The 60,948-nt window shown below is 37.5% G+C and overlaps 1 protein-coding gene across 4 annotated transcripts; it reads right to left on the reverse strand.

Annotated features, from left to right (window-relative positions):
- Positions 1-31,716: 31,716 nt before the first annotated feature.
- LOC106063509 (alpha-glucosidase-like) lies at positions 31,717-60,485 on the reverse strand. 4 transcript variants are annotated; one of them, XM_056003862.1, is made up of 14 exons: positions 60,380-60,485; positions 54,578-54,962; positions 53,952-54,040; positions 53,093-53,251; positions 46,367-46,549; positions 44,380-44,543; positions 43,443-43,582; positions 43,040-43,145; positions 41,568-41,701; positions 40,315-40,510; positions 38,834-38,954; positions 36,916-37,088; positions 35,214-35,368; positions 31,717-33,407 (listed from the first exon to the last, which is right to left on the reverse strand). In XM_056003862.1, exons 2-14 carry the CDS (start codon positions 54,874-54,876, stop codon positions 33,197-33,199), a joined length of 2,130 nt encoding a protein of 709 aa, XP_055859837.1. In that variant the 5' UTR covers positions 54,877-54,962; positions 60,380-60,485; the 3' UTR covers positions 31,717-33,196. The 4 variants fall into 4 exon arrangements, with proteins under 4 accessions (XP_055859837.1, XP_055859835.1, XP_055859834.1 ...); XM_056003860.1 differs by having other exon boundaries at positions 54,578-55,060; positions 60,380-60,484; XM_056003859.1 differs by lacking the exon at positions 60,380-60,485 and adding an exon at positions 57,732-58,088 and having other exon boundaries at positions 54,578-55,060.
- Between the last annotated feature and the right edge of the window lie 463 nt (positions 60,486-60,948).

Consider the following 60,948-nt stretch of genomic DNA (forward strand, 5'->3'; position numbering starts at 1 on the left):
AGATCCACGGGTACCCAACTCGACCAGCCGGTCCCCCGATTGACAGATCCACGGGTACCCAACTCGACCAGCCGGTCCCCCGATTGACAGATCCACGGGTACCCAACTCGACCAACCGGTCCCCCGATTGACAGATCCACGGGTACCCAACTCGACCAGCCGGTCCCCCGATTGACAGATCCACGGGTACCCAACTCGACCAGCCAGTCCCCCGATTGACAGATCCACGGGTACCCAACTCGACCAGCCAGTTCCCGATTGACAGATCCACGGGTACCCAACTCGACCAGCCGGTCCCCCGATTGACAGATCCACGGGTACCCAACTCGACCAGCCAGTTCCCGATTGACAGATCCACGGGTACCCAACTCGACCAGCCAGTTCCCGATTGACAGATCCACGGGTACGCAACTCGACCAGCCGGTCCCCCGATTGACAGATCCACGGGTACGCAACTCGACCAGCCTGTCCACGAAGGAGGGAAGGCGGGAGAATTTTAGTTCACAAAACACACAATTTGTATACAAATTCTTTACTTATGTTATTAATATATACTTATAACTTTTAATTTAATTAATTGTTTAGATTATCTCCCCCCCCCCCGGTCTAGTATGGTTGGGGGTGAGGAGAGCGATTGAGTCGAAACCGGACTAGGAAGTAAACTATCGTCAACTCTGAAGGAACATCCGAAACATATAAAACATTTTACAAAGAAAACATTTTACAAACACTAAATAGCAGCGCCGGACTTAAGCATTGTGACCAAGAAGTCACAAGTAATCTACTATGTATATTTACATGTCACTAAATAGCAGGACCGGACTTAACCATTGTGGGACCCTATGCGAAACGGATTTTGCGGGGCCATGTTTGGGTAGGGAAACGGACAATAAGTGAAATTTAAGAGTTTGTATCACAAAATAAATTCGTCTATACATTTTAGTCATACAGTATATCATAATAATTCTGTTTCCTTCATAGATCCCGCTCAATAGCAAGAATTACCAAACGTTTCAATCTATCTTTGAGAATTGTTGACCTCAAGTAATTCTTCGTTAGAGTCGCGAGAAGCTTCTTTCACCAGATACATAATTACGGCTAATGCATAATGCCGTTTTTATTTATCGCGCGTAGGTTTGGCGTTTTCCATATTGAATGACACCCAAAATGACAATTTTTGTCAATATATTTTGTTTATTTTAAGGACTTTTTCGTATATTTTGTAATTTAGGGAGATTTCCAGGTAAATTGACAGTGCGGGTAATCTGTTTGGTTTAATTTGATAATTAATACACCTTGAATTAGTGCGAATCCTATGAAAGTGTGGATCCTTTGAAAGTGGGGCCCCACAGTGGTCGCATAGGTTGCATTGGCCTAAGGTCGACCCTGCAAAATAGCGGCGTATGCTACGCCGCCGGTCGACTAGTATACTAATATTTCTAATGAAGAGTGGAAGATAGATTAATGTATTTCATTATGCTATTTGTAATGGGTCGTATGCAAATGAAATGTAAGTGTATGTTATTTTTTTTTCAAACCAGACTTTCCCATTTCTCCAGGCCATTTTCCTTTGCTGAAAGTTGAAACTATTTCTATTGAAATGGTTGAATGTACAAGACTTGTTTGGATTCCTTGATTGTGGAATGTGTAAAAGCAAATTTTGAGACGTCAAGAACCAGTTTTCAATACCATCAGCTCACCATTTAGCACGGAAGCTGATTCGGCTCCAGAAGACAAAACTTCAAGCAAATTATGACTTGAAAGAGAAGATCCAGTCACTACTTCCAAAGGAGTTTTATGGCTGTCAGAAGCCATAGTATATTATATATATATATATAATAAAAAGGTTACCTACCACTGATTTAGATATATATTACACGTTTTAAACATAAGTGCAAAACTAAATATCTAGATGTATATTTATAACTTGAACTAAGACACAATATCAAAACCCTATAGGTAAATGTGTAAAATTTAAATCACAATTCTTAGATCTATTGGATAAAAATGGTCAATTAGTAACAAATTGCCAACAAAAGGTATGCCTATTTGCTTTATACATAAATCATGAAAAGCATCTGATTCTGTAGACACTCCAGCTAGATGACTGTCTAGACTCATTTCCTCTCTAATATACGTATGTGTACTCCAATGCTGATTACTAAAGGTACCCAAGTCCTGGGCAATACCACAACGACACATAAAACGACAGAATACAGATTCAGAATGCCAATTCACAGACATATAACATGTTTATAACATGGTCTGTACTATTGTACAGAATCAGTTCAGACATTTGAAATATCCAGTATCAATTAAAAATGTAACAGCTTAATATTCCGTAGACTGAATAGTGACAACACAGAAAAATAATTAGAGTCTACACTTCGACTTTATATATATCCAAAAGTCCAACTGTCCTGGACTAGTAACAAAACCACACTGTTTTATTATGAGTTACATTATATTCAACAAAAACATCTCACTAAGTAAAACAATCCAAAACAAAAACAGTTTTGAAGTCAACAAACTGAATTGCCCCCCTTCTCCTCTACAGTTAACAGGATACCCAGGCTGACCAGAACTCAGTCCTGACAATGACTCATAGAACTAAGAAAAGAGCTAGCTTAATTGTTCAAAATGCTTTTTTTTTTTCAATCTTCACTTACTAGGGGTAGAGTACCAAAGGACTGGAAAGAAGTGTCACTTCCCCTATTCAACAAAATGTGATCAAATCTGATCCAAGACACTACAGCCCACCAAGTGCTCCTTCTTCCCTAATGCCATTAAAGCATGGACAGTATTTCCTGATCAGCCAAAGATACCAATAATTTAGCAGGGTTTAAGTCTGTATTTAATAGGCACAGCTAGAGTAACATTTTAACGTAGTTATCTCTTTTGTTTTCAAGGTACTTCTGTAATTTATAAGATAAGATAAGATAAGATAAGATAAGATAAGATAAGATAAGATGTGCTAAATCACGATTGAATGACATAAGATTTGGACTAAAGTAAATCCATAAGAAATAAGTTTTAGTACTATAGTTAGACGTATGTCTTAATACTAAACTATAACCACAAGACGTAGGGCTATGTGAACATATCGTATGTTCATCACATTGAGTCTCGGGAACGATCGAGTTTCTTACAGCGCATGAGCGAGAAAACAAGGGCGTTAATCAGTTTACTCATTCTCACCCAGAAATAGAAAAGTTGTCTTCCCTTACTTTTTTGTTCCTTCAGTATTCACGTCTCTGTGGCGAGTGACTAGACAAAGCAAGTCCGTCAGAAAGGGGAGGGGGGAGGGGGGAATTTCTTCTAAACGAATATTTGCTTATTGTCTCAACTTCACAATGGACCAAGCGAGTCATTAGAACAGAATGCCAGGACGCTGACTCACTGACGTCTGTGCAAAGTTTCTTGGAGACTTGAGAGAATGCGACGTCTGAAGATTGAGTCGGAAAATTTGTGACGTGTTTTTTTTTTCCCAAATATTTTAAAGCGTTTTGTTGATCTTTTTTTTTTATTCCATTTCAACAGATTTAGCAACATTGACCGGGACTTTAATTTTTTTGTTCAAGTGTCAAATATTTCGCAATACATATTCCTTTCATTTGTCTTGAATGGCGCTGCCATTACTCAGAAACGTTTCCTGTCAATTCATTTTATAATTCAGTTTGATCCATTTGACGTCTGGTGTGTTTCTGTAGTCCAAGATTTTTCGAAAGTCACTTCCAGTTAATCATTTTTTACTTGCTAAAACTTTTGATCATTAGTTCACCATCTTTTTTTCAACTGGGGGAAGGGAACTATTATGAACTGAACAGTTTCCTGGGCTTGTATAGGAGCTGGTATTTGTACTTGTGTTGGTATTCCTATTGTAGCCTTATTAAAAATGTTCTGAGTTGATTTGGTGTATTTTAGGAAGGCATCACCAGAAGAAAAAAAAGTTCTACGATTTCATCACGGTCTGTTGGCTGGAGTTTCGAGATGTTGGATAGCACAGTGGATATGGCCCACAGGCCGTAGTTTCGACTCCAGATGACATATACATGTCTTTAAAGCAAGTCGCGGATCGGATAACAGGAAAAAAATGTATGGTAAGAATCTTAAGATTTCGTTCTTTACCGTTGTTCCCAAGGTTAGGATGTAGCCCGCAAGCCGTAGTTTTACCGTCATGATATAGATTCTATTTATAGTTTGTCCATCGTGGTTTGATGGTGACCACTTTCGTCATCCAAGGGGCTGATTGCTTTGCACTGGGGGTTTTGTGCCTATTCATGTGGCCGGTGAGATCTATGTGATCCCGCAACTCTTTGCTGCACACTGGGCAGGTTTTTCCAGCTCCTTGCTTTTTTTTTTCTCTGACGCCTATCTTTTGCCAGCGACGACAGCGCAGTTCTTGTTTCCTCAGCAATTTGTGCGCCAGTTTTCACAGCGCGACGCCATGATGCTCTGTCGTGTGCTTCTGTCTCCCAGGTGGCTGGGTCAATGCTGAAGGCTTTTTCAGAGAAGCTTTGAAGGTGTCCCTGCAGCGTTTTTTTTTTGTCCACCATTTGAGCGCTTTCCTTTGTTTACTTGCCGTAGATTCTAGAAGTCTGATATTTTTTTTTCACATTGTTAAAAGAGACACCTAACACACACGACGCTAAGAACGAATTTTGTTGATATTACGTTTCGGGATAATGAGAATTTGAGATGCCAACACATTATATCTTGAAAATACAAAAACAAAATATTGGTTAAAATTGTTTGGCAAGTCAATCATTCATCCACATTTAATAAGACCACACTTACTTACAATAGTGGTGCTTACATTTGTAGATTTATAGAATGATTTCTGATCAGAGCATTATCTAATTATGCGAAGTGATAAATTCTCGATTGGAAAAAGGGGTAGGGCGAATTTAAAATTGATTTTACGAATGAGAAAGGTTAATATTGCTGGTAGAGATACAGGGACCTATCAACTATGAAGTATTTGTAACTTTCAGACTACCGTGGTAGTGTCATGTGGACATTTAGCCTTTAAGTTTTGTAGCTAAGTGTGTTAAAGGCTTTATTATTGTGGCATTTCTATCTCAATATTAATTTGTAATGTTTTAGTGTCTCGAGGCTAATTGCATTTATAAATATAAATTTCTAATTTACTTTTGTCCTTCTTAATATGTTGCCAAACCAATGTATGTTAGTTCTATAGAATGTTGTGCTTTTTGTTACTAGAACGAAGTAAATATTTATTCTGTTCATTGTTAAGTGGGATATAACATTGGAATGATTGGAATTGTGTTTTTAATTCAAAATGGTGTTGTGAAACAAATGCCATTGTATTGCCGGAAATCCTCTTTACGAAATAAAACTGTTTTAATCCATAAGTTTATTTCATAAAAATGTAAATCGACCACCGACAGACAATGGTTATGCCTGCTCTAGTGATGGCAAAGTATGTAGGTCGCAGCTGAGGCTGCGTAGCCACGGAAAATATTGCATTCCTCATTAATCTTCGAACTCTAAGACAAGATTATTTGCATCGACCACGTTTATTAACATCCCCTTATATTTATACATAACTTGTTTAGTGACATCTCAATGGAGGACATCAAATTGAACTCTACCCACTGCAAAGAATCTGCAGCTTGTACTGTTGATGTATTAATGCGATATGTGGCAATGTGTTTTATTTGTTTTCTGAAGATCACACACATTTTCTCAAGACGGAGGAGCTACTTTACAGAATCTTTAACGACTAATGTGTTGTTGTTTTCAATATCGCCTTAGAATAATTCAGCGGTTCTTAACCTTTTAAGCTTGGCGACTCCTTTTTACAACCTCCCACTCTGCCGCGACCCCCCCCCATACACACACACACATACAGCAAATGAAGAGTAGACAATAACAATCCATATTTTCGATGGTCTTAAGCGACCCCTGGCAAATGGTCAATCGACCACCAAGGGGGTCGCGACCCACAGGCTGAGAACCCTTGCCTTAGATTATAGAGTGAGCGAATAAAAAGTGTATTTTTGGCCAGCCTATATTTTTCTTTGACTATAAATGCTCTTTTTTTTTCTGGGTTCTTGAATTGCTTTGTGTAATTACGAATAACGAGCGAGCCATGGTTTATCGATCAAGATGGAAGTGTTTTATAATATATCTGTGTAATTAGACCTAAAGGTTAGTTCAATTGTTTGTTGTATTATTTTTTTTTAACTTAGACTGAGGTCAATCGATGAGACGAACATAAAAATGTCTGTAATTGAATATCTAAAGACTTTCCATAAAAGTCGATTTGTTTCCCTCGAGTTAGACTTTCAAGAAACTACAGTAAACAGAATCTCATTTTAGCAAGTATAGAATGTTTCACGAGTTAAAAGAAAAAAAAATATTTTATTGTAATCATCATTTTTTAAATTTTTTACTTAGCGTTTTTTTTTTTTTCACCTTTTTTTTTACTTTTAAATATTTCTTTCTTAATCGATTTCTCGCATTTCTATTCTCTGTCTATCTATTTCACTCTTTCTCTTTGTTTTGCTTTCTATCTTTGATTCCATCTCTGTCTGTTTCTCTCTATCTGTCTTGCTGTCTCTTTCTCTGTCTCTCTACTTTCATCTCTCTCTCTCTCTCTTTCTCTGTTTTTCATTCTGACCATCTCTTAACGTTCTGACTCTACGTTTGTACATATCTGGTCGTGAGGAAGTGGTCACAACTGTCTGGACACTAAGACAGGAGCTTGGTCTGTTTAAAAATGCAGTGTATTAAAGGATTGCATATTTTTATTTTGTTTGTTTGAAATGTCTTTAATGACTTGGTAAATTGGTGTGAGACATCTAAGTTAGAATCTAGTGTAGTTTAAATGTCGATCTGTGGAAGCTATTACAAAATGATCTTTTTTTTTTGTTAATCTCTCTCTCACTCTTTCTCTCTCTCTCTCTTTCCCTCAACCTTTCTCTCTCACTCCCTCTCTCCCTCTCTCTCTCTCCCTCTCTCTCTCTCCCTCTCTCTCCCTTTCTCTCAATCTCTCTCTCTCCCTCTCTCTCAATCTCTCTCGCTTTCTTTCTCCCTCTATCCTCCTCTCTCTCTCTCTCCAATCGTCCTCTACTTATCTTACTATCACTTATATTCCCACAATGCCTCTCAATCTCTCTCTCCCTCTCTCTCCCTCTGTCTCTCTCTCATTCTCTGGCTGTCTCTCTCTCTCTCTCTCTCTCTCTCCAATCTTCATCTGATAAGCCTACTAACTATTACTGCCACATTGCCTCTCTCTCTCTCTCCTTCTTCTTTACCCTCCCTTTTGTCATCTCTCTATCTTCCTCACCCTTCACCTTGTCTCTCTTTGTCCCTTTCCATTTGCCTCTGTATAAGTGTGACGTCACGTATTTCATTAAAGTGAGGTAACTCTAAGACACTGGGCGGGAAGCAGACGTCAGACAAGAGCGCGGTCTCAAGAGAACTGGAATGAGGTCATTGTAAAAAAAATTCCCGTTTGACATTAACAAGGTAATGAAAACTAGATTAATAATATTAATAGTCAATCAATCCATCAATCAGTTCGTCATAAAATTAAAGACTTGTGGAAAAAGGGCGATAAAAATGAAAATGAAAGATCCAGTGGTCTGTTAATGAAAGTTAAGGTCCTTCATTGGTATGTCGCTCAAAGTTCAAGGTTCAATTTGTCTGTCAATCAAAGCTCACTCATTGGTATGTCACTCAAACTTCAAGTTTCTCTTATCGGTCTGAGACTCAAATTTAAAGGCCCTCTGTCGGCCTGTCATTCAAAATTTCAAGTCCTATATTGGTCTGTCACTGAAAGTTCAAGGTCCTCTATTTTTCTGTTAATAAAAGTTCAAGGTCCTCTGTTGCTGAGTCGCTCAAAGTTCAACGTCCTCTAATGCGCTAGGCATTTTCTTTTACTTTTAATGTATTAGTACTTGTGAGTTTGACACTAGCATCGCTTTCTGTGACCTTCAAATGAGCAAATAGCCGAATAGCTCTCTCCAACAAAAAAACAATCTTCATAAAGAAGTTCTTCACACTCTTGTGTATGGTTCTGAACCCCTCCATTGCTCTATAGAAGACATCTAAGGCCATCGAACACACTCATTAAAAGGTGCAATCGTTGTAAATTCCTTATTTGCATACTTACCTTATTATTTGCATACCTAGGCTAGTCTACCTTATTATTTGCATACCTAGGCTAGTGTACCTTATTATTTGCATACCTAGGCTAGTCTACCTTATTATTTGCATACCTAGGCTAGTGTACCTTATTATTTGCATACCTAGGCTAGTGTACCTTATTATTTGCATACCTAGGCTAGTGTACCTTATTATTTGCATACCTAGGCTAGTGTACCTTATTATTTGCATACCTAGGCTAGTCTACCTTACTATTTGCATACCTAGGCTAATCTACCTTATTATTTGCATACCTAGGCTAGTCTACCTTATTATTTGCATACCTAGGCTAGTCTACCTTATTCCGTATATCCTTCTGGAAGCCTGTGTAGACAGTGTAAAAGCATGTCTTACAGATGTGCTTGGCCAGAAAACTATACGTAAGCTAAAAGCGATGTTTTAGCACAACTGAAATAAGTGTGACAGAGGCGACTTTTGAAAACGCGATAAAGATCACCTCAGGCGTCAGTTGGCCCTCACTGGTCTAGAAGAAAGCAGCTGGAAGGAAAGAAGTAGAGATCCACTTTTAGACTTTGCGATCTACAGGGCAGATGGTCAGTTACTGTGATCCACGGTTAACGAGGGTGTCATGAGGGTCTTCTGTCTGTGGCATTTTACGTCTCAAGAGACGATCTTTTCCCTTTGCAACTTCTTGTGTGAATAAAGAGGCCAATCCTTGATACACAGCTGCGATCGCAGGTTGGGCATATATAATCACCAGGCGCCGTTGCATTTTCACCCTTCTTTCTGCTTCTGTTGTGTATGACATCTGCAATCTGTAAACCTTCCTTTATGCTCTCTCTTCATGTGGATCTGTCCAGTGCCACCTCTTCCCAGTTGCCAGTGTCGATTTTGAAGAGCTTCATGTCGCGTTTGCATACATCCGTATAACGTAAAAGTGGGCGACCAGCGGCTCTCCTGCCTTCTATTAGATCGCCATACAGAATGTCTTGTGGAAGTCGACCTACTGACATTCTACGAACGTGGCCAAGCCAGCCAAGGCGTCTGCTGCTAATAACAGAGCGGATGTCCTGGCATCCTGCTCTATGTAGCACTTCCTCATTGGTTATCTTATCTTGCCACCTTATTTTAAATATCCGCCTTAGGCATCGGAGGTGGAAGACATTCAGCTTTTTTTCCTGCCATGAGTAGGTTGACCATGTTTCACTTCCGTACAGCAAGGTGCTCAACACACAGGTCCGTTAGACTAGGGCTTTAGTACTGCTAGTCAGCAATATGTTGTCCCAGACTCTTTTCTGCAACCGTGACATGGTGGCCATTGCCTTGGCTATCCTGTTGTTTATGTCTTTATCCAGTAGAGTGTTGTTGGATATGATGGAGCCAAGGTAACAAAAGTGATCAACAATTTCTAGTGGTTGGCCATTAATGCGTACTTGCGGTGCAGTGTTTGTGTTTTGGACAAGTATCTTAGTCTTGCTTTGACTGATGTTTAAGCCGAACTTCTGGCAAGCAGCAGATAGTTTGTCAACCATGGACTGTAGCTGAATATCAGAATCAGCCACAATAGCTGCATCATCAGCATACAGGAGTTCCCTGGCGAGTAGCTTCCTAACCTTGGTTTTTGCCCGCAGCCTTGATACATTAAATAGTTTTCCAGAGGATCTTGTATGGAGAAACACACCTTCGTTTATGTCGCTGTACGCATAATGCAGTAGACAGGAGAAGAATATGCTAAACAGAGTAGGTGCGAACACACATCCCTGCTTGACACCACTGCAAACCTCAAAAGGTGCTGATTGGGCTCCATTGAATTTGACAGTACATTTAGTTTCCTCGTGAAAACACTCAATTAACTTCAGTAGTTTGGGAGGGCAACCTATTTTCCTCAGGAGTTTGAAAAGGCCACTTCTGCTGACCATGTCAAAAGCTTTAGTCAAATCAACAAAAACAATGTAAAGGGGTCTGTCTCTCTCTCTGAATTTCTCCTGAGAAGATATCATGTCTATAGTGGATCTACCGCTCCTGAATCCACACTGAGACTGGGTAGACTCTAGAAGCTATCACCTGCAGCCTGGATAGTGCCACTCTAGCAAAGATTTTGCCCACTATACTGAGGAGAGAGATACCCCTATAGTTGTTGCAGTCACTCCGATCCCCTTTGTTCTTGTATATTGTGACTATAGTTGCGTCACGCATGTCCTGTGGGACATGACCTGTTTCCCAACAGCGGCAGAGGAGAATATAGAGTTCAGGGAGCAGGAGTGATTCGTTGACTTTCACTACTTCCACTGGGATACCATCACTCCCAGGAGATTTTCTGTTTGTTAAGCAGTTAATTGCTTTTTTGAGGTCACTAAGGCTTGGAAGCTCATCTAGGCATTCCAGTACTGGAAGATCTGGTAGAGAAGCCAGGGCGACATCGTCTACTGTATTCTGTGTGGCATAGACTTCGAGGTAGTGTTCTGTCCATCGTTCTAGCTGCTTGGTTTGATCTGTAATTTTTTTTCCTGATTTGGATAGAAGGGGGGCAGGCTTAGACACTGTTGGACCCATGGCCGCTTTAATGACATCAAATAGAGCTTTGCTATTTCCTGAGTGGAGACTGTCTTGGATTCTGTTGCAGGTATCCCTCCAAAAGTTGTTAGCACATTGTCTAGCGATTTGTTTCGCCTCTTTATTAGCACTTTTGAAGGCCTCCAAAGATTTTGGATTAGGCTTTGTCTTGTGAGCGAGGTGTGCAGATCATTTTTTCTCGATGCAAGGTTCCATATGTGCTAGATTCGCCTCAAACCAGTCTACATTTTTGTGTTTATGAGGCCCAAAGGCGGTGATTGCCGAACTGTAGATTACGTCTCTTAATTTCTCCCATCTGATAGAGATGTCTTCTTCATCACTTAACGAGGGGATTGAAATGTTCAGGAGCTCGCCAAAGAGTGCACACTTCTCTGATAGTCTGTCCAATTGCTGTGTGAAGCGTCAAGTGTGGTAGCTTAACTTGTTGTCACCGCTGGCTAGCATCTGTGAAAGGGAAGCAATTTTGTAAGTCTCTCTTGCCAGTACATAGCCTTTCCACAGCAAGTCCTATGCAGTACCTCCTCGTGGTGGCAGATGGAAACTGAGGCTGCGAAGCCTCAGGCTAAACTGCAAGGGTCTCGGAGGAGGTTTGGCCCCAAGATGTGAGGCAGGCATGACCCGTCGGCGTGCTGACACGCCCTGTTGCCCACAAACCAAACCCCTAGCTATAGGTCAATAGCCGCACTGCCTTGTGTGTGTGTTCCTGTAAGGTCTAAGGCTAAGAGAGTAAACCCTAACAGAAAATCCGGTCCTGGAGCCCCGTAGGCGTGGGGACAGTAGTAAGACTACTGCTCTCTGGCAAACTCCTGCAGCCACCTGTCCCCAAATTGTGATGGCTCGCCATCCCTTTGGACCCGGTCAGTATGGAAGAGAGGCGTGTGCTGACGCGTGGGCAGCCCAGCACTCGCAAATTTACCGCCCAGGCTTTCCCCCAGCAATGGAGAGGTCACTCCATCTCTGACAGTAATGTCTTTGAAAAAAACACGGAGAGTGGTAGTTACCGGAGATAAGTTCCTAGCTGATTGGCGTAAGCTGGAACGCCAGGGACCACTCTTGACGGTAGGAGGGGCTTTTTAGCCTCACTGGATAGCTACTGCCTGCTTTAAGCCGAACAGCCATCGGACAATAAAGTGCTATCCCGCCACAGCTTGCCGCACCACTGGGTGCTTGGTGCTCAGACAAAATCAAAAAGCAAGCTGCTCACCCGCACCTGCAAATAAAATCAAAAGAAAACCCTCAACATTAATGCGTTTAGCAAGCTGGAACATACGGACAATGTGTCCTGGCTTCAATACTGACCCTGAACTCGTCACCGACATGCGACAAACAGCTATCATCGACAGAGAACTCAGCAGACTAAACATTGATGTGGCCTGCCTGCAAGAAACCAGACTGACAGACAGCGGATCTCTTAAAGAAAGCAACTATACATTCTACTGGCAAGTAAAACCAGAACAAAACCCTAGAATACATGGCGTCGGCTTCGCAATAAGAAACAGTCTCGTCCCCTGCATTGCAATGTTTCCCATTGGCAATGAAAGAGTAGCACACATGAAATTTGCATCACCGCAAGGCAAAGTTAATATAATCTGTGCTTACTCACCAACCCTTGCTGCACCAGAAGAGGACAAAGACAGATTCTTTCAAGCTCTAGAGGACGTAATTAAAAGTATTCCAAAGTCCGAGCACCTCTATATAAATGGAGACTTTAATGCCCGTGTTGATGATGGAAATGATGCATGGCCAAAATGCTTGGGACCTCATGGTGTTGGCAAAATAAATGACAATGGCCAAAGGCTACTCGAGTTCTGTAGCTCTCATGAACTGTGTATAACAAATACATTCTTCTTTGGCAAGGAACGCTCTAAAGTCTCGTGGCAGCACCCACGCTCAAAAAGGTGGCACCAGCTTGACCTCTGCATCACTCGAAGGATGGATCTGAAAAGCGTCATTCACACCCGTTCATACCATAGTGCGGACTGCAACTCAGACCATTCACTAGTGCTAAGCGAAATTAAGCTACTTCTCAAGAAGGCTTACACTTCCACTCAACCCAGAACTAGGCGAATTAATGTGTCATGAGGGTACACAACGACCAACCAACTTTACTTTTCCTTAACTAATGTCAGGTACTCATTAGAGCTAGATAGACTCAAAGGCACCCTAAAAGAAAACCCGAAATTAAAATCCCAATCTGCACTGGGATTCGAACCCGGGATTCCTCCTGCTCGTAAGCCATGCAATTTACCACTCAGCCACCTCACCACTAGCTGAAAGCTTCTGAAAAAGACAGCTTGAAAACTCAAACGAAAATCCCGGGAAACACTTTGATGAGACCCAAAGAAAAGCAATTGCCAAAGACAGGTGCAGAATACTGGTGCTCAAGACAGGTGCAGAAGACAAGTGCTGAAGGCAGGTGCAGAAGACAGGTGCAGAGGTAAAAAAAAACAGAACTTAAATAGATCCCCTGCGGAGAACGGTTTTGCATCAGTTGATGCAAAATATGTAGGTCGCCAGAGAGTTTGAGCCATCACGTAAATACGTGACTCTTCCAAAATCTTTGGACTTGAAGACAAAGCCTTATTTTGTGTTACAAATGTTCGCCTTGAACAGACAATGAAAACGAAATTTCCATCTACTGCTGAGGCTTCATTATTTATTTTCTAAAATAATAATTACAATAATATTCTCCTCTGCTTCAAAGAATATGGTTCCACAAAGATATCTAGCCACAAATCTTTGAAACATTCTGGTACATTCTTTAGTCACAAATACAATTATAACGATGTTTATCTTTGAGTGCTAGAAGTGATGTTGTCTTGATAGTACAATCAGACTGTGCTTATCAGACAATGCGTTTCTGGTGTTATAGTTTAGTATAGATTTCTTCTTTTAAATAAATAATGAACACTCAAACAATATCGTAATGCCAGAGATTCAAATTCTAACTATAAATTCAAAACAATAAATACGAATTTTTAATTCTGGAGCTAGGAATCAATTTGGTATTATACACACTGTGCAATACAAGTTAATTGAAACACATGTACTGTCAAGCTCCCAACTGACTATCAAACACATGTACTGTCAAGCTCCCAACTGACTATCAAACACATGTACTGTCAAGCTCCCAACTGACTATCAAACACATGTACTGTCAAGCTCCCAACTGACTATCAAACACATGTACTGTCAAGCTCCCAACTGACTATCAAACACATGTACTGTCAAGCTCCCAACTGACTATCAAACACATGTACTGTCAAGCTCCCAACTGACTATCAAACACATGTACTGTCAAGCTCCCAACTGACTATCAAACACATGTACTGTCAAGCTCCCAACTGACTATCAAACACATGTACTGTCAAGCTCCCAACTGACTATCAAACACATGTACTGTCAAGCTCCCAACTGACTATCAAACACATGTACTGTCAAGCTCCCAACTGACTATCAAACACATGTACTGTCAAGCTCCCAACTGACTATCAAACACATGTACTGTCAAGCTCCCAACTGACTATCAAACACATGTACTGTCAAGCTCCCAACTGACTATCAAACACATGTACTGTCAAGCTCCCAACTGACTATCAAACACATGTACTGCCAAGCTCCCAACTGACTATCAAACACATGTACTGTCAAGCTCCCAACTGACTATCAAACACATGTACTGTCAAGCTCCCAACTGACTATCAAACACATGTACTGTCAAGCTCCCAACTGACTATCAAACACATGTACTGTCAAGCTCCCAACTGACTATCAAACACATGTACTGCCAAGCTCCCAACTGACTATCAAACACATGTACTGTCAAGCTCCCAACTGACTATCAAACACATGTACTGCCAAGCTCCCAACTGACTATCAAACACATGTACTGTCAAGCTCCCAACTGACTATCAAACACATGTACTGCCAAGCTCCCAACTGACTATCAAACACATGTACTGTCAAGCTCCCAACTGACTATCAAACACATGTACTGCCAAGCTCCCAACTGACTATCAAACACATGTACTGTCAAGCTCCCAACTGACTATCAAACACATGTACTGTCAAGCTCCCAACTGACTATCAAACACATGTACTGCCAAGCTCCCAACTGACTATCAAACACATGTACTGCCAAGCTCCCAACTGACTATCAAACACATGTACTGTCAAGCTCCCAACTGACTATCAAACACATGTACTGCCAAGCTCCCAACTGACTATCAAACACATGTACTGTCAAGCTCCCAACTGACTATCAAACACATGTACTGTCAAGCTCCCAACTGACTATCAAACACATGTACTGTCAAGCTCCCAACTGACTATCTCCGACTCCGTAAACACTTTTTACCATCTACCTCTCTGTATATTTGGAAATAATCAACCTCGCTCCTATTAATGTCTAAAAATAACTTGCCGCCGTGATGCAAATGGACTTGCAGGCTTCTGTTCCGTGAGACTTCGTCAACAACATAACCTTGACCTTGCGCTGCAGGCGCTGCATAAATCTAAAAATAAACTTAATGCAACAGCTGCTGTAATTGTCAGCCTACATTTGCATGCATGTCTGAAATCCGTTGTAAATGCACGAGTAATAATTAGATCGTCCCAGTAACAGAGTAAGACAGCACATTGTTTTACAAGACAAGTACACGCTATTGAAACCTATACAAAGGGGCGTGGCAGCTGACTGCTAATGCACTTTGCTTCCTAACCCAGGTATCGAGCGAGAAGCCAGGTAAAGACAAGGAATCTGAACTTCAGAATTGTAATGAACTTCTTTGAGTTCAACTAACTCTAAAAAAAAAAAAAAAAAAGTCAAAGTAAAACTTCTAGGACGATGTGCTGTTTCTACCATCGGCCATTGGAGAACTCGAACAGATGAAATGGATACCTGCCTTTATTCAGTATTCTTGGCAGTGGGTTTCATTGCTGATTCACGCATTACTGAGAGACCAATAGTTACAGAAGGCCTGAACACTGACCTGCAACGTCACAGGACTGTACGACTTGGCAACGAGCTATTCATCTAAACTGCCCACAGGTCAGAGTTCAGGCCTTCTGTAACTATTGGTCTCGAATAATGTCCAAGACAGGGACGTCATAACCCACGTGACTTTTCTATTTCTAATCTATTCGATGTTCTTCTTAACAAAATTTCTGCAGCAAATAAAAAAAAATAATGAACGAGAACAAAATATCAGAGCAGAAAAAACAAGTGTTGTATTTTATCCGACAGTGCATCTCTCGACCCTTGCCTCAGTTTTTGGCAAATTTACTTGTATTCTAGGAACAATCACTCCGCATCATCAGATCTAGCGGTTTTCTCCCTTGCCACCCTAGTTTCTTCCCTTCAACTAAACGCGCTAAATGCAATGTTTAGCCAAGTCCCTTCCCTTCCCCCGGCTGAATCAGATGAAAGATTCTAATCACATAAGACTGTGTGTGAATAGAGGCGTCTAAAAGTTGATCCATCGTTCATTATAGAATATTGATTTAACATTAGTCCCCTCACAAATACACTATAATTTCCTGGCAGAACGGGCCGCTATAGACGCTAACAAAATAAACAACAGACTTGGAGTGTGAGAGGAGAGAGGGGGAGGGGAGGAGAAACACAGCAAAGGAGATAAAATAAAAGCTAAGAAAAGAAATGAAAGACAAGAGAAAAGACAGAGACAGTGGATGTGTTACAAAATACCGTGATAGAAAAAGAGTCAACTGAAAGCTTGTCATGGCGAGGGTATCTCTGTAACAAGGGTATGAAGAAATTGCGTTGGTGAAATTTAAAGCAATGAACTGAATTTTTTTAATCGATGAGTTCACATTCTATGATAAGAAAATTGCATTGATTCTTTGCGTTGAGCGACGCTTGTATATTACTCCTATATTTCAATACACGATGCCCCCAGTAATGGGGGGGGGGCAATAAGAATGTAGAACTAAGTCTGGCAGAATATAGTGCAGTGCGCTACATAGGGACACGCCTGTGAGACAGAGCTCGTTCATGGGCGGCTAAAGGTCATTCCCTTTATAGGGACCGGCAGTGGCGTAGCAGGTTACTCGTTTGTCCGGGTTCATGAATTTTGCGTTAAAGCCCCTCTTGTAAGTTGAGTTTGACGTTGGGCCACCTTCGGTAACTGGAGTGTGACGTTAGGTTACCTCCGGTAACTTGAGTGTGACGTTAGGTTACCTCCGGTAACTTGAGTGTGACGTTAGGTTACCTCCGGTAACTTGAGTGTGACGTTAGGTTACCTCCGGTAGCTTGAGTGTGACGTTAGGCCACGTCCAGTAACTTGAGTGTGACGTTAGATCAGCTCCGGTAACTTGAGTGTGACGTTAGATCACCTCCGGTAACTTGAGTGTGACGTTAGATCACCTCCGGTAACTTGAGTGTGACGTTAGATCACCTCCGGTAACTTGAGTGTAACGTTAGATCACCTCCGGTAACTTGAGTGTGACGTTAGGTCACCTCCGGTAACTTGAGTGTGACGTTAGATCACCTCCGGTAGCTTGAGTGTGACGTTAGATCACCTCCGATAACTTGAGTGTGACCTTAGATCACCTCCGGTAACTTGAGTGTGACGTTAGATCACCTCCGGTAAGTTGAGTGTGACGTTAGGCTACATGCGGTAAGTTGATAGTAAAGTTAGGCTACATGCGTTGAGAGTAAAGTTAGGCTACATGCGGTAATTTGATAGTAAAGTTAGGCTACATGCGTTGAGAGTAAAGTTAGGCTACATGCGTTGAGAGTAAAGTTAGGCTACATGCGGTAATTTGATAGTAAAGTTAGGCTACATGCGGTAATTTGATAGTAAAGTTAGGCTACATGCGTTGAGAGTAAAGTTAAGCCACATGCGGTAAGATGAGTTTAAAGTTAGGCCATAACCGGTAAGTTTAGTGTACCTGAACCCAAAATGAGCCCACTGTATCTCATGTGAGAGTAGATGTCCATGAAAACAAATCAAAAGACAGACATTTTATAGAGAGATTATGGTATACTAGTCGACCGGCGGCGTAGCGTACGCCGCTATTTTGCAGGGACGGCCTTAGGCGCCTGCAACCTATGCGACCGCAGTGGGCCCCGCACTTTCATAGGACCCGCACTTTCATAGGGCCCGCTCTAATTAAAGGTGTGGAAAATATTAAATTAAATCATTTTTTAACTTAAAAGAGATTTTCCGCGCCCTCCTGTCGATTTACCAGGTGCACTTTCATAGGACCCGCACTTTCAAAGGACCCGCGCTTTCATAAGACACTCGGTAATTCAAGGTGCATAAATTATTAAATTAAATCATTTCATAACTTAAAACAGATTTCCCACACCCTCCTGCCGATTTACCAGGAGCTCCTGGAAATCTCCCGAAATCGCAAAATATACGAAAAAGTTCTTAAAATATACGGAAATATATAGACAAAAATTGTCATTTTGGATGTCATTCATTATGGAAAACGCCAATCTTATGAAAGACATTATGCATCAGCCGTAATTGTGTAAACTGAAACTAATGAAGAATTACCTGAGGTCAACAATTCTCAAAGATAGATTGAAACATTTGGTAATTCTTGCTATTGAGCGTAATCTATGTAGGAAACAGAATGATTTTGATATACTGTATGACTTTGCTACACGCAAGGTTCGTAAAGTATTTCTGTACGTAGTAAAGAATGAATAAAATGCATAGACAAATTTATTTTCTAATACAAACTCTTAAATTTCATTTATTATCCGCTTACCTACTCAAACTTGGCCCCACGAAATCCGTTTCGCATAGGGCCCCAAAATGGGTAAACCCGACCCTGCTTTTTACATATATATATATATATATATATATATATATATATATATATATATATATATATATATATACATAGTAGATTACTTAGATTAGTTCCTAGTCCAAACCTCCCGCTGGACAAAGGGGGATTTGAGTGGGCAGAGTTTGATACATTTAAACGATAGTCCATCGCGAAGCCAGTCATCCGTAGAGTGAACTCTTGTTTTCTCGTGGACTATACGCAGAAATAAGAGAGTGATCTTTCCTTTACTCTTTACTACTCGTTTAAACTGTTGAGGGAAGAAGAGAATTATGTATATAGATTAAATCCAATAGATATGTTGTTTTTTAAGAACGCGTTATCAAATTGTATAAGTAAAATAATGTAATAACTTTTTTTTTAATTAAAAAAAAATTTATTATTATTTTTTAAAATTTTTAATGTGGTTTATTCAGATTATACTTTCACTTACACTAACAGACAAGACAAACAGGTTAACGCATCCACATCCAGACCATATAATACAGTCAAGGTTATGGAGAAATTGTATATAGTTCATGATCATTTACACTGTTCATTGTAATATGTTCAGAAATTGTGCCAACTTGACGATCATTAGGTTGACTATTGTCTTTTATTGTAGACACAATCGAAGTCCTTGATATTGGGATTCTTTCGAAAGGAACTGTCTTTAGTTTCTATGGAAGCTCGAAGTTTCCAAGAAACAATGTTTTCGACAAATGTAAAAGCTTTGTTCAGAAATTGTTCACAGTTCTTGCCTTCATTTGCTTGTCCTTTTTCCTGCCCTAGTCACATAAAAGTCCGCTAACATTTTAAGCCATACAATCCACAAGGGCTTACATCTCACACGAAATACCTGATCTCCGAAGTTTTGAAGGTCAGTGTCTTTATTTACTAGTAAAGTCCAACAGTTCTAGGACACATACACACAGACGTTTTTATGGATGTGTTGTCATTCAGAAACTGTGGGGAAGCCATTCTTTCCAAGAAGTGTAATTTGACAACCCAAAGTAAATATGCAGCAACCTTAAGACAAGAGAATATGAAATTATTGTCGACTCATACCATTAGAGTATATATCTTAACGAGTGAATACATTAGGTAATATTAAAGAAAGAACAATTAAATAAAAACAAATTATACTTTTATTTTATTTTTTCTTTACATATTATTTATTTATTAATTTTATTATTATGTTAGAAATGAACGAGTAGTCATTCTCTGGCGCTGCCAGGGTCGAGTTTCGCTAAAGAGAAACAAAATTCATCGTAGTCCCTTTAACAGTTTCCACTGAGGAATTTTCTGGTGATGTGGCAGGTCTGCAGCAGTACCGCCTTCTGACAGGCAACGAAGATGTTCCTAGGAATGTTAAGGGCCTTGAAGGTGTCTGTGAGGTCAGTTGTTATTATCCCCTCGGTTGATATAACAATGGGGTATATTGTTATTTTGGACAATTTCCATAGACGCTTAATCTCCAAGCCTAGGTTCCCATATTTTCTTTGTTTTTCTATCTCAGTTTTTCTTAAATTATGAGACAGTGGTACGGCGATATCGATAATGGTAGCGGTTTTTTCTTTTTTATCGATGAACAGCAGATCCGGGCGATTGAAATCTACCGTTTTGTCGGTCAGAATAGGCCTATCCCAGTACAGCAGATGTTCAGTAGACTCGAGAACCTCTTGCGGAGAGTATTTATAATAAGGGGGAGTGTCCTTACCGATCAATTTGTACGTCAAAGCCAGGTGTTGGTGTATTAACTTTGCAACTTGGTTATGGCGACCTAGGTAGGCTGATTCTGATAGGGCTGGACATCCTGCCATAATGTGTTCAATCGACTCGCCCACATTTCCACATTTTCGGCATTTGTCGACAACATTGAGTTTCAGGATATGCTTCTCGTAATTTTTTGTCCTGATTACTCTGTCCTGTATTGCTGTAACAAAGCCTTCTGTTTCAGGGTAGAGATGACCTGCTTTGAGCCATGTTAAGGAAGCAGCCTTGTCGATGTTGTCCCCATGTAATGAAGCCGGAAATTTTCCGTGGAGTGTTTTTTCTTCCCATTGGCGAATCTCATGCCCTACGTCGTCCAAACCGATATTGACATCAGCATTGTGTAGGTTCAGAGGGGTTGCATCGGAGTCGTATTTCCGTAGGAAGGAAACTAATTTATTGCTGGAGGCGAGCAGTTTTGATCGTATTTTTAAAACTTGCATCTTACACAATTTGAAGATGTTCTGCAATCCACGACCCCCATCCTTCCTGGGCAGGTATAACCTTATGGTGGAGGACTTGGGGTGTAGACATCGAAACTTGGTTAGTAATTTTCTAGTGAGTCTGTCAATGTCATGTAGGTCGGTGTCAGTCCATTTGATCACACCGAACGTGTAAAGGAGCACAGGGACGGCCCAGCTGTTAATTGCAGTGATGAGATTACTGCCAGACAGTTTGGTGTTGAGGATTTTATTAACTCTTTGCCTATATTTGCCAAGAAAGTCCTCTTTTAATTTCTTATGGTTTATCTTGGCATTCTGGTTTATTCCAAGATATTTATAAATAGAGGCGGAGTTCAATTCCTCGATGCCTTCAAATTCAATGTTGGTGTTCGTTGCCTTGCCCTTTTTAATGCTTATTGTCGCAGTTATCTATGTAACTGTATAGTAGAATTAGTTCTCTAATTGATAGTGCGGCGTTGATCACTATATTGATGACGTCATTACATTATTAATATTTTCTGTGTAGACTAGAGGACTGAGCTTTTGTTGATTGTCACAACTTCTAGTGACGTAAATTTAGTGTGTGTGTGATTTGCGTCATTTATCGTCTAGTACAGTCTCTCCATTGTTTTGTACGCTGGTACAGATAGAAGTGTGTTGAGAGCTCTGGAATTTCTCCTTGGTTTTTGTTATTGGATAGCCTTAGCATTTGCCTTGGACATTTTCTTGTTGGATTATCTTGACCCCTGTTTAGGGTGAGTTTTATTTTTCATTGTATAGTTTTTCTATTTGAATTCGTTCGTATTTGTAAGTCTATAATTAGACTAGATATAGATGATTAGAAGAATCCTTTCTTTTATCTTCTATAGGGTTTTAGCGTCAAGACTAAGTTTTAGTCGTAGTCTCAGTTGAAGACTCTATTTCAAGTTTTAGTGTCAAGACTTGTTTATTCAGTCTCAGTTCTATATTGAGAGTACAACTTTAGGTCTACAGTCTACAGGACTGAGGTCTTTCTCTCAGTTGGTCGTCTGGTGTGCACGTGGATTTGTACATGAGTCTGAGGTTCAAGATTCCAGACTGCGGGTTGCAGTGGTCAGACCTGATGGTGTAGTGTCAACTATGAACTTCTACTTTTTGGAATTGTCGTCAGTGGACAGTACCTGATCTAGAGGCTAGATCTACATATATTACCAGTTGTTGTTTTTGAGATTGAAGGATTAGGTGATCCATTGAACTACTTATTATAGTTAAGGTAATATACTATGTGTTTCATAATTATATGAATGTTCTGTATCTAATGAGACTAACTGAATCATTGTAGATTACATAATTTTACATATTGATATTTCATACTATTATTATCAGTCATCATGAATCAGTCATTTGTAAATATATCACAAGAATAAATTTTATTGTTATTTACATCATACACTTAGTTTATTAGTTTATCTACAACTATATGTGTATGATGTGCTTGTCAGGCTGAACTTGAGCCAAAATATTATAAGTTCAGAAAATAATAACAATAATACAAATTGAAATAATATTTAATATTAATAAATATTTGCATTGGAAATATATAATAATAATTTGATAAATACAAGAATACAAGAACCTGACACTTATGATGCCACACTTATCCAGGCCAAAAGACATACAGATATCGTCACTAAAGCATTTTACCGTTTTGATTAAGGTGTGTAATTTTTGCTCGGTTTCTGCATATAGCTTTAGATCATCCATGTATAATAAGTGGGACACACATTTTGTACATTTAGTGTCAACCCTAAAACCGTTTGTAGAGTCTTGGAGTAATGTAGATAGAGGATTAATCGCTAGGCAGAACCAGAGTGGAGATAGTGAGTCACCCTGGTATATACCTCTTCTTATGTGCACAGAACCTAGTTTATCACGATTTAGGTGCAGGTTTATCTTCCAATTATCCATACAGACTTTCAATAGTTGTTTTTTTCTTGGGTTGATTCTATGGATGTCCAGGGTTTTTAATAGCCAATCATGCGGAACTGAATCGAAAGCTTTTTTGTAGTCGATGTAACACATGTGTAAATTTCTCTTTCTTCTATTAGCTTGATGCAATATAATACCATCTATAGTTAGCTGTACTTTACAGCCCATCGACTCTTCAATGCAACCTTGTTGTTCATCTGCTAGTAGCTTATGGGCAGAACAAAATTTATACATTTTACTTTTTAAAAGTGAAGTTAATAGTTTATACACCACTGACAGACAAGTGATAGGGCGATAGTTTGATGGTTGGTTATTATTATTATTATTGTTATTATTATTAGAATAACAAATGTAACACAATAGAGTTTAATGTAATGAAACACTAAAAATCAAAGAGTAATGCCCCGATTGTTGCTTATTTATTCTTTCAGTCTTGAAGCGACTATACATCCTCTCAAAAGATGTCGCCCACAGAGCTGTTCCCCTGTCTACACGCCGCTGATGTATTCAAAGGAATGGCAAGTGCCGATACAGTTTAGGAACAGCGGTCTCGCAAGCTCTGCCAGGGTGTAACACTATGCTGCAAGCTGTCTAAGGGTCACCGGCTCCTGATTGTTCCTCGGGAACTCCCGCAGCGTTTCCCATGTTTGGATAGAGCTGAAAGCAGCAGAGGTTTGAAGTCAGAATTCTAGCTCGGTGGGTAGCCAGCCAAGGCTAATGAGCACCTCCTGCCTGAAGCTTAATGGTTTAGGTGCGACTCTTCTCCTGTCGGTGATAACAGTTCCGTTTACAGCAATAAGATTCACATCGATTTGTTGTTTTATTCTTTTGATAAATATACCAGAGATTTAACTTAAGGAAGATTTATCAAATGGTATAAATAAAATAATGTAATAACTTAATAAACATTACAAAATAAATTCGGGTTCCTTTATGTCGCGGGCCAGAACGTAGTTAAACCGGTCGCGCTTTGGTTTTTACCTCGCTGGAGACATGAAAAACTGATTTATATTTTTACAAGTGGTCACAAACATGGTTTTTGGATATGGAGTCAGTGTGCATGGCGCGCACCGTGCAAAACTTAGCGTGAAAGAAGGAAATTAAAAGAAAAAAGAGGTGAGTCTCCTAGTGGTTAAGTTTAGAGAATAGGAAACTGAACCGGTGAGAAGTTAATTAGGGAGTTGTATTTAAGACTACAAAACTGTCATTTTGTTAGTAGTCCATAGACAATATTTTACTAACATGTTTCATCCAATACAGTAAAAGGTTGACACACACACCTATTTTTAAAGTTACTTGTGACCTTCTTTAATATCTTCATTTGTACTTTTTTCTGTCTGTCTTTTGGCTTGCTTGTAACCGTGATCTCTTTACGACCTATGATGCATACCATGAGGTTGTATTCAATGTCTTTTGTCAAGGAAGACATGCTTAAGAATTATGACGATAACTTGAGACGATTTCAAGGTAAAATTGAAAGAAGATTTTAAGGCATCGGTAATATTGAAAGAGATTTAGTTATTTTTTAGCGCGACTTTTAATGTTGACTCTAATATAGTGAAACTAGCCTAAAACTTTATTTAATGGAAACTCAATGAAATAATCATCTTAAATAACTATTTTTATATAATCCGAAAAAAAGAAAGGGTTCAGCAAGGGCTTGTCAAAATCCATTTTTTTAAATTTAATTTCACATGTTTTTCACATTATTCGGGGAGGGGGTTAGAGCTTTTTACAATAATGAAACATAAAATTACCTGTCAGAAGAAAAAGGTTAAAGGATGAACACCTCAATAAAAACTGCGTAACAAACTATGACGAACTATTTTCAAAACAGCTGTATTCATTAGTCAATGTTAGTCATTAAATCTAATACTAAATTTCTACTGAAAAATTTTATGTTTATATTTTTGCTCCTTAAAAATTGCTCCTTTCATTTAACTTGGTCCTAAAAAGTTTGCCAAGAAATTGCTCCTTTCATTTGGCCTGGTTCTAAAAAGTTTGTCCAAGAAATACACCGTCTTAATTTAACTATATGTAGCTTACGCTCTTCCGGTTGGAGAAATGCACGTTGTAAACGCAAGAGGAATGAATTTCTGAATGTCAAAATAAAGGAAAATGTTTGGTATTTGGGGCTACGTCTTGTACCCTTATATGGGAGTTTGCGGAGCTCCCACAACTTCCTAAATAACTTTATTTTTTTGGGTCCAAGGGAGCGTCACAGGTTTGAGAAACACTGCATTAAAATGTACTTTTCAATTTCTTTTGAAAAATGAATTTCAAAACTGTTTGACTACAAAGAGGTGTTGTACTGCATGCAGTATTTAATCCTCTCTTTCCATTGTCTCTACGTGTATGTTGTACTACATGCAGTATTTAATCCTCTCTTTCCATTGTCTCTACGTGTATGTTGTACTGCATGCAGTATTTAATCCTCTCTTTCCATTGTCTCTACGTGTATGTTGTACTACATGCAGTATTTAATCCTCTCTTTCCATTGTCTCTACGTGTATGTTGTACTACATGCAGTATTTAATCCTCTCTTTCCATTGTCTCTACGTGTATGTTGTACTACATGCAGTATTTAATCCTCTCTTTCCATTGTCTCTACGTGTATGTTGTACTACATGCAGTATTTAATCCTCTCTTTCCATTGTCTCTACGTGTATGTTGTACTACATGCAGTATTTAATCCTCTCTTTCCATTGTCTCTACGTGTATGTTGTACTACATGCAGTATTTAATCCTCTCTTTCCATTGTCTCTACGTGTATGTTGTACTACATGCAGTATTTAATCCTCTCTTTCCATTGTCTCTACGTGTATGTTCTTCTTATAGATACATTCTTTTTTATAAAGGGGAAGGTTGTAATGGGGGTTACATCATAAGCTTACCTCACCTACCACCTGAATTTTAATGATATGAAGAGTTTGAATGGATATGTGATTGTGTGCTCAACATTTACTTTAATGTCCGTCTCACATTGTGCATCAATAAAAGAGTATATTGTATTTATATCAGCACGTTTTCTTGAACAACTATGACCTCCCCCCTCCACCCAACTTCTTTCCATGATCAATTGTTGAACCCACTACTTCTCTTTAACAACTGATAAATATATTAAGTTTAGAAACTCGACTTTTTAGCGGCACCCGAAAGGGGAAAAGACGCTATTAGTTTTATGTGACCTGTCTGTCCGTCTGTCCGTCTGTCCGTCCGTCCGTCTAGTTTAGATCTCAGAAACAAGAAAGAAAATGAAAATCGGACATTATATTTTAGATTATTGAAAGTTCTGATGCAACTTCTACTTTTTTCTTTTCCGAAAGTGAACCATCTATTTTTTTAATTTATATATGCAAGCAGATTTGTCAAAATATTAAAACCCTTTTCAATGAAAAACTTCAAGGGAGGTAACTTTTTTTTAAAAGGTCATGGACTTCTTCATTAATAAATCAAGCTTCATTCAAACTCTTTGAATCTAAAGTAACAATGGTAAGTGTGTCAATGGATCATTATAAAATATATTTTCCATTTATTAACTAACTCATTGAATAGAATACTGTTTTAAAAGTTATTTTTAAAAAACATTTTAATACGAACTTCGTTTTAGTTTTAAGTTTAAAAAATATCGAACTACTTTTATAGCGCGCAGTTTTGACATATCCTCATTATAGGGGTCTACACTTGACAGTGACAGTCTACATAAGACTAAATAGAGCCCAGATCTACATAATTATAATACGAGTTCTAGTTTAGATATAGTAGATTCTATATCAAGATTCTATATCTAGTTCTAGATCTAGACTTAGAATATAGACTTAGATCTAGATCTAGACTTAGATCTTTTCTTCATCTAGGCTTAGATCTAGTTTTAGACCTAGAAGTATATCTTAAATCTAGATTTAGATCTTAAACTAGGTCTAGATCTAGCTAGATCTATGTCTAGTTTGTATAAGAAATGACAATGGAGATAGGGCCTACTAATTTTCATTTGCGAGATGAGAGTCTTGTTGTCATTTGTAATTTGTACATAATTGTAGCTTAAAGTAGGTCAAGAATTATATTTTTTTCGTGTTGCCAATTTATCTAATTTTGTTAAAAGAATAAATCTTTTTTAGTTTCTCTTTATTACATGTAACATGTTATTAATTTTGAATGTATGGATAAGGTTAATAATATTATTTAAAAAAAAAACAAGTGTACGCTAAATGAATAAATGGAGATGCTATGGCTGAGGGGTAAAGCACTTGGAACTGGAAGTCCCGTGTTCGAATCCTGATGAAGGCTGTAGGCGGACCACTTCGTGGGCCGATTTTGAGTTTGTGTTTCACACAAACTGTCTTTGTAACCTTGTTTAAATTTATTAATAAAATTTATATCTTAGCGTTATGTACTTTCAACAGACAACACCCATGTATTCAAGAGACGCCTCTGACTTTACTGTTCGTCATACTGTCTTCAGGTTACTCATTATTGCTTGCCTCCTCAAAAACAAACTCTGTTGATGCACATTTCCATTGGCAACAGAATGCTTTTTGTCTTAAAGAGATCACTCTTACAAGGAGACGGGCCCTTTGAAAAGCGTCGCGGACTTCTTTTGTGCTAGCGACACTCGGCATCGTGACGTGGCGACAGGAGGAGACAATTGAACATTTTCCCAAGGAAACCAATTAACGAAGCAGAAGTATGAGGGAGATCTCAGGTGTCTGGAACCTGAAGCGGCCAATTAGAGCTGGGATGATGAATAGGTCAAGAGGATATCACACTGGGGTACCTCTGGTTATGGAAACACGCCTCTTGGTGGACGTTTCGAACATTTACTTTAATTTGAATTTATTTAATTTACTTTTTTTTTAGTCTATTTATGAATATTGGTTTACCAAATAATAGTAGACTGATTTAACACATATATTTTTAGCTTCAAGGACATACTTACATCACACAGTCTCTATATAATTTCCATTGTATTATTTATTTTAAAGAAACCACTGCCAACGATATTATTTATATATCCCTATTTCAAATTCAGCCAATAAACCATTTATAACGATGTATGTAATGGTATTACACATAAAGGTATCTTTTGATTTTGCTTACTCAAAATGACTGACAAAAAATAAGTGTACAAATAGCACATGTATACGACTTTATTTGATGTCGCGATGCCAATGGCGTGTAAGACTTAATTTGATGTCATTTTACAGATGGTACGTAGGACTTTATTTGATATTACTAAGAGTGTCGTATCATCGTATGTCAAGTTTATCTATCCAATTCAGAATAATTGACAAGCTCAGTGTTTCCTAAACTTTGTTCTTAACGGCACACTTCGCACATTCTGAGTATTTAACGGAACACTTCGTACATTCTGAGTATTTAACGGAACACTTTGTACATTCTGAGTATTTAACGGAACACTTCGTACATTCTGAGTATTTAACGGAACACTTCGTACATTCTTAGTATTTAACGGAACACTTTGCTTATTTTTAAGAGATATTAAGTCACGTCGTTACCTACTAGTTAATTATTACAGTAGTTCGTGGAAAGCCTATTTCAAACCATGCGGAAAACTAGGGTTCCGCGGAACATAGTTTGGGAAACACTGGACTAACCAATGCTGCTAAGTTAAGCTGTATTACTTCCATTACACCTGAATTGCTGAAATGTCCATGTGCTGTGAGTCTCCTGTTTGCTATCATCTCCATTCTGACCAAAAAGAGACTTGAACCAGATCGTGCCACTCTTAGTTCTTAAAGCACGTAAAAAAAAAAAGACAAGTTCTCCTTTCAGACCTTCCGATCTATACAGCAGATGATGTAAAAGTCATCTTTTTCTGTGGCCCATGATTCACGAGGGTGTCATTTAGCCAGCACAACGACCAACCGCTTTAACGTTTTCCCCAACTAATGTTAGGTACCCCTTAGAGCTGGGTGGACTCAGAAGCGCCCACTGATCGTGAAATTAAAAGTGTTTACCAGGACTCGATCCTGGGACCCAAGTTCAGAAGCAACGCGCTTTACCGCTTAGCCACTGCGCCTCAAGGCTCGTTTGAAGTTTTTAAACGCTGAAATGTTATTTTTCAGTCTCTAAATAATTATTTTTTTTGGTGCTCTCAGAATGAGTTAAAAATATATGTTCTGTTTTTTTTTATGACACTGGCACATAAATAATAATTGGAAATAAGATATTTCAAACTGCGTACTAATTATATCAGTTCTGGTTCTTGAACTGAATTCAAATGTTTGTACAGATAGACATTTTGCAGATTCGTTTTAGGTGTCAGTCTATGTTCAATGAAATGTGGCAGTTCGGTTGACCGACAGGGTAACAGGAATCGACTTCGAGTTTGTACGTATCATGTCCATTTTTCATCTTGTTTATATAGTAACTAGTCGACCCCCGGCGTAGCCGCTATTTTGCCTCAGGCCACTGAACCCTATGCGACCGCAGTGGGCCCGCACTTTCAAATGTCCCGCGCTAATTCTAGATGTATAAATGATTAAATTAAACCTGAAATACATAGACTAAAATTATCATTTTCAATATGGAAAACGCCAATCCTACGCGCAATAAAAAAACGGCATTATGCAATACCCGTAATTGTGGAATGTAGAGAAAGAAGCTTCTCGCGCCTCAAACTAATCAAGAATTACTTGAGGTCAACAATTCTCAAAGATAGATTGAAACATTTGGTAATTCTTGCTACCGAGCGTGATTTATATAGGAAATGGAATTTTTATGATACACTGTATGACTTCGCTACACTCAAGGCTGGTTAAGTAATTCTGTGAGTAGTAAAGAATGAATAAAATGCAAAGGTAAATTTATTTTCTAATACAAAATCTTAATTTTCACTATTATCCGTATCCCTACCCAAACTTGGCCCCACAATGGTTAAGTCCGGTCCTGATATTTAGTGATGAGTGAATACAGAGTAGATTACTTGTTCTCCCCCCCCCCCGTTCTTTTGTTTTTCGCCGCGAAAATTACGTGGGATAACTCTAGTCCGATTTGCAGAAATAAAAGAGTGATCTTTCCATTTCTTCTTGGTGTCCAAACTGTTGAGCCATGTAGAGAATTATATATATATATATATATATATATATATATATATATATATTAAAAAGGATTCCGAGTGCATGCCATTCGAACAGACTCTTTGCCATCATATTTGTGGGACTTTTATAACTATTCTCTAATTATCACCAAGGATTATTTCATGTATATAATGGCGTGGTGGCAGAGCGATAAAGCACTTGGCTTCTGAACCGGGAGTTCCGGGTTCAAACCCTGGTGAAGACTGGGATTTTCAATTTCGGGATCTTTGGGCGCCTCTGAGTCCACCCAGCTCTAATGGGTACCTGACATTACTTGGGAAAAGTAAAGGCGGTTGGTCATTGTGCTGGCCACATGAAACCATGGTTAACCGTAGGCCACAGAAACAGATGACCTTTACATCATTTTCCCTATAGAACACAAGGTCGGAATGGAGAAGTTTAGTCTTTTTTTTTAAACGTCACTCCAGTCGTAATTTCTAGTTGCAATCCTGGCCAAGCAATGAATGCATCATTTCTAAAAGAGTTTGTAGAAGGAAAACTTTGAATTCAAACTTCTACTGCCTTGCAGCTATACCCAAACAGGTAAAGGCTTCAGGAGTATCCTGAGGATAAATCAGAAGTCAGAACCCTAACCCTGGCAGCAACACCCTGGCAGCAACACCCTGGCAGCAACACCCTGGCAGCAACACCCTGGCAGCAACACCCTGGCAACAACACCCTGGCAACAACACCCTGGCACCTGGCAGCAACACCCTGGCAGAACCTGCGATACTGTTGATCCCGTGCCATTAGACACATTAGTTTGTGGAGAAGGTGGGGGGGGGGGGGGCTGCGATATCATTTCGATCATATCTAATGCTGAAGAATTGATCTCATAAATCGATCTCATATCTATGGAATGATCCACAGTCGTTTCGCGACTGAAAGAGTCCATAGATAAATATGAAGGAGTGAATTATTTAATTGTCAGATAATACGCCTTTGAAGTAAATTAAAGAGTAAAAGCCTAACTTAATTGTACCTTTAGACAACTGTCTCCGGACTCAAGAGTTAACCCTGATATATCTTCCTGTGCTGGACTTAAGTAACATGTATTTAGTTGCCATTTTCTCCAGAGTTACCAGCTTGACCACTGGCCGTACTATGTTCTTCGGGAACCGTAGATATCTTAGAAAGTTTTTCCTGAATGAGACCTTTGGTTACCTTGTGGCATATGATTATTATTTTGGTAATTTATGACTTGTGCGGCGTGTCATGCTATTTTGGGCGTTTTGTTATTTTAAGATTACTTCTGGTTAAGAAGGCCTGTCAGTTTACGGCCAGTTGTTTATACATTTACTTGACTCTTATTGTTAATAAACTATTTGAATATATATTTACCTGGGACTTTTTTAAGTCTTACTTAACATACATTAATATAATTACATACCTACAGGTTATACTTAATTTAAAAACATAGGAAATATAAGTAGGGACAAGTATACCACTGGACGAACGAGCTAGCGTACCTTAAAACACTGCCAGTTGATCTTAAGAACATTATTCTATCATTCAAGAGTCACATGGGAACTCGCTATTAAAATAAGTCACACGGGGATTATTATTGACGATACATCTCAATGACTATTTTTAACTATATCCGCTAATAGGACAATTTACATTTCTTAACCCATGATTCGTTACGTAACAGAAAAATCTAGATCAAACTGCATTTGTAGTCTTGCCCACAACGTGTGAGGATATAACACCTATAGCGGTGAAAGGGAAATAACCGTATATATTTGTTAGTGGTACTGAAACCATGGATTATCTACCCTGCTAAAAATGATTGTAGACTAAAATGGAAAACCTTTTGATGATTAAGTCAATACCGGTACAAATACAAAATTTTAACTAAAACAGCTGAAACAAAAAATATATACATCTTTCCAAATATTAATAAAACTCTTATCAGTGGATATGTGTCGGCGAAAGGGTATTTTTATATAGCAAATTTAGATTTTTTGCACAATTTTGAATACATAATCAAAATATATCCCTAAACGCAGACAGCTAATTTCCATCATGAGTTCACATAGACATAAACAGAAAATTTCATAGATTTGGTAACATGCACACTATTATGTAATCTTCATTTCTAAGTACAAAATAATGTAAGACAATAAAGTAAAAGAAATTGAGTGTAAAATAAAGTAACTTTTTAAGTTTACAGACATATTTTGTCTTAGATTAGCAATCTTTTCTCTTCCAGAATTTAGTCTTTTACGGAGGAAAAGAAGAAATTCCAGAATAAGCGCAATCAATTAATTGATTATCGATTCTTAAAATAGCTCTAGAAACTGGATGACATCGGTAAGGAAGAAAAGACATTGAGGTGAGGACTTGTTGACTTTTGAGAGCAAGACTTTGTTAAGGATTTAGATTTAGTAAGAATACTGTCGTGACCTAGTTTAGCTTAGAGAGTATGTTAGTTTGTAATTAAATATAGTGTGCATTTAGTGACTGTAGAAAGTAGTGACGTAGCCAGACAGACGACGACTGACGTTGCAGAGCAGACGTACAGAAGAGGAGAGGCTTGGGCTTGAAGCAAGAAACATGGTGAAGGAACTGCTAGTTAAATAGCGACGTGTTTACAGACAAGATGATCATCCCCATTTGTAAAGAAACATCGTTTTAATTCGTTCTAATTATTAAGTCAGTGATTCTATGAGATCAAGACAAGAGCAGTGAATGAACACATTCAAGTACCCAGGACAATACTTTATGTCAGAGCCGGATCTACTAAAGTGGAGGCCCTGGGCAGGATTTCATGAGGTAACTTCCAACCCTATTCGGCAAGCAGGTCCCATATGTGAAGATAGAAAGAGAGTACTTGTCAATTTAATTACGTTTTAATTTCTTTTCCCTTCTTTAACTAGAATTTTTGTTTTGTAAACATTTCATTTTTTGGAGGTTCCCCTTCTGGGTAAAGTCCTGGTGAGAGCACAGTTTGCACTGCTGCATGTCTGGTCCTGCTTAGAGCAACTATAACATACTGTTTAATAAGAAAGAATTGACTTTACGTCCTTAATAGAAAGCCAAATATATGAATTTAGTAAACATCAAAATTTGATTGTTGAGCTCAAATGTTATTGTGAATGGATTCATCAAAGCCGGATATTAGTAAATGGAGGCTCTAGACATGATTTTTTAGGCGGCCCTTAAACCCTTCAAAGTTTAACATCAATGCAATTTAGATATTAATACATTTTAATGCATGATATAATTATGAAATGTTGATTTTCTTTTACATGTAGTGGCCCCTTTTTAAGGTTGAGGCTCTGTGCACCCTTACTTTAATTGTAAATCCGGCCCTGTTAATGATGAATAATGTATGTTTCTATTATTTGTACAATTTGCTTATACTAAATATTACAAAATAATTTCAATAAAACTGTGTTAAAGTTCTTTGGCCTTGTAATCCCATGAAACAACGATCCCTTCATAGGGTGCCAAGGTGACGGGGTCAAGGCCAGCGCTCCCTCCCTTGGAGTGAAGCCTCTTGTCTCCCCACGCTACTTCCACTGAAGCACTTCCTGGAATCGTGGAGTGTCTGCCCTTCAGAGTCTTTCTTGCTTCTTTGTCGGCAAAATTTAAAGCTACTAGGTACCTACATTAGAAATAGGAATTTAGATTACAATTTCTTTGTAATCAATAACACTAGTAATCAATAAGATAAGCCAACGTCATATCTTATCTTAATAGTTACAGAGGTTACTTCAAAAGAGAAGATAATTAAGAATGTTTTATATCTAAATGGATCAGTTTCTAGGTCTAAGAGGCAGACGTGACGCTAAACTATATGACCCTTCCCCTTTACTATTAAGTGTTTTAAACTATATGACCTTTCCCCTTTACTATTAAGTGTTTTAAACTATATGACCTTTCCCCTTTACTATTAAGTGTTTTAAACTATATGACCTTTCCCCTTTACTATTAAGTGTTTTAAACTATATGACCTTTCCTCTTTACTATTAAGTGTTTTAAACTATATGACCTTTCCCCTTTACTATTAAGTGTTTTAAACTATATGACCCTTCCTCTTTACTATTAAGTGTTTTAAACTATATGACCTTTCCCCTTTACTATTAAGTGTTTTAAACTATATGACCTTTCCCCTTTACTATTAAGTGTTTTAAACTATATGACCCTTCCTCTTTACTATTAAGTGTTTTAAACTATATGACCTTTCCCCTTTACTATTAAGTGTTTTAAACTATATGACCTTTCCCCTTTACTATTAAGTGTTTTAAACTATATGACCTTTCCCCTTTACTATTAAGTGTTTTAAACTATATGACCTTTCCCCTTTACTATTAAGTGTTTTAAACTATATGACCTTTCCCCTTTACTATTAAGTGTTTTAAACTATATGACCTTTCCCCTTTACTATTAAGTGTTTTAAACTATATGACCTTTCCCCTTTACTAATAAGTGTTTTAAACTATATGACCTTTCCCCTTTACTATTAAGTGTTTTAAACAATATGACCTTTCCCTTTACTATTAAGTGTTTTAAACTATATGACCTTTCCCCTTTACTATTAAGTGTTTTAAACTATATGACCTTTCCTCTTTACTATTAAGTGTTTTAAACTATATGACCTTTCCCCTTTACTATTAAGTGTTTTAAACTATATGACCTTTCCTCTTTACTATTAAGTGTTTTAAACTATATGACCTTTCCCCTTTACTATTAAGTGTTTTAAACTATATGACCTTTCCCCTTTACTATTAAGTGTTTTAAACTATATGACCTTTCCCCTTTACTATTAAGTGTTTTAAACTATATGACCTTTCCCCTTTACTATTAAGTGTTTTAAACTATATGACCTTTCCCCTTTACTATTAAGTGTTTTAAACTATATGACCTTTCCCCTTTACTATTAAGTGTTTTAAACTATATGACCTTTCCACTTTACTATTAAGTGTTTTAAACTATATGACCTTTCCCCTTTACTATTAAGTGTTTTAAACTATATGACCTTTCCCCTTTACTATTAAGTGTTTTAAACTATATGACCTTTCCCCTTTACTATTAAGTGTTATTAATTGGTTTGTTTCTTTCTTCAAATACCATGTAAGAAATAGGAAATTAACATAACAAAACAAAAAGCATTTATCATCATAACATTCAATCATAACATTTAACCATAACATGTAATAACCATAACATGTAATACTCATAACACTCAATCATAACACTCAAACATAATACTCAATCATAACATTCAATCATAACATTCAATCATAACATTCAATCATAACATTCAATCATAACATTCAATCATCCACTAAACATCAATATAACAAAAAACAAAAACTGTACCCAAACTGAACATTGATCAAGACATAAACAATATAACAGCCTAACATCCACTAAACATATCAAAGTTCAATATAAAAAGTTTCCGAACCCTTTTTCTCCATCAAACTCTCTGACGAATGAAAACACTTCGTTGTCATGGAGAACTTGAATGAAATCTCCGTATTCAAATGAGGGCTTGTCTTTACGGAGTGACGTCAGATTTTTGAACAAGTTCCAAATAGATTCGGGATTTCCCTTTTGAAACTGAAATATATATGCCAACAAAAATTTAAAACAACATAATCAACTTATACTACAGTTAAAATGCATACCTGACATACAAATAATTTGAATAATGGAAGTCAGTTTCAAAGATTACAGATTAAATTTCAAATATGGAGTTTAATAAAGAAACATCTTTGACTATGTTATGCATCCTATATTCTTAAATGAGCAATTCTTGTATGTATGTATATTTAATTACCAGGTGACCGAGCCTGGCTCGGTTGAATAAGGAAGGATAGATGCCCGAAGTCATTTTGGAAATAATTTTTGTAATGACGAAAATGAACGATCGGGAAGAGACTACCAGTTGGAAGAGTGGCTTTAGTGTTCTCTTAGTTCTAGATGTAATTGTATAAGGCGAGTAAATAGAAAAGTCTCCTAAGTCCCCCCCCCTCCCAACAGTCTAGAAAAAACCGCCTCTCACGTCGTGTCGTTTTACATCGCATCCAAAATGAGTTTAGATAAATATCCTTCCTTAACAAGTTATTCAACCGAGCGAGGCTTGGTCACCTGGTACTAGTATAGTTTGTTATCGAAATGGTACCTTTTGTAAATCAAGCAAATATTTATTAATAATATAGGCGTACAACCGAAAGTATACTTTCATGGTTTTTAATATTATGTAAATAACTGTAAATTGTTATTCTTGGGATTTAAAACTATTGTTGATTTGAAATACATTTACTCAGTAATGTCTATGGATCAAAAGGCTCAAAGTGCATTAATGAGTTCATCTCTCTAAGTACCAGTGTTTTCAACCAATCAACAGGACGCTACTTGAGCATTTCTTACAATTCCTCTTATCAGCTTGCAATGTCATGGGTGGAAGAATACGGCCCTACACACGGATTTTGAAAATGGCTCTAACGATTTTCCTGGTAGTTGACAGTTTATTTGTATCTTTGGAGATAAAAAGGACTAACTAATTGGCCACATTTGGAAAACTTTGGTTTGACCATTATAAATATTCAAAACATAATCATCTTACAATTAAAAATTGATCTTGAACACACGTCAGTGTATGTATTCAGTAAAGAGTTAAAGAAACAAACAGACATTCCGCGACATTTTGTGCACCGTCTTCTGTAGTTATCATTAGCTGGACTGCTAGAATTCATTGGTGACAATATATACATAATATATAATGTATATACAAATTTTCAATACACAATATCAACACTATATTCTATACCATTTCTAACTAGGTCTAGATCCAATAGTCTAGTATTTTGATCTGTCTTAATTTTTTTTTCTAAGTCTGGAGCTTTATCACCAAAACTAGAATTTAGAACTAGAAGTTTTAGAATTCTAGATTTATAAATGGGCGTCACCTGAATTTTCTCGAGGAGGTGGGTGGGGTCAAGTTTGTACAAAATCATTTTTTTCCCTTAATAATTGTATATACTAGTTGTTACGAGAGAAGGAATCGCCCTTTCAAAACCATATCGACTTAATAAAGTAAGAGTTTATTTCTTATTCTTTGTTTTCTCAATGTCTAGAACTGATTAACTCTGAAAGAGATTTACCTCTACATTCATTTCTTTCAAGTACTCAGGGTTTGGTTCGATCCACATTTCTTTGCAATAGTAGTCTTTACAAAAGCCTGCATATGTCCTGTTGCTCCATTGCATCGGGCCCCGCATGGGCTTCTTGGCTGACCGACTCATTGTACTCGTATTGCCTGGTAGAGCTTGAAGACCTTAGCAATGTACAGAAATCAGAGAAAGAAAGAATTCACGGTATAACAAGTGATAATGACTTCATATTGCAGTGTTGTTGTTTTTTCTAGACCGAGATGGTATCGTGGGCGTCGTGTTCAAGTTTTTTTTTCTTGTAAATAAAAAAGCGTCGTATATAGACAAAACAGTGACCCACATGGACAATGACCTGAAGTTTAAAGAAGCACGGCCTAAAAGAGTTGATCCTTTCTAGGTTATGCTATAAAGAACACAGTCAAAAGTCAGCCTACACTCAACGAATAGAGAAAAACAGCTGACAATAAATGGCTTCCTAAAGAGACATCCATTGGACGTCTAGGTCACATGATATACAATTAAGTTCAAGTGGAAAGCTCAATGTCAAGACATGCTAGGATGGTGACAAGAGAAATCAAATAGACCCCAGAAAGAGAAATCAAATAGACCCGAGAAAGAGAAATCAAATAGACCCTAGAAAGAGAAATCAAATAGACCCTAGAAAGAGAAATCAAATAGACACCAGAAAAAGAAATCAAATAGACCCCAGAAAGAGAAATCAAATAGACCCTAGGCAAAGACTTTTGCTTTTTACTTTGAATGGGCCAAACCATGTTGGAGATACCTGGGTCTATGTAACGCCTTTAAATATTGCACTCTTCCTTAAATCCTCTGACAAGTCTTGATTATTCTACGTTAATTTTCTCCAATACTTTTCCTATCAGAACAATGTAAAGCTGAAACAAAAAATGATCCTTTCGTTTTACAATAATGGCAATATTTCAGTGAGAGAAGATTGGGAATTAAATAGGACAAAATAATTCTTATCTTGAACAAGACACGAACCGAGGAACATTCCAACACAACTTGTTTGCATTTTGTTTTATATCCGTTCACCCGTTTTAATGTGAATTGTAGTATTTATTACTAACGATGTATGTATATCAGGTCATACGTTTTATTATTGTTGTAATTGAATAAACAAAACAAATCAATTTTTAAAATTTGAGATACAACAGTAATTTAAGTCCTAAAAATAGCTAAAGGAGTTTTTAAAAAAGCAGGGATGATTCCGGTTCTTTAAGGTCTGATTTAAGAGAGGGTATATACAATGAAAAAGGTCAGTCAATAAGTTTCAAGCCTTATGTTTAGTCTTCTTTTCTGAATCTATTATTGAAATGAAGTGATATTGTGTGTTTATAGAATGTGATCAATGTACTCACTTGATGAAATGTAAATGTTTTTATTTTTTTAAAGAAGAATTCTGTTATTTTTCAGTTTATCGAAGTTACCCGGTATACTTTGAAATTTCACTACATTACCCGGCATACTTTGAAATTTCATAAAATTACCCGCATTCTTAAAAATTTCACAAAATTCCCAAGCATACCTTGAAACTTCATTAATTCCCAAGCATACTTTGAAATTTCACTAAATTCCTGAGAATTCTTTGGAATTTCACGAAATACAGAGCATACTTTATAATTTCACTAAATTTTCGAGCGTACTTTGGAATTTTACAATAATTCCCGAGTATACTTTAACACTTTACTAAACTCTCGAGCTAACTTTGCAATTTAATAAAATTGATTAGAATCCTTTGGAATTTCACCTAATTCCCGCGTATTCTTTGGAATTTCCCAATATCTTTGGATTTTCGAGCACTCAGATCTGAAAATACTAACATGTATAAACCAGCAGATTCTATTGAAACACTGCGCATGCGTGCTGTTGTATAAACTATCCTTACCTATTTCATCCCCGTAGTACATGTAAGGTGTACCAGGGAGCAACATAGACAGCATTAGATACGGTCCAGCCAACTGATGACCAAGACGGTCTAACAAACGAACACTGCGGTCATCTCCACTCTGAAACAGTGTACAAAAATTTTTCTTTTGTAAAATTGAACATCATTAAGCAAATATTATAAGTATAACATTTTTAAACGTCAGGGTATCTGATCAACATTCCCTTAGTGCTTCCTGGACTCATATATAGTCTAAAAGATATTAGAGATTATTATCCCATATGATGTCCTGTACAGAATATAGGAAATGAATTATGTAATATGATAATTTTTGTGCACTTTACAGCACAGTAAAATCAAATTTCTAAACTTTTGTACTTAAAGCATTCTCGTGGCTATTTCCTATTTTAGGGTGGAAAAAAAGTAAGCAAATATGCTTAAAGATTTTTTATATGTATTTATGCTTTAAATGAAATGAAATAAACTACAAGGTTTTAAAAGAACGTTTGCGTTTTTTGTTTTCGAGGTTTCTTAGCAAGCACCTTAAAGGTAAAAGGAACCTGTGTACGAAAATTTCATGTGAATGCGTTCAGCATTTGCTAAGCTTTCTTGATACATAAATGAACCAGTAAGTTGTAGTTCGCGTTTATATTATAGGTTTCAAAATCTTTCTCTTTAGATTACTTTATATTTCACACACACACGCTCACACAAACAGCACACACTTCTGCGTATTGCTTTCTCTTCTTTTTTCTGTTACCTTTTTTAATTTCATAATTTTTGTTATACTGGAAATTTAAAACTAAAAACTAAATATTAGAAAAGTTTTGCGTGCCTTTCGTTTATTTTACTCAATGCTAAATAGTGCTTATAAAACTGAAACTCATTTATAGTCTCTATTCTTCTAAAATCACTCCTGGTATTAGATACATAGACCAAGTGACTCAGTGCCACTTTTAGTGTAGTTTCATAAAACTGTTTTTTCCAATGAAATTATTGTATCACTAGTTCTTCAGCGGAGCTCATTAAGTGAGCAACACTTTTGTCTAATTGCTCATTGGTCTTTCCACACAACACCATAATAGTTTTTGAATGAAGTACATTTACAGTTTAACTTCCCATGAATTCTATCAAACAATATGTACACCAGTGGAGAGGACAGTTTTAAAATGTTAACTATCGTGTGTTATGTGATTTGAAAATGTTTTGCATCAAGTTTTTAACTCTAGAATGAATTGTTTTCCAAAGCGTTAAAGGTGAGCATTTTATAAAAAAAAATCTGTGAAATATTAATCTTTAAGCAGATGTGTAAAATCGCCATGTATCCCCAAGACTCCTTAGTTTGAGAACCCCAACTATTGCAACTAATTCAAACCTACTGCTAAGTCACCAACAATTTATTTTTAATTTAAATAACAGCGGGTCTGAAAAGGAAAAGAATAATTAAAAAAACACAATATTTTAAAAAAGGAATAATTTACCATCCAATTAGCCCAGCGTTTAGCTGGCATATTCTCTAGCCAATTAATGACCATAGTCCCGATACTTTGACCGTCTGACGTCGAATTGAGTTCCAGGCTAAATTTGTTGAGTGGAAAGTCAACTCCGTCACGATGGAAGCGTCCGTAGTAGTTCATGACATGCTTATAGGAACCATCAACATCGGCCAACAGAATTCTACACGAATGGAAAGGTAGACGTTTGTAGTACATGCAAATAATACAAGTTATAATACAATTAGACACAAAATAAATAAAAAACAGGTTTACAAAATTATTGAATAATGCTCGTGAACTAATGAACTAAGATGTAATAATGAACTAAGAGGTAATAAGTTGTAATGAGTAGAGGAAGAAGTAAAAATCTTTGTAAATGTTTGACATGTTTCAGAGTTGAAGTTCATTTACTTCGTAGTCCAAACCTCCCGCAGGACGACGGGAATGGGAGCGGAAAGGGTTTGAACCCGGGACCATAGATAAGTCTTAGCGATAGTCCAGCGCGCAAACCACACGACCAGGAAGTAGTTTCCCCTTGCTCGGTTCCCCAAACTGTGTTCCGCCGAACCGTAGTGTTCTGCGAGGACTGAATAGGTGGAATAATTATCTAGGTATAGTAGGCCACCACCCGAATAAGTAATAAACAAAGTGTTCCTCTAAATACTCACAATGAACGAATGGTTCCGTTAAGGAAAAAAGTGTGGAAAACACTGCCCTAGGGGATCGAAATTGAGCCAAATTTTATTTCAGAGGAACACGAAGATAAAAGTAATTACATTTCCGAGGAACACAAAGTTGAGAAGAATTTCATTCCTAGGAACATAAAAATTGAGCAGCATTTCATTTCCGAGGAACACAAGGCTGTTGAGAATTCCATTTGATAGAGACACTTTCACTTCCTGTCTCCTTCAACAAGTGGTAGACCTAGACGTAATGGTCATAAGACACTGAGGACTTTAAGATGACGAGACTAATAGTTATTGAGCTTATTATATGTCTCTGAAACATTTCTTCAACTGTGTACTCTAGCCAATGTCTGACTTATGATAGGGAAATATTCAAATTTAGGAAAGATTTGGCTGACAAATACCAACGGGGAACGAATGCTATCCAGTAACAAAATAATATTATCCTACATGGGCGAACACTGAGACAGACTAAATATAAACGTACAATATGAAGACTCTTGTACTTCAAGACCTGGAGAAGGTCTGGACCTACTTCTCACTTGCACCTACCTATATTTCTTGGTCTTATTGCCGTAGTCATCCAGGAAAGACCTCCACCTTGCTAGAACATCAAACAATTCGTCCAAACCTTTAGTATGAATGTGATCATAGACCTCATATTTATACACTGGGGGGATGCAAGCCTGTCAGGAAAAAAAAAGTAAAGCCACACTGACTACATAAAGATACGTTTTTAAGTAGCTAATCACAACCTAGAGTAAACTCGATACAATCAATTGCGTTCGGATACTCAACAAGTTATATATATATATATATATATATATGTATGTATGTATGTATGTATGTATGTATGTATGTATGTATGTATGTATGTATGTATGTATGTATGTATGTATGTATGTATGTATGTATGTATATATGTATGTGTGTATATATATATGTGTGTGTGTGTGTTTGTGTGTGTTTGTGTGTGTGTGTGTTAATTGTTTCCAGTTTTCATAGATGTACTGTAGAAGTATAAATTTATTCATTGCCATTGTGTTTGAAAGAGGGAGAAATGGCTGAGTTGTAAAGCTTGGTTTACGAACTGGGAGAACCGGGTTCAAATCCTGGTGAAGACTAGAATTTTTTACTTTCAGAACCTTTAGGGCGCCTCTGATATTATTTAAGGTTTACAAAGTAAAGGTCGTTGTGCTAGCCACATGACGCCGTCGTCAACCATAAGTTACAGAAACAGACAACCTGACCTTTACATCATATGGCCTATGGATCTCAAGTTCTGAAAGGGGAACTTAAGTTTTTATTGTGTTTGAAAAAGTTTATATGACTCGGCTATTATGGTGAATTTAACATTTCTTTTAGCAAAAAAAGTCTACTCAATCAATTTAACACAGAGTTAAAGTTCTCTTTTGCGACTCATGGGGTAGAAGTTGTAAAGTTTATCTAATACTATAGCCGATGGATAACAGGGATGTCATGTAGCCAGCACAATGAGCCTCAGACTTAACTTTCCCAAACCAATGTGAGTTAGGCCTCTGAGTGCGACGATTGCATTAACAAAAGAAAATCACAAGGATTCGAACTCTTGAAATATCAGTTTAGAGCCATAGTGACTGACCTCTATACCCATTTCCCTATTTAACCTTTAAAGCTGCAAAACTTTATATATTATAAAAAATATTAACCTATGCTCTACCATAAAACTTCAACTGTTGAATTGAGTGACTTAGATCAGTTTTCGTGACTGTGGCTAGTTTGCACTTAAAATATAAATTCAACGAAGATGAAAGTTCTACATTGCAACAGATAATGTTTGTTGTCATTGCTTAAGAAACTTGATAAAGTGTGATGAGACGATAAGAGAACTGCTGATTCACGCTCATAATACATTGAACTATTGTCGTCTGTTTGATTACTGGTCTAGTTGCATGGTACAATGTTACTGATGTACTTCTTTGGACAGCTCTTAGTCTGCTGCTGGCTAGAGCTAAGGAAGGTGTGAAAATGTGTTCAACTCTGACCTCCTTTTCCGTTGTGTTGTCCAGTAGTATATCATCTCTCAGATCGTAGTCCTCAAACAGGTAGTCCGCATCTCGAATGTAGAAACCATCGACTCCGAGGTCTAGCCTGATTAAATAATGATTAAAATGAATTATTATAGAGATTGCTACATAACCAAGCAAGATTCAGTAAGGGAATTAACAAGCATTAAAAATTGGTTCTTTGAATTTCTAAATAAACAATTGAAAAAAATATATTTAAAAAATGACAAAGGGAGTTTGGGTTACACCACGGGCGGCCCCTGCGGGTTCATTGAACTTACAAATTATGCAATAGACAAATTTAATCCTAAGCTTCATTCACTACAGTTAACGAATATGAGACCATAAATATAATTGCCGAAATGAAATATTTGAGACTTACCAGAATTGCAGTATATTTTCGAGCTCTACTCTGACCTTTTCACTTCTGAGATTTAGTTCCGGTTCATGGAGTTCGAATTGATGTAAGTAGAAAAAATTGATATCAGCCTTTTTCCAAGCCGAACACTGGTAGACTGATGTCTGTGAGAGTGGTGAAATGTTCGTCACTTTTAGGGCATTATTATTATTATAGCTTTTATATAGCGCTACTTTCATGCTTATAGCATGCTCAGAGCGCTTTTGGTCCAATCTCATTTGTGGACCGGTGGGGGGGAGGGGGTATCTAGGAGTTGGTTTTCCGTGCTGCTTTTAGGCGCTCAGTAAACACAACTCTGCCCGAGTCGGGTGTCGAACCTCGAGCCCCCTTCTAGGTAGCCAAGCCAAGCCAAGTTCAAGCGCACTTGGCCTCTCGACCACGCTTCCCATATTCATATCATATAAACCATTTCAATGTTTGTAAGCTAGACAAGTAACCAAAGACTACACTAAAGAGTAAAGACTACGGAGGTATTTTGATTCTAATATTGTCTTAATTATTTCTTCTCTTCCCAGTCCATTCCTGTTTTTTTGTATCTTTTTCTCTCCATCTCTCTTTTTTTCTCTTTCTCTCTATTTCTATCTCTATCTCTATTTCTCTCTTTCTTTCTTACTCTCTCTCTCTCTCTTTCTCTTTCTCTCTCTTTCTCTCTCTATTTCACTCTCTTTTCTCTCTCTCTCTCTTTCTCTCTCTGTTTCTACCCCTCCCCAATTTGTTTTTAAATGTCTAATAACATAAATATTAAACATCACAAAACATCAGCATGCTTACAAATCGTGTATTTAAAAAATCTGGCCACATTGTTCGCCACTGTCCTAATACCTACAGGGTGATAGATTACTGACAGCATAAGTGGAATTGCTCAATACAGAAGTCTATCTAGTCAAAAGGAAATAATTACCCAGTTGTTTGGTTCAATCAACCCATTAGTTCCCCTGCCTTCGCTCCACACGTAGTAGGACCTGTAGACGTTGAGTGTCGTGTCCTTCTCTTTCTTACTCTCAATGAACCAGGGGTGCTCGTCTGACGTGTGGTTGGGTATGAAGTCTAATGTAATGTGCATACCTGGAGTCAAAGACATACTGACGTGTGATTGGGTATGAAGTCTAATGTAATGTGCATACCTGGAGTCAAAGACATACTGACGTGTGATTGGGTATGAAGTCTAATGTAATGTGCATACCTGGAGTCAAAGACATACTGACGTGTGATTGGGTATGAAGTCTAATGTAATGTGCATACCTGGAGTCAAAGACATACTGACGTGTGGTTGGGTATGAAGTCTAATGTAATGTGCATACCTGGAGTCAAAGACATACTGACGTGTGATTGGGTATGAAGTCTAATGTAATGTGCATACCTGGAGTCAAAGACATACTGACGTGTGATTGGGTATGAAGTCTAATGTAATGTGCATACCTGGAGTCAAAGACATACTGACGTGTGATTGGGTATGAAGTCTAATGTAATGTGCATACCTGGAGTCAAAGACATACTGACGTGTGATTGGGTATGAAGTCTAATGTAATGTGCATACCTGGAGTCAAAGACATACTGACGTGTGATTGGGTATGAAGTCTAATGTAATGTGCATACCTGGAGTCAAAGACATACTGACGTGTGATTGGGTATGAAGTCTAATGTAATGTGCATACCTGGAGTCAAAGACATACTGACGTGTGGTTGGGTATGAAGTCTAATGTAATGTGCATACCTGGAGTCAAAGACATACTGACGTGTGGTTGGGTATGAAGTCTAATGTAATGTGCATACCTGGAGTCAAAGACATACTGACGTGTGATTGGGTATGAAGTCTAATGTAATGTGCATACCTGGGATTAAAGACATACTGACGTGTGATTGGGTATGAAGTCTAATGTAATGTGCATACCTGGAGTCAAAGACATACTGACGTGTGATTGGGTATGAAGTCTAATGTATTGTGCATACCTGGAGTCAAAGACATACTGACGTGTGATTGGGTATGAAGTCTAATGTAATGTGCATACCTGGGATTAAAGACATACTGACGTGTGATGGGTATAAAGTTAAATGTAATGTGCATACCTGGGGTCAAAAACATACTGACTTGCGATTGAGTATCAAATGTTTTTATAATGTTTTACATGTTTCGGATTTTCGTTCATGGCTAAGATAATTTACCTCCAAACCTCCAGCAGGACGACTAGGAATGGCAGCGGACAGGGTATGAACCCGGGACCATCGACAAATCCAAACGACATTATAGTGCCCAAACCGCACGACCACGTTGCCACCCAGCATACCTGGGATCAAAGACGTACTGCATTATCTTGAGAGTCAGCTGTAATAATGATCTTTTAAATTCCCAGTTTGGCGCCGTAGAAGAGATAGGGTGTTCTGGACTTTCAGCGTAGTACGTGTTTTTATTGGCTGAGAAAATCTTTTTTCAATAAAGTTAACTCACATAGTGGATAAAAATACTTGACGGCAGATGAAAGTTGAATTTAAGAACAAAAGACATGTACTTTTTCTAGCCATTCTTTTAATGTATCATAGATTAGTTATTGACGCCCAAGTTATCACTCTTACAAGGTCTTCTATTTCTGTGGTACCTATAAAACAAGGGTAGCTTATGAAAAGGGTAATTATAAGCCACACAGAATACCCTGACAAAAGAAACACGATTTTTTTTTATTAAAGATTCGCATTATTACTCAAGCAGGAAAGATTTTTTTATTCTAATCTGGTTTGTTTTATGTTATTGTTTTTTTAAATCCAGTTTATAGTTAACTTGAAACCGACCTTTGCTATGGGATTCATTCAACAGCTATTCTAACAGTTCCAAGAAAGATGTTAGACATTGGGTTCAACCTAACCTAGGTTTGTTTTTGAAGTTTAAAACCTACCTCTGCTATGGGTTTCGTTGACCAACTGTTTAAACTGTTCCAGGGTGCCGAACATCGGGTCTATGTCAGTGTGGTTTACTATCTGTGTGTCTGAGGTGGCGTTAGGGGCCAGTCTGAAGATGGGACTCAAGGCTAGGGTGTTGACTCCAAGCTCACTCAGATAATCTAGCTGCTGTCTTAAGCCTGAGTTGGTGCAATGTTACAATGTATGAGAGTACAACGATGATGCTTAATAACATACACTCTACGGTCAATGAGATAACATACACTCTACAGTCAATGATATAACGCACACTCTACAATCATTGATATAACATACTCTCTACGATCAATGATATAACATACACTCTACGATCAATGATATAACATACACTCTACGATCAATGATATAACATACACTCTACGATCAATGATATAACATACACTCTACGGTCAATGATATAACGTACATATCTATGGTCAATCATATAGCATACACTCTAAAGTCAATCATATAGCATACACTCTAAAGTCAATCATATAGCATACACTCTAAAGTCAATCATATAGCATACACTCTAAAGTCAATCATATAGCATACACTCTAAAGTCAATCATATAGCATACACTGTAAAGTCAATCATATAGCATACACTCTAAAGTCAATCATATAGCATACACTCTAAAGTCAATCATATAGCATACACTCTAAAGTCAATCATATAGCATACACTCTAAAGTCAATCATATAGCATACACTCTAAAGTCAATCATATAGCATACACTCTAAAGTCAATCATATAGCATACACTCTAAAGTCAATCATATAGCATACACTCTAAAGTCAATCATATAGCATACACTGTAAAGTCAATCATATAGCATACACTGTAAAGTCAATCATATAGCATACACTCTAAAGTCAATCATATAGCATACACTCTAAAGTCAATCATATAGCATACACTCTAAAGTCAATCATATAGCATACACTCTAAAGTCAATCATATAGCATACACTCTAAAGTCAATCATATAGCATACACTGTAAAGTCAATCATATAGCATACACTCTAAAGTCAATCATATAGCATACACTGTAAAGTAAATCATATAGCATACACTCTAAAGTCAATCATATAGCATACACTCTAAAGTCAATCATATAGCATACACTCTAAAGTCAATCATATAGCATACACTGTAAAGTCAATCATATAGCATACACTGTAAAGTCAATCATATAGCATACACTGTAAAGTCAATCATATAGCATACACTCTAAAGTCAATCATATAGCATACACTCTAAAGTCAATCATATAGCATACACTGTAAAGTCAATCATATAGCATACACTCTAAAGTCAATCATATAGCATACACTGTAAAGTCAATCATATAGCATACACTGTAAAGTCAATCATATAGCATACACTCTAAAGTCAATCATATAGCATACACTCTAAAGTCAATCATATAGCATACACTGTAAAGTCAATCATATAGCATACACTGTAAAGTCAATCATATAGCATACACTGTAAAGTCAATCATATAGCATACACTGTAAAGTCAATCATATAGCATACACTGTAAAGTCAATCATATAGCATACACTGTAAAGTCAATCATATAGCATACACTGTAAAGTCAATCATATAGCATACACTGTAAAGTCAATCATATAGCATACACTCTAAAGTCAATCATATAGCATACACTCTAAAGTCAATCATATAGCATACACTCTAAAGTCAATCATATAGCATACACTGTAAAGTCAATCATATAGCATACACTGTAAAGTCAATCATATAGCATACACTCTAAAGTCAATCATATAGCATACACTGTAAAGTCAATCATATAGCATACACTGTAAAGTCAATCATATAGCATACACTGTAAAGTCAATCATATAGCATACACTGTAAAGTCAATCATATAGCATACACTCTAAAGTCAATCATATAGCATACACTGTAAAGTCAATCATATAGCATACACTCTAAAGTCAATCATATAGCATACACTCTAAAGTCAATCATATAGCATACACTCTAAAGTCAATCATATAGCATACACTGTAAAGTCAATCATATAGCATACACTGTAAAGTCAATCATATAGCATACACTGTAAAGTCAATCATATAGCATACACTCTAAAGTCAATCATATAGCATACACTCTAAAGTCAATCATATAGCATACACTGTAAAGTCAATCATATAGCATACACTGTAAAGTCAATCATATAGCATACACTCTAAGCCTGAGAACACTGTTGTTTCTTTCTTTTGGTGAAATGTCAAAATGTTTTTTCTAGTCTGGTGATCACAAGTGGTCCATTAGTGCTGTGGGCTCTATATGACTTTGTTAATATTAATATAGATACGGGAAGGTTTATGATTGGGTCTTAGTTTTTTTTTTGCGGCCCCGAAAGGGAAAAAAACGCTACTAGTCTAGATCTCAGAAACTAGAAGAGAAAATGAAAATCGGACATCATGATATTTTAGAACATTGAAAGTTCTGATGCAACAGCTACTTTTTTTCTTTTCCGAAAGTGAACCATCTAATTTTTTAAATTATATATGCAAGCAAATTAAAAAAAAAATTCAATGAAAAATTTCAGGGGAGCAAAATTTTTAAAAAGGTAATGGACTTCTTCATTTATAACTCAAGCTTCATTCATAGATTCGCGCATTGGTACAAAACATTAGCATCTAAGATCACAATGGTAAAAAGGTCAATGGATCATTATAAAATATATTTTCCATTTATTAACTAACTCATTATAAAGAATGCTAATTCAAATGTTGTTTTAAAAATTTAATACGAACTTCGTTTTAGTTATAACTTTCAAAATAACAAACTACTTTTATAGCTCACAGTTTTGACATGTCCTCATTATAGGGTCCTACACTTGACAGTCTAAATAAGACTAAATAGAGCCCAGATCTAGATATTTTATATTATTATATTATATATACATATATACATATATATATATATATATATATATATATATATATATATATATGTGTGTGTGTGTGTGTTTGTGTGTGTGTATATTATAAATGTATTAATAATTTGAACAAAATTTTAATTATTAAGGCAATAACTTATCTTCTGACAGCTTAGGGGTGCAGATTTATTTATTTATTATGTAAACAGTAGTATCACACTATAAAATGAATCGGATACGAACAGCATAGTACACCATTACCCAGTTACAAAAGGCCTACTATTCATGATCATAACATTGGCCTAGGTCTAGTAATATAAGGATTAAACGTGTAAATTCATACAAATTCTTGTCTAGATTTAGTAGATTCTATATCAAGATTCTATATCTAGTTCTAGATAGAGAATTAGATCTAGACTAAGATCTAGAGCTAGACTTAGATCTAATTCTCGATCTAGACTTGGATCTATTTCTAGATTTAGACTTAGATCTAGTTCTAGACCTAGACTTAGATCTTGAATCTAGATTTAGGTCTAGAACTAGGTCTAGATCTTGCTAGATCTATGTCTAGTTTGTATGACAAATGACATTGGAGATATTAATTTTTATTTGCGAGGGGAAAGTTTTGTTAAGTCATTTGTACATAACTGTAGTTTAAAGTAGGTCTAGAATTTTTTTTCGTGTGGCCAATTTATCTAATTTTGTAAGAAGAATAAATCTTTTCTAGTTTCTCTTAATTACATGTAACATGTTATTAATTTTGAATGTATGGATAAGGTTAATAATTATTATTTAAAAAAAATATAAGTGTACGCTAATTGAATATATGAAAATGCTGTGGCTGAGGGGTAAAGCACTTGGAACCGGAAGTCCCGTGTTCGAATCCTAGTGAAGACTCTCGCTGGACCACTTCGGGGGCCGATTTTGTTTGTGTTGCCACACAAACTGTCTTTGTAACCTTGTTTGTTCTGTTTCATTAGGGCTTTCTATATGGCCTCCAATTACCCAAAGCCGGCCCTGAAGAAAGGCATTGAAACGTTGCACTCCTTTTTTATACAAAATGGAAATGAAGGCTGCCCCATTGTTACAAGAGAGAAGTGAAGGCTGTCCCATTGTAACAAGAGAGAAGTGACGGCTGCCCCATTGTAACAAGAGGGAAGTGAAGGCTGCCACATTGTAACAAGAGGGAAGTGAAGGCTGCCCCATTGTAACAAGAGGGAAGCGAAGGCTGTCCCATTGTAACAAGAGGGAAGTGACGGCTGCCCCATTGTAACAAGAGGGAAGTGAAGGCTGCCCCATTGTTCCAAGAGGGAAGTGAAGGCTGCCCCATTGTAACAAGAGGGAAGTGAAGACTGCCACATTGTAACAAGAGGGAAGTGAAGACTGCCCCATTGTAACAAGAAGGAAGTTAAGGCTGCCCCATTGTTCCAAGAGGGAAATGAAGGCTGCCCCATTGTAACAAGAGGGATGTGACGGCTGCCCCATTGTAACAAGAGGGAAGTGAAGGCTGCCCCATTGTAACAAGAGGGAAGTGAAGGCTGCCCCATTGTTCCAAGAGGGAAGTGAAGGCTGCCCCATTGTAACAAGAGGGAAGTGAAGGCTGCCCCATTGTAACAAGAGGGAAGTGAAGGCTGCCCCATTGTTCCAAGAGGGAAGTGAAGGCTGCCCCTTTGTAACAAGAGGGAAGTGAAGACTGCCCCATTGTAACAAGAGGGAAGTGAAGGCTGCCCCATTGTAACAAGAGGGAAGTGAAGGCTGCCCCATTGTAACAAGAGGGAAGTGAAGGCTGCCCCATTGTAACAAGAGGAAAGTGAAGGCTGCCCCATTGTTCCAAGAGGGAAGTGAAGGCTGTCCCATTGTTCCAAGAGGGAAGTGAAGGCTGCCCCATTGTAACAAGAGGGAAGTGAAGGCTGCCCCATTGTAACAAGAGGGAAGTGAAGACTGCCCCATTGTAACAAGAGGGAAGTGAAGGCTGCCCCATTGTTCCAAGAGGGAAGTGAAGGCTGCCCCATTGTTCCAAGATGGAAGTGAAGGCTGCCCCATTGTAACAAGAGGGAAATGAAGGCTGTCCCATTGTAACGAGAGGGAAGTGAAGACTGCCCCATTGTAACAAGAGAGAAATGAAAGCTGCCCCATTGTAACAAGAGAGAAGTGAAGACTGCCCCATTGTAACAAGAGGGAAGTGAAGACTGCCACATTGTAACAAGAGGGAAGTGAAGACTGCCCCATTGTAACAAGAAGGAAGTTAAGGCTGCCCCATTGTTCCAAGAGGGAAATGAAGGCTGCCCCATTGTAACAAGAGGGATGTGACGGCTGCCCCATTGTAACAAGAGGGAAGTGAAGGCTGCCCCATTGTAAGAAGAGGGAAGTGAAGGCTGCCCCATTGTTCCAAGAGGGAAGTGAAGGCTGCCCCATTGTAACAAGAGGGAAGTGAAGGCTGCCCCATTGTAACAAGAGGGAAGTGAAGGCTGCCCCATTGTTCCAAGAGGGAAGTGAAGGCTGCCCCATTGTAACAAGAGGGAAGTGAAGACTGCCCCATTGTAACAAGAGGGAAGTGAAGGCTGCCCCATTGTAACAAGAGGGAAGTGAAGGCTGCCCCATTGTAACAAGAGGGAAGTGAAGGCTGCCCCATTGTAACAAGAGGGAAGTGAAGACTGCCCCATTGTAACAAGAGGGAAATGAAGGCTGCCCCATTGTAACAAGAGGGAAGTGAATGCTGCCCCATTGTAACAAGAGGGAAGTGAAGGCTGCCCCATTGTTCCAAGAGGGAAGTGAAGGCTGCCCCATTGTAACAAGAGGGAAGTGAAAGCTGCCCCATTTTAACAAAAGGGAAGTGAAGGCTGCCCCATTGTAACAAGAGGGAAGTGAAGGCTGCCCCATTGTTCCAAGAGGGAAGTGAAGGCTGCCCCATTGTAACAAGAGGGAAATGAAGGCTGCCCCATTGTAACAAGAGGGAAGTAAAGGCTGCCCCATTGTTCCAAGAGGGAAGTGAAGACTGCCCCATTGTAACAACAGGGAAGTGAAGGCTGCCACATTGTTACAAGAGGGAAGTGAAGACTGCCCCATTGTAACAAGAGGGAAGTGAAGGCTGCCCCATTGTAACAAGAGGGAAGTGAAGACTGCCCCATTGTAACAACAGGGAAGTGAAGGCTGCCACATTGTTACAAGAGGGAAGTGAAGACTGCCCCATTGTAACAAGAGGGAAGTGAAGACTGCCCCATTGTAACAACAGGGAAGTGAAGACTGCCCCATTGTTGCGTTGCGTTAGATGTTTTTAGTGATATTAAGTGCAGTCAAAAGAACATGTCCAAATGAACCAGTTCTTCAAACGTTGACTGAAATGTAAAAAACAAACTAATAATTCTCATGCTGGTTACTTGAGACGTTGTGCTGTAGATCGCCTCCAAAAACTTTCTTTGCAAAACTTTTTTTGTCAACTAGGAAATTTATGAGCTTCAGTATTATTATTTGTACATTCGTTCACTTAACATATATGTCACATAATACAGGTTTAATAAAAAAAAAATCATAAAATATCTCGTCATGTAACAAAGGACATGCTCGTGTAATCGGGTCCGTCGGTTATAAGTACCAAAACGATGGCGTCTCTATGTGGTCAGATTAACCAGCTTCGACTGAAGCAATGTAAGGGAATTATTCAGTGGTATGGTAGGAAATGTCAAGAGGGGGAGAGAATGAGTGAGAAACACTGAACAGAGATTGATTCCTAATGTGAAAAAAACAACAGACTCTACAATTCTACGGAATGAAATGACTCACCATTGATATCACCGTTCCCGTCATTCTCAGAGTCATAAAAGCTTCGAACATAAACCCTGTAGATGACAGTCTTTTGCCACCAGTCGCGCTCTTGTGCCTCGCGACATTTTGGGTAGGTCAGTACTAGAGCTATGACCGTAATCAGGAGAGCAAGCCAGCCTGGGTGGATATAAACATTTTTTTTAGATATTTATTGTCATTCTTTCTTACGACAATAAAGACATACCTTCTAATGGTTAAGACACTTAATGAAACATACACGATTTTGATGAGTATTATTCAAAGATACACACACACATACACCAATTTATGGTGATTAAGAAAGATAGGCCATACGCGCAAATTAAATTATATTCAAATTTTGTTAAAAAAAAATCTTTAAATGTTTTGATGCAAATATTGACAGAAATGGGCATATTTTTTGTTTATATCCAGCAGACAGTAGGATAGATTCTAAAAACCTTATTTGTTACAGACATCAACGATAAACGAGGGTGTCATGTGGTCAGCACAATGACCTAACGACTTAATTTGTCAAACAAAGCAAAACAACAATATAAAACAACAACATATTATTAACGCATCGAAAAAAAAATCAACTTTGCTAAAAATGGGTTGATATTTATTTAATACGTAATTTGAGATGAACTTAATTAGTCACTGTACACTTTGAGATAACCAATAGAGACAACTCCAGAATCACTAGATTAAAGAGCTGTGCGTGAAACAGCAACAGAAAAGAGAAATGGTTTAGAAATCAAGAAATACATTTCGCCCTATTGGAAATTCTAAAAGGGTAGAAAGATCTAGTGACAGGACCGGAATGTTTAGCAGACGTGAACTAAAGAAATGAACAAACCTGTCAGCACTACTGAGATACACACGTAGCGAAGGTTTCTCCAAAGAGGTCTGGAGGAGTGTCGTAGCAGCTCCTCTTTTCCCATTCCTCTGAACACACAAATAATAAAAACAATAATAAAATTTAAAAAAAACAATAAAAAAAAAAACAACAAAAAAATAAAAACAATAATAAAAATAATAAAAAAAAAACAATAATAAAAATAATAATAAAAGCAAGTAACAAAAAAAAAACTTTGTTGAAAACTTATTCCCTTCCCTTATAAAACTGATAGTGCTCTATAATTTCTCATTCTCTTTGTTTCTTGTCACGCTTCAGAAGTGCAAGAAGTGTTTCCATTGAGCTTTGAACAATCAAGTTCTTCTATTAACACTGCAGCTTATGATTTCTAAATAAGACGGTGCGCCAAATGTTTATGTCCGTCTATCTATTTATTCAACTCTTTACTGAATACCAACAAACATTTGAGTCGAGTGCGGGAATTCCCGCTGGAGCCGTGTTCAAAATAAAAGGAAGTATGCCAACTTTAATTATAAGAGAAATATAAATTATGAAATAAGATAACCAAGCACATTTCTAAAAAGTAATAATTTTTTAAAAACTGATTTAGAACTGGTAAATCGTACCTGTAAGGTCCATCAGACTTGAGTTTCTCTTTGCTAGGGGCTTTCTTTGGAACATTGAACTCTACAGAACCCGAGTCCCTCTTCTGGGGGGTGATCTCATTGTACGCGTTCTCCGAGCCAAGCTTCTCGTTACTGGCGATCTTGATGCTGACAGTTGGGCTGCTGTGGGGGCTGGCGTGGCTGGTGTTCTCCAGACTGTTCCTCTTTCCGTCGTCTGCTCTAAAGGCGGCGTTGACGTAGGCATGTCCGTCGCTGTGGATTGATTTTGCGCCGATGAGGGAAATTCCGTTGGCATCCATGATTGAAGCAGAGTTGCTACGATCTGTCCTGATTTAGGTGAATTCTTTCCTTATTTTGGTGAATTCTGTCCTGAATTTGGTGAATTCTGGGGGCGGTTGAAGTTGTTAAAAAGGAAAGTACAAAAAAAAAACTCTTTGATTCAAATGTTTATATACAGTTTGCTTTTAAAATTTATGAGAATGTCTAGAAGAGAATGAAACAAAGAAAAACATAAAAGATACTTTAAAAAAAAACAAGGCTTATATTAAGTGTAAATGTATCACTTAAATTGGATCAATCATGTAAGTATGCGTACGATTGAACAAAATCTGTGCGATTAGAAATAATTTTACAAATTGAGTGGTCAAGAGGCCCAGTACGCTTGAACTAAGCTTGGCTTGACTGCCTATGAAGGGGACTTGAGGATCGACACCCGACTCTAGCGGAGTTGTGTTTACAGAGTGCCTAAAGGCAGCACGGAAAACCTTCTCCTAGAAACCCCTTCTTCTCACTGGTCCACAAATGAGGTTGGACTATGGCACTATGCTATAATATCAAAGTAGCGCTATATAAAAGCTATAATTCTTTTTTTTTTTGTTCAGCTTTTAGCTTTCTAATTGCGCTATGATGTTTTCACGTATCTGGACCAGTTGTGAAACGGGGAGGGAAGAAAGTGGGGGGGTATCTTGGTGAATCTTTACGTGATCTTTATTGAAATATATAAACTAAAATTAACTCAGGGCTAAATAATCCTCATGGGGACTGATTCAACTTACACCACCACATCGATTTCTTTCCCTTATTAAAGATATATTATATATTATAGCTTTTATATAGCGCTACTTTCATGCTTATAGCATTTGGTCCAATCTCATTTGTGGACCAGTGGGGGTGAGAGGGTATCTAGGAGCTGGTTTTCCGTGCTGCCTTTAGGCGCTCAGTAAACACAACTCTGCCCGAGTCGGGTATCGAACCTCGAGCCCCCTTAGGTAGCCAAGACAAGCCAAGTTCAAGCACACTTAGCCTCTCGACCACGCTTCCCACATTCCCACCACGCTCATCGAAAGCCAAGAGCTATACTACATGTCCACCACATCTCTGTATTTGATTAATTTATATTAATTATCAAGATACCAAACAAAATAATTAATTACTAATAGTTAATTAACAAATTTGTTTTTTGTTTTATTAATGATTGTGTTGTCAGGTAAAAGAAATAATTTTGCAAAATTTCAGCTTAATCCGAGATTGGGTGTGGGAGAAATAACGTGTAGAAATTGTTTTACTTTTTATACAGACAGACAGAGTTGGTATAAGCTCTGTAACAACTATATACCATTATGACTTTCCAGAGGGCTGAATTCTGAATACAATTTAAAACAAAGATATAAAGATCAATCATTAAATGTTTTCTGGTCGAGTTAGTCTGAATAGGAACTTAATATTTCAAAACAACCTAATGTTATTATATTTCTGTTTCCGACAACCTATTTGTGAGAAGCAGGATTTTTTAAGCATTTTGTTGCAACAAAGTCAAAGCATATATCTAAAAACAGGGCAGCTTGATGTCCCATCAGGTAGTAGGATTGAGCTTATCAGTATCGTGCCTGGTATCAATAAGTTAAGCTCTTCAAGAACATGACACAATCAAAATCATTACATATTTATCTTCATGATGCTTACGTCTGGATAATTTATTATGGATTTTACTATCATAAATCTTAAGTTTAGACTATGGTTAAATTTTACAAATATTATATAAACTCTGTCTGTCTGTCTGTCTGTCTGTCTGTCTGTCTGGTACAAATTTTGAACACGTTATTTCTTACTTTCCATTCTCTGATCAAATTAAAACTTAATTCAAATTATTCAATGTTAACAAAACACGAATCCATTACAAATAAAAAATTATTGAAATAGTGGTAATTAATTAATTTGTTTGATATTTCAGAGTTATGTTTGTAAATATGGAGTTGTTCCCCTTAAATAAGATTTTCTTGTTTTATTTTAAAAAATGGGAAAAAATCCAGTCTTAAAAAACAAGCGAATGTTTCCGTTGAATTCTCCTACAATGTAAACTGTTCCGTTAAAGAAAAAGTCTGGGAAACACTAGAATAAGCAAATGTTCAAAATAAAACTCAGATCGAACACTTTCAGTAAAAAACTTTTTGTCATTTTCGGCTGTTTCCATTTACTTTCACCTATCCCTTAGTCTGTTGGACCGTTGGGACACCATGCAAGATTTGTCGACCTTCTTTCTCCATTCCAATCTGTCTTTTGCCTTAGAAGAACCTCTTTCAATGGCAGGCCCGTCCATTCTTTTATGTTGTCTCCCCATCGCTTTCTCTGTCTGCCTCTTCTTTTTCCTGGTACTGTTCCCTGAAGGAAACTCTTTGAGAGACCCAAAGACCTTGTAACATGGCCATAGATTTTCAGCTTGCGTTTTGTTTTTACGATAGTTAGCAGGTCATGATGAGGTCTGTAGTAACCCTGTTTCAATAACTCACAAAACCTTCATCATGGGGGGCAGATGATGTAAAGTTTGTCTGTTTTGACTCTTGACAGTCATTAAGGATGTCATGTGGCCAGCAAAGTATGTCAGGTACTCTTTAGAGTTGTGTGGACAGTCTTTGCCAGGATTCGATCTCATGACCACGCCCATCGAAAGCCAAGCGCTATACCACACGTCCAACACATCTCTGTATTTGATTAATTTATATTGATTATCAAAATACTGTATACAAATGGAAACATGTATGATTATATTTTTTTATTATGATTTAACTAAACTTTCATTCTTTATTTGATTTTTGTTACTTTAGAAAAGGCAACAAATGAATCACTTTTAATAATAGCATTCTATTTCATTACTCACTCAGAACTACAGTGTATCTGTGACAGTCTTTAGCTCATAGCTCAAAAATTAATGTCCAGACAATGTTATCCGTGACAATAAAGACCAAAGTCTTAGAAAATCTTGTTTGTTAGAAGTAGCAAAGAACACTTAAGAGAGAGAGAGAGAGAGAGATTTGTGACTCTATAGGTACAGGAGTCACACCGTAATAAAAGTGAAGTGACTCTAAGGGGCAGTAAACATAAACTTTCACCATCTTCACTTATCTGCCGCTGCACATTGTTAACGTACAGAGTGCTGGGGCCTGATTTTGTCAAAGAAATAGAGAGGGAAAGAAGGTGTGTGAGAGAGAGAGACAGAGAGAGACAGAGACAGACAGACAGACAGAGACAGAGAGAGAGAGAGACAGAGAGAGTAAAACGTTAAAGTGAAATAATAGTAGGGCAGACAGATAACAAAATAAAAATTATATAGGGTAAGATTTTTAAATACGACTCCATTACCCTCTCTCTCTCTCTCTCTCTCTCTCTCTCTCTCTCTCACACACACACACACACACACACACACAAACACACTTCGACCCCACATCTTATGACGTCACTCATGTGTTGACTATACGAAAGTCGTTGAGGAGATGGCTCCAGGTAGGGGCGATTTCTTTATTGTATGCCTGTGACAGTCAGTGTCACATAGTGACAGACAAGTGACACGCGCAAACACACACGCACACACACACACACGCTAACGCACGTTCACACATGAAAACATATGCAATAAAAATGATACACAAAGGGCAAAAACAACAGACTTCAAAAGTTTTGTAAGAACAAATGTCAAGAACCTATATTGTGATGTACCTATATTGTGATGTACCTATATTGTGATGTACCTATATTGTGATGTACCTATATTGTCATGTACCTATATTGTCATGTACCTATATTGTCATGTACCTATATTGTCATGTACCTATATTGTCATGTACCTATATTGTCATGTACCTATATTGTCATGTACCTATGTTGTCATGTACCTTTATGGTCATGTACCTATATTGTGATGTACCTATATTGTCATGTACCTATATTGTCATGTACCTTTATGGTCATGTACCTATATTGTGATGTACCTATATTGTCATATACCTATATTGTGATGTACCTATATTGTGATGTACCTATATTGTCATGTACCTATATTGTCATGTACCTATATTGTCATGTACCTTTATGGTCATGTACCTATATTGTCATTTACCTATATTGTCATATACCTATATTGTCATGTACCTATATTGTCATGTACCTATATTGTCATGTACCTATATTGTGATGTACCTATATTGTGATGTAACTATATTGTCATGTACCTATATTGTCATGTACCTATATTGTCATGTACCTATATTGTCATGTACCTATATTGTCATGTACCTATATTGTCATGTACCTATATTGTCATGTACCTGTGTCATGTACCTATATTGTCATGTACCTATATTGTCATGTACCTATATTGTCATGTACCTATATTGTCATGTACCTATATTGTGATGTAACTATATTGTCATGTACCTATATTGTCATGTACCTATATTGTCATGTACCTATATTGTCATGTACCTATATTGTCATGTACCTATATTGTCATGTACCTATATTGTCATGTACCTATATTGTCATATACCTATATTGTCATGTACCTATATTGTCATATACCTATATTGTCATGTACCTATATTGTCATGTACCTATATTGTCATATACCTATATTGTCATGTACCTATATTGTCATGTACCCATATCGACGTATACATTGCATAATGTACATGCGGGTAGTGGAAGTGGAAATCAATGACTTTTCTAGAAATGGCAACAACACACAAATATCTATTCCTACAGGCCAAAAGGGTCTCAGGTTGTTGCAGTGTTACTAATGCACTAATCGAGTGCACTATGTTGCATATCCATGCACTATGATGAGTATCCATGCTCATGGGCACATTTTGTTTCATAAATCCACTTGGCTGCAACATGGAATCAAGTTGGAAACAGGTGCTGGCGACTTTGTGATGTGTTTTATGGTCTCAGACGGACTAATATTAGTTTCATGATGCGTAGAAGTAGGTTTATAGTGTCAGGCCCGTACAACTAGGTACGTATGGGCACCTCTGGCCTCTGCCTTAACCTCACATTCCAATAAACTTTTTAATACATATACAAAATGATCTGCTCCTCCCTTTTTTCTGATAGGGCCCCAGACTAAAGGGCTGTTTGTTCCCCCTCCCTCTATTCCCGGCGGTAGACTTTACAATGAATGCAGATAGGTTCGTATCTATTATCCATTGAAGTGCTATGTCCCATTTGAAAAAAAAACAACTTTCAGGAACTTCTCAATGGTAATAAGAATGTGTTTCAGACCAATATGTAATCTTCATTGTCATCAACATGCTTGCATGGCCTGAGTCTCCGCTCGGTCAATGTAACCTAATTACAAGCTAGAACTTAACACTTTCCAGTGGTCACAGATCACGTTTGTGTCACGGTTAATTCTACTAATCACCTCGACCTGCCTCGCGCTTAGACAACTGAAAAGTGAACTTAGGGTGAGAATCGGAAGACCGACATCTAATCTATATGGGACAAATAATGAACGCACAACACACTTACCTGCATAAAATCCCAGGACTGACGGCCTAGAACAACAACACACTTTGAATGTAATCAGTCGACAACGAGCTTTTGTGTTTTGAAGCCGAGCTGTATCATATATATGCATATATACATACACGAGCACGCATATAACCTGTTTTTTTTTATTCGTAAAGGATATAAGTGTCTAGGTCTGGTGGTGTTGTAAATACGTCCAGGTGTTGCAGGGGAGGGGAGAGAAACGTGAAACGGAAAACGAGAATAAGAGTGAGGAATATTGACTGAGAGAGTGACAGAAAGTAAGAGGGTGGGGAAATAAAGACAGAAATGGGAAGAAAAGAAAAAAATAGAAACTATCAAAAATAATTCTTAAAAATATTTGTTTCAACAAGCAAAATATAAATTATACTTTTTAAAAAGTTTATCTAAGAAGAACAACCCCTACAACTATCTACAGCAATATATCTCAATACTGTAGGAGTTAATTCCCCTTTTCAATATTAATCAAAATTAATTTATTATCACAATTCAATTAACTATTTTTCTTTATTGTAAAAACAAAGCTTTGTTTTGGGTGAAAGGAAAGT

Source organism: Biomphalaria glabrata, chromosome 11 (genome assembly GCF_947242115.1).
Source record: "Biomphalaria glabrata chromosome 11, xgBioGlab47.1, whole genome shotgun sequence".
Taxonomy (NCBI): Eukaryota; Metazoa; Mollusca; class Gastropoda; family Planorbidae; genus Biomphalaria; species Biomphalaria glabrata.

Excerpts from the sequence above, each read along its gene's own strand:
- LOC106063509 (XM_056003862.1), bottom strand. The coding sequence starts at position 54,876 with ATGGATGCCAACGGAATTTCCCTCATCGGCGCAAAATCAATCCACAGC. Across the intron at positions 44,544-46,366 it reads CAACGAAACCCATAGCAGAG|GTATGCACATTACATTAGAC; the intron begins GTAGGTTTTAAA and ends CTTTGACTCCAG. Across the intron at positions 37,089-38,833 it reads GTACTACGGGGATGAAATAG|GTCTTCAAGCTCTACCAGGC; the intron begins GTAAGGATAGTT and ends TACATTGCTAAG.